General features: G+C 42.5%; 2 protein-coding genes and 1 long non-coding RNA gene across 5 annotated transcripts; 2 read left to right on the forward strand and 1 right to left on the reverse strand.

Moving 5' to 3' along the window:
* The first annotated feature begins 10,738 nt into the window (after positions 1-10,738).
* On the forward strand, positions 10,739-16,732 carry insig1 (insulin induced gene 1). 2 transcript variants are annotated; one of them, XM_029148166.3, is made up of 8 exons: positions 10,739-10,898; positions 11,079-11,219; positions 11,334-11,443; positions 11,550-11,900; positions 12,657-12,781; positions 12,998-13,164; positions 13,365-13,464; positions 14,612-16,732. In XM_029148166.3, the coding sequence occupies exons 2-8, from the start codon at positions 11,110-11,112 to the stop codon at positions 14,639-14,641; spliced, it is 993 nt and encodes a 330-aa protein (XP_029003999.1). In that variant the 5' UTR covers positions 10,739-10,898; positions 11,079-11,109; the 3' UTR covers positions 14,642-16,732. The 2 variants fall into 2 exon arrangements, with proteins under 2 accessions (XP_029003999.1, XP_029004001.1); XM_029148168.3 differs by lacking the exon at positions 10,739-10,898 and having other exon boundaries at positions 11,080-11,219; positions 11,339-11,443.
* Positions 16,597-50,782, reverse strand: LOC114853423 (uncharacterized). 2 transcript variants are annotated; one of them, XR_003785572.3, is made up of 7 exons: positions 50,486-50,782; positions 49,932-49,999; positions 47,899-47,956; positions 47,231-47,298; positions 35,434-35,502; positions 35,157-35,336; positions 16,597-23,293 (listed from the first exon to the last, which is right to left on the reverse strand). It is a non-coding gene; the product is annotated as an uncharacterized LOC114853423 (long non-coding RNA). The 2 variants fall into 2 exon arrangements; XR_003785571.3 differs by lacking the exon at positions 16,597-23,293 and having other exon boundaries at positions 31,808-35,336; positions 50,486-50,778.
* On the forward strand, positions 27,265-30,163 carry en2a (engrailed homeobox 2a). The gene is made up of 2 exons (XM_029146767.3): positions 27,265-28,098; positions 29,734-30,163. The coding sequence occupies exons 1-2, from the start codon at positions 27,612-27,614 to the stop codon at positions 30,051-30,053; spliced, it is 807 nt and encodes a 268-aa protein (XP_029002600.1). The 5' UTR covers positions 27,265-27,611; the 3' UTR covers positions 30,054-30,163.
* Positions 50,783-52,069: the final 1,287 nt, after the last annotated feature.

Genomic DNA, 52,069 nt, shown 5'->3' on the forward strand with positions numbered 1-52,069 from the left:
TGGGAATAATATCAGGATTAAAGAGGCGTTAAAAAGCAAACACAGAGGAGTCTATAAGCACTCATGTTCCATGTGTTCTGCACAGTTTGACTTAGAAGAGTTTTAAAAAATAACAGTTGAGTGAAAGACAAATCTCTGCTCCTCGGCCCTTTGTTGGCTTGCGTTTCATTGTCGGCCCGTTCGCACGCGTGAGTCATTGGAGGGGAAGGAGCTGCCAGACGGAGGCCGGCCGGCCCTTCATCTCAGCCTCCCTGATTCACAGGAAATGTATGCACAAAGCGGCGAAGCAAAGACAAGCAGCCAGCGCGCTTCAAAGCCCAGTGATCATCATCAGCCAAGTTGCTTTATATGCACTGACGACGGCGTGTGAAACCAGTTCAGGACAAACGCTGGGACTCTGGAGAGACACGCCGCTGGATGTGCTCAACCTCCCGGCGAGACGGAGCACTTTAGCACAGCAGGAGCCTCTGGTTCTCCAATATGAGATAAACCCCACTGAACTGGACTCTCATTATCCTCTAACACATTTATCACCACGAGTGGGATTTAATATTACTCCTCCACTCGTATGTAATATTAAAAAGATATAAATATGCAACATTCCAATTCTGCCTTCCCCATTAGGAGGCTAATGATCATTAATGCTTGCACAGGACCTGTTTTCCTGTTGTGCATTTCCTGCTTGGATCTATTTCATGGCATTTGCCGTGACAGCGATCAAGCAGGGAGGTCGAATTCGTAAAAGCCTTGAACGGATTTCCCATCGAGGCCTGTGTGCGGCGATGCCCTTATCACCATAAATGCAAAACCTTCCAAAGCTGCTTTGGCACATTCTGGTGGGGAACGGGTCGGGTTGAACGTCTGCCATCGATGCGTCACCGCAGGAGTACGGATCCGTCAGGCTCCGTGCGTCCGCCCCGGTCGACCCCCGCGCCCCGAAAAGTGCAGCAAAGTGCAGCGTGACTGAAAAAAACGGACCCCAGCTGCGCGGCGTAATTGAGATTTACGATGTCGTTTAGAGCGCCATATGTGGAGTCGGCATCGGGACTCATCAGGATTTATCAGTATTGATTTAACACAGACACATTTAGTGAAGGCAGGAAAAGTGAGGTTCTCCACTGAGCCGCTCTCCAAATGAGGGAGATGGTGCACGTTGTCATGACATAAATGTGAGATAATAAATTCTCAACACACGATTTTGTTGGAATGAACAGAATATTTTATTACCAACATGTAGATTATTCTACTGTTACTTAAACCAATAGTTTTCCCATAATAAGTTCACTTTACTGTACAAGTGGTGTTATGTGAACAATCTGTCCTACTCACCTGGTTTGATTACCTGGATCAGGTGTGTTCAAGCAAAGCACTGATGAATGTGTGGGGTTAGAGCTTCTTCTATACTTTCATGGTTCATCGTTTGCTCATTAACCCATAAAACTTAAGATTAAAATCGAGAGCAGCCTTTTGGAGCTCTTTGGTTTTAGCTTGACCTTTGACCTTTTCTCTCTCGGCTTGATCTTAAAGGCAAATGTCCCAGTTAGTTTGAGTTTATACTTGACAGCACAAAACTCAGTTTGGTTTATATTGTGCTTCCTGTTGTTGTGTTTCTAAATACCAGCTCCACAAATGCCAGCTTTTGCATCCCACGTGGCACCAATCTTTCCTGGGTGACACGTTCATGTGAAACGCGGCAGCAAATTGATTCATCAGGAAATAAAAGCAGAAAAGTGAAGGTAGAGGTAACACCCACTCGAACGCAAACACGGCACCGAAGGCAGATGGAAGAGGGTGCGGAGCAATATCTGAGTGATGAAAGATGGGTTTGTAAAATATGCACACATTTCACAGAGAAAAGGCCAAACACCAAAACATTGAAATTCCCCGTTCTTCAAAATCATTTCATGCACACACAAATATATAGAGACAATCTGCCATGCCGTTACAAGGCTCTTGTTGACAACTGGCTGTTTCATATTGAATTATTACAATCTGACCTGAGCAAAGGCAGGTTTGTGTGCGTCTGTTGCTGCAAAGACGGAGAGGAGGGATTTATGGCCCTTTCTTCTTCTGCTCACAAAGACCAGTCTTCCATTTGGCCTCTGTGTGAATGGCCTCAACAGTTAGCGGAGCGGCTTGTGAGGAGAGAGAACATGCAACGATGAGCAGACAGAACTCCTGCTACTGACGCTTGGCACCTAAAGGCTTAAGAATGCACGTTTCACAAATGGCACATCATGAACGAGAAAACGCAGACAACGCGCTGAAATATAAATATCTGTCGGAGACATTTCCGTGGTAACGAGGAGGGGGTTACAGAGGTGTGAAGACGCAAAGAGCGTCAGGGCAGAGCCGAGCAGACGTGTGTCGGCTCTAATGAGGCAGTTTGATGTGATTAACTGCAGGGCAATTATTGATCGTCACCACAAACTGGGAGGAAAAAGCAGAACCACACTGCAGCCAAACTGTGCTTGTATTTAGTCACACGTTACATCTCGTTATATTTTGGACCGGATTCCGGGATGATCAGTGCAAACACAAAATAAGCTCGGTTTTGGATCGGTTTGGTTCTGGCAGCCTCCGCTCGTTGCCAAACTCCGCCGAAGTCCAGTGTTTATTTGCTTCACACCTGATCTGGCTGCTAAAAAAGACGCCATCTGCTCGTTTCATGTGAGTAACTTCAGAGCAGCAGGAAGTGTTTTTAACTGGTTCAAGCTTCTCGGTCGCTGCAATCAATACAAACATATCGACTGCCACTTGCATTAATTCCCATATCTGCTGGATTGGGAAGGCCGCTAAACCTTGAATTCAAGGAACAGAACCCCCTTCAAGTCCAGCACCCACGCACGCACGCACGCGCACCGCAGACTAATCCCGCAGGCTCACGACGCGGTTCCTCGCCTGAGCGGGTGTAGGTGTTCTCTTCAACGCCGGCTCGCTGCGAAGACACGGGCAGAGTCGCGCGGTAGCTCGACTAAAATAGACGGATTCCACGCAGCGGCGGCGAAACGAATCAAAGGCAGCGAGCGCGCTCGGGATAATCACAGCGAGGCACTCTGCGCGGAGATCAAAAGTAGAGCGCTTCTGCACCTGCCGGCGTCCGCGCGCCACCCTCGGCTGCCGCTCCCGGGGAGGCGCGCGACACCTCCGGTCCCGCGGGCGGGGAACCCAACACGACGGCCGCACACCCCACGACTCGCGTGTCACGTCAGGATAATTCACAGGAAAACACGTCAGGCTGAAAGCGTGTGTGAGTCGCTGAGGGGTTTCTTCCCGGGTGTTTGTGCCTCGTGCAGGTGTGCTTGATTGACGCCTCTCCGCCCTCGCGCCTTGTAACACGTGGACGCGTTTAGATTTCTGCATCTGCAAGTCTGGCGATGGAGAAGCTTCCTGCTTGCATAACCGAGCAGCATCCTGGCTGATTAGACCATTAGACCTGGGTGTTATGAGAGCCAGAAAAACTATTAAAAACGGTGAAACTGATCCCAGCGCAGCCGCGGTTATATAACAGGGAACGGGGGGCGCTGCACATACACAGATGTGGGCAGAGCTTTAATTAGGCAGCGTGAGTGAAAACACCTGTGTAGGTGGACCGTGAACGCGTCGCTCGGGTCGCGCCATCGCGGAAACCTGATAATTGCTATATGCGCGTCTGAGCGGACCTTCTTTCACCATCAGGCGAGCCGTCGTGGCTTTTCGCCGCGTAATCAATAACGCAGATCATTCGCGGCGTGGCTGCAGGTGCCGCCGCCGCAGAGACCTGGTGTCGTAACGCACGTCGTCACAGCTGGTTCTGTCCCACGAGCGGTTGCTCCTCGCGTGTTCTGAGCAGCTGTCGCGCTCGAGAGCCTGCAACCATTCACCGCATTATATGGACGCGTGTAATTGTTAGCTCCATTCATTCCCGTACAACAACCCGTCCATTAATGCAATGCAATGTTGTGATTTGAAGCTGTGAGAATTCTACTACATGATTATTATTGAGCTCGCGCTTAGAATTGAGCTGCACTGCATTATCCCACTGTTTGGGCCCCAGCACTATTCTTGAATATGATGAACTGTATTGAAATGAAAGAATCGTCCAGATTCACATGCGACGAGCAAACCGGCGCCGGTGTAACTGTCAGCAGGTCAGCGATGAGCAAAAGCAAACGGATGCAGGATCCCTCGTGAAGTGTTGGCTGTTTACGACCTCCTCGGCACCGGTGCAAAGCCAGCTCTCATAGCGAAGTCTGCTTTGAGGCAGCGCAAATGAAAGGGGGGGGGGGGTCGAGTCAATTGGAAAGTTTTTACTGTCAACACTCCTTCTATTTTTTAATTAGCAGCAGGAGGAGGATCCGCCGGGAATTAATTTTCAATTTTCCAATGACTGTTCTTTAACACATTTAATCTTCCCAATCTGTTAATAACTTCTACGTTGATTAAAGAGGATCATTTTAATTTCTTTGTAACCTATTAAACTACTCTCGTTTGTTTCCTAAAACGCCAATTAGCAAGGACTTTGTCTAATATCCTGTAAGTCTCATTGTCTATGATCTCTGTCAACTTTATGTCTCTGCGAATTGTCTGCCTTTCTACTGGTAAGAGTAATTTCACAATGAAGCGAATATATGTGTATAAATATAGGAAATAACAAATTTATGACAATAAATGTGTAAATATGGGCTGTAATGAGGCTTCAGCTTCAACACTTATAGTACACGAAGAGCTTTTCCATTGTTCCACAGACCATAAATCCGCCTGAGACACATCTTGATGTGTGAAACCGGCCTGTAAATAACATTTGATTCGATTAGCTTCCACGCTGCCGTATGTGGCTCCGTGGACGCTTCCCATCATTTTCCCCCCGTCTGTTTGCTCAGGATGATGAACGGCAGCCTGCACAAACACGTCGCCCCCCCCCCCCACCCGCCGCCTCGTCTTTCATGTGCACTCGCACGCCTCAAGTGGGCGTCACAAGACGCGCAAACGTGCTTTTATTTGACTCCTTGGATCCAGAAAACATTCTGCTCGGCGCGGCTCATAAGCACTCGGGCGCTGATGAAAGTTGTGCCCCAAACCATTTCCCCCCTTTTCGACGTCTCGCTGCAGCCTCACAATAAAGCTGAGCTAATTTACGAGTGAAACATAAAGCGAAATGAGAGACTCTCTTTATGAAATGTAAATGAGCTCCTATAGAAGATGTGAGGATTCATGCAGCAGCTGATGAATGGCTCCAAACATGCTTTAAACGCTCACCACCGATCAATATTACTCTGGGCTCAAGTTGAGATGGGATATTATCCTAGTCAGAGTGTGGTGACGTCACAGCCACTCGGCCTTGGAAGTAGTTTTTGATATGTATATTGGCTTAAATTATCCTCCTTGTTTCACTACCTCGTGATTTCATTAACTGCAATTAGACGACAAAAGAACTTAGTAATAATTGCCTACAATTACTGGATGGTTTCGTTTGCTCCATGATTGAAAAGAACCGTAAACCGCCCACTTTGAAAAATGAAGGTAATGACAGAATAAGTAGAAAGCAATTCACCTGTTTCTGCAACAACAGCGCAAGAACAAAGGGAGGTTCCATCCTGTTTTCCAACAGGACACAGGGTGAATAACGCAGCGCATTATTCATGTAGCAGAACATGGGCTTGGACGCGTTACGTAACTGAAAACAAGACCTGAAATGCAGCAGAAAGCTACGCACGCACCCTTTATCCCCGTCATACAGGTGATTTACACTGGAGCCAAAACTGGGACCGAGAGTCACTTTCACAACCGGGCAGGGGTGTCACCTGGACACTCGTGGAATCTGAAAGAGGAGCTACGGAACGGAGACCTCGGCTCAGAATTGAAAAATATCTGCTTCCACTTACACCAAAAAATAATCAGCCTTCAGTCACTGAACGTCACTCAGCAGCGTTCTTCTTTTTATATGATAACGCAGCAGAGAGCATGCAAATGTTTAATTGCAGTGAGCTTTTCAAATTCAAATGGTTGAATTGTTCTCTTAGGTGCCTCGCACTAACCGAGGCTGGACATCACGTGTTCTCCTCCCGGCGCCATAACGCTGTGTTGCACCTGCTGATGAAACCATGACACCTCACTCTCCAGCGACTGAAAATCCCTTTTCCCACCTTCGTCCTGCACTAAATCCTGCGTGAACACGCAGCCCGAGGGCCGGACACACGTGGACACATATCAACAGCTTGTGGACAGAAGTCTTCTTCCATCGGGTGCTTATTGACTGTTGCGTGGCTGCCATCTGCTGGCTGCCCTTGTTCCGTGAGTCGAACCTGCGTTTCCCGAACTGGCCACTAGGAGGATCCTGAGCTAGTGCTCAGATGAGCGTTGTTGTAAAATGACTTAGTGCTGGTGTGTAGAAAATCTCTTAACCGTTGTGTGTTGAGCCAGAGCTACATGCCTCAGCAGTTTCACCATCAGATAAGATCAGTCTATAAGAACATGAGCATATACTGTATAGTAGATAAGAAACTTGAAGGTGATAATAATACTAATCAGCGTTGAAAGGTTACTCTTAGCTTAAACATATTAAATAACCGATGCATGGATAGGTTAAGTTGGTGAGTCTAAACCTGCTGCGTCTCATGTCATAGTCCTCAAACACAACGGAGCTCTGACGCTGGTTTTACTGTAGGGAGAGAACAGCGAGCAGACAGTTTACCGTTCAACCTCCACATGCGGTTTTTCCCACACTAATCTTTATAGAAACATGTGCAGCTTCCCTTTACCCCAGCCCCCTATAGAATCCGCCGGGGAGGACGTTACCTCAGGTGAAGGTGGTGTGAGATCGATGGGATCCGTGTGAGTGGTCGACTGTCTACTTGTATGTGTGGCCTGTGATGTGGGCGACGCCTCCTAAACAAGTAGAGCACATGATGGATGGACGCTGTATGTGTGTTGTCATGACGAGATGTCTGAAGCAGCTGTAGGAGCTTTCTGTCAATGACATCATCACTTAATTCTGTCTGTGTGCTGTTTAGCCTGGGGACACGATCTATCAAAATAAAACACTGTAATAGGTGATAATCATTGTCCAACTTTATACAGACTCACTATTACCTTTATTATGTTATTACACGTGTTCCTGGGAGCAACTGGCTGTGATTGGTGCAGAATGACACCTGAACAAACAGCCGGGGGTCATTTAGGATCCTCATTGGCTGCTACCAGTGTGCTGTTCCTGGCCACATGGAGTCCAGCTGACTTTGAATAGAGCTTTTGTGTAAACATGCCACATGTGCAGACGTGGCAGAACAATAGCACCAAACACGAGTGCTGTGATCTAAAGCACAGTCGCGTCGGGTTTAAGAGAGGCTTGATATGTTCAGGATCTGGTGTGTGTGTGTGTGTGTGTGTGTGTTGACTGCATACACATCATAAAATAATTCCTAGATAGTAGATAGACTACTTATCACGCTGGTGTCATTTCCCTGAGCGACTGATAACAGGCCGAGCTGCTTCCCTTCAAAGTGAGGCGACCGTTAAAAGGTCAGCAGCAGGAAACATCACGTCTTGAAACCCAGAGATACCGCCACACCTGTGTACAGTACATTGTGTCTCGGACTGTGAGTAGTTTATCATAGAACATTTTCACACATGTCACTGTACGTGAACTATAGAGCATTTCTGCTGTTTAAAATGCATAACACAAGGTGCCAGAGAGGGTCTGGGATCTCGATGTGAAACCTCTCTGCTGTGAAGCAGTTGCGGCGCCGTCACTGAACAAAGGACCTGGGAGATCGCATCCAGGTGCCACGCCCTCGGGCTGCAGCGAGAGGGTCTTTACGGCGCCCTTTGTTAAGCTGCCTGCTTCACTCCATGACGCTGGGACCCCTTTCATCTTCCACTGAGTCAGAGCGAGAGCGAGCTCTGCTCAGAAGGTCGGACGCGTCCAGAGGAGAACCCAGACAGCACCACAGCAGTGAAGTGTCCATAGACGCATACTGTAGGAGCGCGCATTGACTGGTGACACATGAATGAATGTGTGGCGTTATCACGGTTTGTGACACCTGTATTAGGCTGAACAGGATGCAGCTGCGCTCGTTCTCGTCTCAATTAACTATTCCAGGCGGTGGATTAGGACGTTTGCCGTCATAATTTCACACAGGATTGGAGGGAAATTGTCAGGTGTGAGGTTGATAGATCAATTTAGCAGCCGCTCCAGCAGGCTTTTCCTTCAGCTATGATTCAATCCACCCCAGACTAACAGCATAATCTATGACACGCTTGATCTGCTCTTCATTTGAAGTGTCGTAGCATTACGCTTTATCTTCTGATGCGGCTGAGACCTCCTCGGCGCCGGTGCCAGCGCTTGGCGGTTGCTAGGAGCTATTTCCCATATGCAGAGTTACTTTCATGGTTATTATGGGTCTATTTATTTCCTCGTGGCGTTGTTTTGTTTTTTTATTTTTACTTGCTAACATAACTTGCTATTGTAACTTACTCACCTACCATTCATTTTTGTGCAGAGGAACACATGCACATGTTGCGATTCACACACTGACACCCACACAAACTCTCCTCCTGTAGGCTTCTGTCCCAGGAGCTGGATTGCCAATTCTTACATAGAGAGGAACGTATTCATTTGGGTGAACATCAACACAGAGACGAGCCTTCACTATAGTGGTTTTGTCCTGAGGCACTGATGAATACTACCGTTGGATTACTGAGGCAAGGAGGAGTGTGGGGCCTTGGGGACCTTCTAGGTGCTTCCTGCTCCTTTTGACCCCCTTTTCCTCCTTTGTGAATATGTGTGAGGCGCTGGTGGTTTATCTGTGTTAACCACACGGTCCACTGAAATTGGAATTGAGTAAATGCGACTGACATCATTATCTATGGGCTGCAGTGAATGCCTCTGAATGTCATTTCGGGGCCACAACAGCACTTGTAAAAAGGGTCATGAGTGAAGATATGTACCATTAGATCCAAGGGTTCAAGCTTTGAAATGAATGAGGAAGAAAAGGGAACTAGTTCACATGCATTTCAGCTCCATCCGTCTTTTCATCCTGTAAGACATGCTGTGTTTGTTCAAGCATCCTGCACCAACACAACTGTAAGCCCTCAGAAATGTGGCACGAGGACAAACACAAACCTTTCAACCCTCCGTATATTTTCATGCTTGAATTACTTGGTACAAAACAGTGAAACAGCTCCAATAGACTGCGACTGTGACATTTATATTTATCCATTCAGTTAACAGTGCCATTTTGGAAAAGGCGTCTTCTTATTCAGTTCAGGCGGAACCAATTTAAACTCTGATGTGGTGTCTGGAAATGTAAGCAACTTTTACAGCTATATGTATTAGTGACATTCAGAACTCAGTGTGAAATGACTTTAAGTATCTTGTTATTTATGTGATTACACAGTCAGCGGCCTATAATATGAAAGGAGCGACCTTGACCATCACTGTCTTGTAGGTGCAGCGACAGATGTTGCATTTAAAGCTCAGTGCTTTTAGCTAAACAGGATCTATGTCCACCGTCGTAATATGCACTTCCACCACTAAGGTTCCTGCTGCTTTGTTTTGCCCGGGAACTAAAGTCCAGCCTCCTTCCCCTTTGATATAAGAGAACTGTGATTAGAGTTTCCAAACAGGGTCAAAGCCCTGCGGACGTTAGGCAAAGTAGGACGTTGACCTATCATAAGTATGATAATCAGTTGCTTTTTACACCATTGTACACACTTCAGGTTCACTACTCCTGAAGGGCAGGTTGCTCCACATTTTCATTGTAAACAAGTGAAACAAAACAACCCAGATGGTTAGTCCTGCAGGGCCGACCCAGGTAGCTCCTGGACCTTGGGAAAGTTCTACCCGCTGAGCAGAGAAGACGTTTCCTGTGAAAAGTTTGCTTTGGGATTAACAAAACTATTTTTAATGATCTTCCTAAAATAATAAATGTCTGTATAAGTATTTTGGGTATCATTTTTCTCCAAATGAAGGCATAAAACAACAACTATAAAATTTAAAGGCCGGGTTAAAGCTTTGAAGCGGAACACAGGGTGGCAACCAGGAAGCAGTTTCCACATCCCATCCTCCTACATACTCGTATGATGCTGAATTTGTCTTCTGTTCTGCATTTTAGTAATGCATAATTGCAACAACAATGACACACTGAGACATGAGAGGCATAGTAAAATGCATTAAAAATTATTTTTATTAACCTTAATTGAAAATAAATATTATCTCACCGATGCACTGCTTTTTATCATCACATTTGCTGCAGGTTATGAAGCACCGCTAAGCTGTATGAGCTGGTTTGCAAGAAAATTATAATTTACACAGTAAATTACTTTCTGCAAGGGCCTATGGCTAAAGTGACCTACAGTATGTTTTGCTATTCCTTGAGAAGAACTGCGTTACAGTGCATGTCCTCTCATGCATTACAGCCGTGCAGGTGCACTTGATTTGCAGATTGACCCTATATTCCCTATATGCACGCCCTCAGGCACAGGCAGAGCCGGCGTGTTCTCTGCTGCACGTATGCACTGGGCGGAGGCTTGTTATCACTGCTCTCTGTACATGTAGGCTTCACCAGGGTAGTTTACACAGGCTGGAGCGAAAACATGTTTGCATGTTGTGGCCCAGTCCTTGAAAGATTACATAAGGGCACTGAACCTTTTTCCCATCCACTGACGTGCGGGAGCCCAGCCTGTCAACAGCGATCCTGCACACCCCCAGGACGCCACACCTCCTTGAGCCCGAACAACAGTGCAGCTTCTCTTCACCAACTCTGGGAAAAGAAGGTGTGCCAGTAACCCACTTTCCTAAAGATGCATGTATATATATATATGAGGTCTGTGTATGACAGTGGAGCTTAAGTCGCTGAAGAGGAAAGAGACGTTAAAAGATTTCTCAAGAAAGACTGAGGGAATTGAGATATCAGCTGGTAAACACGCATTACTTTTAGAGAACAAGCTATGTTTTTATAATGAACACACATTTCCTCTATGGATCTAACTTCTGATTAATAATGACTTTTTAAAGCTATTTTTTCAGATCTCCACATTGCATGTGATGTGATTGCATTTAAAGCGGCCCTGTTTCCACTTTCGCTTCTGCTCCGCAGCCTCCCGCTCTGCGCGTGTCTCCCGCACCGGATGGTCGGTGGGGTGGCGTCACGTCATATCAGTCGCCGCGCTGTGATTGGCTGCCGCGGCTCACCCGACACAGCTGTGATTGTTGTCTGCGGAGGAAGCGCTCGCGCCTGGTATGAGATCGGTGCTCTGGAATGGAGCAGCGCTGTGTCTTTTTCCCCTCTGCGTGTGCGCGTCTGCTGGTAATGACGTGAACAAAGGATGTGATTGCGGTCGTTGTTGTGAAGCACAGGAAAAGGAGGGGGATCTTGGCTGAATCGTTTCGCCGAGGCGCGAATGAGCGAAAGAGGAGGCTTCTCATTGGAAAAGACACTGAAGAAGACGCCTGGAAATCAAAGTAAGACGAGATCGCTGCAGTCTAACTTTAGCAGGAGCTGAGAAACTCGTTTGGTTCTTTATATAAAACAATGTGACCTAAATCTATGCACGTTTTGTTTCTGCAGTCCTAAAGTGCCAAATGCCCAGACTGGAGGACCACTGCTGGAGCTGCTCCTGTGCATCGAGCGGTGAAACGAAACACTCGTCATCTGGCGCAAACTGGTTGGCATCTAAAGCAGAAGAAATGATGTCCATCATCACGTCGGTGCTCAGAAATGCCTACGGCTCCCTGCACGACGTCTGGACGGCCAACCTCATCCGCCGGGGGCTCGTCCTCTTCACGGTGGGGGTCTTCCTCGCCCTGGTGCTCAACTTGCTGCAGATACAGAGAAACGTCACCCTGTTTCCCGAGGAGGTGATGACAACGATGTTCTCCTCCGCGTGGTGGATCCCACCTTGCTGTGGCACAGGGGCAGGTGAGTGGGCATCAACATGTTCATTGGTGTGGTAGAAATACCAGTTTGAGTCTGTGGCTAAGTTTGGGACAAAGGAGTGTAATAAAGGGGGTGGGAGAAATAAATCTGTGATTTAGAAATACCCTCAGTGTTTAGTTATTTACAACCAAAGCACTGTTAAGTAGTGAATTGATGTAATTTAACACCATTCCAAGCAGAAAAACAGCCCTTTCCTGTAACAGTCGGGTTTATGAGCTAGTCTGTGATCAGACGGTAATGAATCATCATTGGGCTTTGTTTTTGTTTGTATTATGTAAGCGTTTCCCCCTAGGCCTGCCCTAGTCATGATGGTTTTGTTTAGTAGTCCGCTTAGCAAAAATGACTGTGTACAGATGGTAGAGAGTCTCGCGCTCCGATTGGTCGCAACAGGGGGACACGAGGCGAGCTGCGCGCCGATTGGCCGGCGTCATAACTGGTGAGCCGAGGGGGAGGTGCCTTTAAGAGCAGGAACCAGGAAGCGGGGGACGACCAAAATCACAGGATCTACGCTCGACTCCTCCTTTTATGTGCACGTAGTAGACAAACGGCTTTATAAATGAATTGAAAGAATGAAGTCAGAGTCAGATGAGCATAACAAATTAATGAGACTGCTTTATTCTCACTGTAGGGCTACATGATGTGTACAGTTGTCATATAAATTGTTTATAAACTAAACTCAAATAATCCCACACAGCAGCATTCCTGCTTCTCTTGTGACATCCGTGTTTGTTCCCCCAGCTGTTGTCGGACTGCTGTATCCCTGCCTCGACAGCCACCTGGGAGAACCGCACAAGTTCAAGCGGGAGTGGGCCAGCGTCATGAGGTGCATCGCAGTGTTCGTGGGAATCAACCACGCCAGCGTCGTATCCTTCACATAACCTATATAGTAACAAGTGATATATATGGGCCTGTCCACTGCTGGTTGGGCCGGTATCTAAGCCAAGGATGTCCTGCTTTACTCTCTATCCAGAATATGTGACGAAATTTGCTGCTAGCAGGTTGTACAAATATTTGACTGAGGACTAATCCGATCCTGAGATTATACTGTTTAACTTTCTCCTTAACGTCTGCAAACACAGAAACTAGACTTTGACAACAATGTGCAGCTCTCGCTGACGCTGGCAGCCTTGTCCTTGGGCCTGTGGTGGACATTCGACCGGTCCAGGAGTGGCTTTGGACTGGGTATCACCACGGCCTTCCTAGCTACCGTCATCACACAGCTGCTGGTCTACAATGGAGTCTACCAGTAAGTGGTGAAATGATGGTGATCATGATTTTTACTAAGTTGCTTAACACACCCTGGTGTGAGTACACTAGATGATCTAATGTTGTACAGACCTATAATTCATTTTCACCCTCTTCAGAGGTGTCAAAGGTCAGGCATCATTAGGCCATTATAAAGAATGATATTTAACGAGATATTTGTTTGTCTGTTTACTCTTTCAGGTACACATCCCCAGACTTCTTGTATGTACGCTCCTGGCTCCCATGTATATTCTTCTCAGGTGGTGTTACGGTGGGAAACATAGGACGCCAACTTGCCATGGTAAAGTTTGATATATTTATTTTGGATATAAATGCATGTGGAACAATATTTGCATTAGCGTGCCCTAAAGGAATATGTCATCTCAACATGAAGCATTCAGACATATATATATATATATTGTAGAGATTAATTAATTTTGAAATAAATCCTTCATTGTGCTGAGGAAAAAAAAGTCCTAAAATGTTTGTTAATTAAATATATGTGGGTCAAAATTCTTCTCCCACAAGGTTCACAAGTTCCTCATGGCAGCTTTGGGTTCAACTTGTTTGTTTAACTCTCCAGCTACCAAACCCGTTCTATCAGAAAGTCTGACATTCACATGATACACATGATCTAACTCGTGATCTTTTAAAGATTTCCTAGAACTAATAATATAGTTAGGGGTTAACATCTGTGATTTAGGATTTTGAAAGGTTTTAGTGTGGGTTTTGTGAAACAATCCCTCCACATTAGTTTTAGTTTTAATGCTCAAAAACTAAACCTGTAACTACTGTTCACTGTGAGCAGAAATGAAACCAAAAACTTAAAGACTCTGCATCGCATTGCTTTATAGTTTTGATGATGTTGCTGAACAACAGCAGTTAAGCTTTGCCTAATGGGTTAAAGTTGTAGAAAAAGATTTGAAATCCCACCTTCCCTCATAATTATCCCATCAAGCCAGCGTTGATGTCTTCATTAAGCCTCTGCCCAGAAGCCTCACCTCATTCTCAGTGTAAAGTAAGAGTCCCGTCACTCCCCCAGTTTGACTCAGTGAAAGCGTGAAAGCAGATTAAGGGCTGTTGTTTTTCACAGTCGTGGCGACACACAGAGCCAGTCAGGACTCGGCTGACCAGAGGGTCATTTGCTACTTGTTGTTTTTGTTTGTGACGAGGCCTGAGGAATGCTGGCACAAGTCTGCACTCGTGGTTTTGTTCTCTGCTTTTCCTCCCTTTCGCAAGCATTGGCTCCATTTCTTTCCTCTAAATAGGTCTTTTGGTAAAATTCAATTTTAATTCAGGGTTTAATTTTAATTGTAGTGTATCAATCTGTTTGGTGCCAGGAAAAACACAGATTCAAAGAATACAAGCTTTGTGATTTGGAGTTACACAGTGATTTTGAACCTAACTTCACCATGTTGCTAACCCACGACTCCTCTGTGTCCCTGCAGGGCGGCGTGGAGAAGCCCCACATGGACTGAACAGTGAAGTCGCAGAAATCCAGGTGAACCACAGACGCTGTAAAAACCAGTAATGCGAAGAATGGCCAGAAGAACAGGAGAATAAAAGGACTTGATGTGACTCCATCCCCTGTTCCCATCACACCTTGAACTGGATCGGTAAAGCCCATCATCTTACGTGCCATGTCCTGCACCTACTGTGCTCCTTTAGCATCAACGCGTCCTTCACACTAGCCGTGAGGACTGCGTTTGCCGTCTCCGTTGGTATTTCGAGGTGAACCTTTTTTTATGCTGGAGGTATGCATCTTCTCGCAGTATAAGGAGTGGAAGCGTGTGTGTTTTGGATGTGCGCTGATGTTAGAAGCGAGGGAGGCGCTACCGTGTCTGTTTTAGTTCTTTTTAGCAGAAATACTGTATAATATGATCATAAAAAGGGAAGTGTCACTTGAGCGGGCAAACAAATCTGTCTTGCAGAGAAGTAAAAAATTGCACCCACCGCTGAGGCTTATGGGAGATGTAGTATGTTGTTCCCAGGCAAACCAAATTGTTTATTTAGTGGACTTAAATGCCCTTAAATCACAAGTACTGTATGTTTGATTATGAATGATTCCTCCCGTGTTGAAAGTCAGGTACGTAGCTAAAGTTAGCTTAGCACAGGCACTGCAGTGCCACACTATTAAACTTAATGAATCATGTTTGATCAACTCAAACCTAAATAGCTAAGTTAATTAGCAGCGGGCACTAGTCTCCTATTCAGTGTTTTCCAATCAGCTTACTTGAAAGGACATAATTTCTCAAAATGGTGAGCTCTACCTTTGATGACTTTAAAACGGGACCCAGCTCAGGAGGATTGTAGATGGAATGAAGACAGTTTAAATTGAAGTGCCAATTAGTTTACTGCCAGTTTGTACTGACAGAGATTCTCTTTCATATATAATGAAGTGAGATATAAGTGTTAAACTGTTTGAAGTTGAAAATGCAGATCATTTTGGTTCCTTGATGAAAGTTATTGATTCAGCAGCTGTCAGTACAAGATCACAGATTACTTTAAAGGAATCTCCTCAAAACGGCGGGATGAGACAGTATTAGTCTGTTTCTAGAGAGTTTAAGATGTTTAGTCAAACTAAAACTCACAACAAATTTAAAAGCATGACTGTGGAGTCAAATATGAGGAGAAGCCACGATGTTTTCAAAGAATGTACCAGGAGGATAAGAAACGTTTGCTGTTATACCAGTTTGAAGCACTTTCCAGTGCATTTTTACCTTTTTAACCAGGTTTTAAATCTCTTGCATAATGGCCCTATGATTCCCAGTAAGACCAATGTTTTAATGGTGTTACCACAAGCATTTTCCAGTCTGAACTGTATCATTAATTGAGCGATACTGGTTTGGGAACGTGCACTCTTTGAAGGAGACAGCAGGACATTATTGTGTCAAATTTGCAATCTGTGATTGCCTGTGTATTATAGAATGTAGTGCATTTGTCACTATAACAGTTTAGTTTTATCATTTGTACAAACATAATGACATTACTGCTCGTATGTATAATGGCTTGCCTATGTAATCATGCAGGTATTACTTTACGAGACCTACTGTAAGTTAGTTAGTGTTCGGGGGTCTAGAGGATTAAGTGCAATCACAAAACATACATGAGCCGATTTTTCTTGCTTATTTATTATAATTTCTGACAGCTTCATATTAGTATAACTTCTAAGTATATGCAGTGTGGCTCCTTCACAAAAAAGCAATAACATTTTGTTGTGAACACAAATTCTGTGGGACTTCATGCCTTTTAGAGTCAAAACCAGTTACTCTCACCCGAGAGACAACATGAAGAAATGCGTCAAACTGTTGTAAGAATCTCATTTAGTAGCATCGTCTAAGAACCACAATTTATTTTTTTAAATACTTTTTAGTGGCAGAGGACTTCAGGTTGAATCTGCCTTCATTCAGGTGTGCTATGCTGAAGAGGAAGCTTTATTTTTTGAGACGGTGACGCACCTTTTTTTTTTTTTGACGTGTTATAGTTTTGTTTCTCTGATATTTTAGCTGTGTATCTCTTTTTTTGCTACCTTGGATCCAAGTGAAAAATAAAACTACGTGATAAATAAATCTGCGTAATCTTTGTTCATGTTGTTGTCTGGCTCAAGAGCTTTTACACTGGTTTGGTAAAGCATGAATTATATGTATAGTTCTGGAAAAGTGATAGCGCCTTTCTCACTGGTAGGAAATTAAAGGAAGGTTTCGCTACCAGTGATATAAACCTGAACAACAAACAACATTAACTTATCCAGTCACACGTTTTGCAGCCGATTACTGATGGTAGCAGCATTTCAGCCACCAAACAATGGCAGCGGCACCTCGATCAGACCGGAGCCTTCTGGGGTGCCCATGATGGCATTTGTTGTGTCTGCTGTCACGGTCAAGTTGAATAGATGAGGGCACCCTTTTGTCTGGGCGCTCTGTCAGTCTCCGGAGCCATTAGAATGTCTTTGGCTGCATCTTCCCTCTCTCGCCCTCCTCCAGAAGACCCCACCCCATCCCACCCGTCCCTCCCGACAAAAATCCTCCAAACTGCCCCCGCTGCTGTGCCGCAGGGATCAGGAGGAACTGGCCCAGTTCCCTCCTCTGTCGACCCCCTCTCTGAACATGCCTTTCTGGAGGGCAGACTTCTATTTATACCTAGCGGGGGACTGACAGTTAACCTTTTGCACTGGGGGGAAATTTCTGGGAGTGGGGCCAATATCTGTGGGCTATTCTAAATCAGACCCTCATTCTGGGACGCTTGCTCTGCATCTGCTCCGTTTCTAGCTGTCCATATACACATATGAGTATATATTGTTGCTATCTATGTGTCTATCCGTGTAAATATCTGTTTGACAGGTCAATGACCCAGTGCCACACGCCACATCCCTCCTTTTTCAGCCTTCTCTTCTTGGGCAGGATAATTGGCTGTGCTTCAACTTCCTTTCATTTCCAGCCACAGTAAACTGAAAGACTCCATTAAAGCACATTCTTATTGCCAAAAGACCCCCCCCCTTCCACTTCCTCCCACTCTGTGTCCTCCCTTCAAGGCAAGAAGACAGCCTGATGTATTGATTTGCACCTCCTATATGCTGGCCTGCTAGACGGTTCAATTTCATCTCCTCGCAGCACCTTTGTGACTTTAGAATTTCTGAAACTAGGCCTCTAATTTGATGCAGTGTGTCAACTGCCAGTAAACATGAAGGCAGTAATGTGAGAATACCTCAGCTCTGCAGTCAAACAGGCACATTTTATGTTAGCTCTTCAAACTGTTATCCTATAATATGATGATAAAATAGTGTAATACAATAAAAGATGTGCCAGTTTCTGTGGTACTGGTCGTAGGTATGTGTACTCACAGGGTGTTTGTTTGGCTGCACTGCATTCATTTGACCTTTCCGACTTGGATACTGCCCATTAAATGTTAAGCTTACAAAATACCCACATTGTAAATGATTAATCTGATGTTGCTTGTTTATTTTGGATTTTCTGCAAGGCACCATGTTATTAGATTCCACAACAAGACACGTTTAACCTCTGACCGTCTTATTTCATTTAAACAACAGTTTGAGACCAAAACAACTGAAATATATCTAATATTCTGTACGAGCACATGTTTAATGTGCATTTCTCCTGTCATCATTCCCCATTCATCATCTGTAATTATTCTGATTCAACATGTAAATCAGACCCTTAAATTGGGAGCCACTGAGCCACCTTAGTGTACTCAGGCCTGTCCATAGTCGGTCTGTATCTGAACATGAGTCTGTGGAGGAAAAAGAAGCTTCTCTGAGGAAGCTCCTGTCACTTTACTCTGCCTGTAACACACACCGGTGCTGTTACACAGACATCCTGACAACTGCTTTGATAAATGCTCATACTCCGTTGCTAAACCCATGTTGAAAAGTAAAACGTGGATTAAGGCGGCGGAGGAACATGAGGACGAACAGATGAGCGAGGAGACATCATCAAGCGCTTATTCTGCAGGAGGAAGTCATGCAGGTGACGATGAGATCACCACCCTGTCTACTTAGTAGTGATGGCTTTTGTTACCACCAGATGACAGTATTTATCTTCTGAGTAGTGTGGACGTTATTACCATGACCACATGTGGACCCCTACTGGCGAGACGCGGAACAGCAGCATCCTTCCTGATCCTACACTGCAAAAAGGTTTAACCTATTTATTTAACTACCTCACGAAGGTATATAATATAATACCTAAGAAATCGCCAAAGACAAAGCACAGACAGGAGCTCTACTGATCGGAAACACACACAGCTATGCAAACGTGGAGAGTGGGTGTTTAAAACTACAGATGTTCCTACAGCTTCTCAAAACTACTGATGCAGATATAAATGCAGATCCGGGGGTGATTTATTAAACAGAGGCAAGGAATATTATTCGTGGAATATTTATCTCAGTGAGCCGAGAGTCACATGCATGATAGAAAAGGTCAATGAAATGGACTGGAGTGCGGAGAAAATCACTGCACCCTCTTCTTCTCTGCCAAAAGGTCTTCAGTGGCATTAATGTCCTGATATATAATGAAAGATAGTGAGCGAGTGTGTGTGTGTGTGTGTGTGTGTGTGTGTGTGTGTGTGTGTGTGTGTGTGTGTGTGTGGAAGTCGTTTAGGTCTACTGAGTCTTCATTACACCAGAGCTGGGTCCACTCCTGTCCTCTGCTTTCCCTCATTGCCTCTCTTTGTGCCGGCCAGGAATAATGAATTACAGTGGATGCCATGGGGGCCTGAGTGAGTGGCTCAGAAGTGGACTCCATTTTAGCTCAAATTACTTCTCAGATCCCATTCAAATGGCAGTCTCACGCCGCCGTCTGCCGCCTTTTTGTGTCCCCGTCTGAAAATGATCCACTCACACTTTTCCTTTATCCGTGCATTTAAGTGGCTTTTTTGGGGGCCAGTCCTCCGGAGCGCTGAGAAATCGCAGGACAATCAAGGAAATGAAAGAAAAACAATGAATGCACTAAAGAGACATAATCATTCTAAACAGTGTAAACACCAGTCCACGGCTCAGTGGGGTTCATCACTTCAGTCAGCATGCTCAGCCTTGTGTGCCGTTCCTGTTGACTCTTCTTCCTCCACAGGACAATAATAAAATGACAGCTAAACCTCAGGTGATGGCACATTATGCATGCCATCCAAACAAATCCTTCCCAGTGTAAATTAAACACACCCAGTGCATCTCGCAGGCCCGATCAGACTCTGAAATCAACCGGGGTAATAATAACAACAACTGAATAAAGCTAATGGAATAAATCAAGGTGCATGCATTTCCATTTCATGATCCCTCCTCTGAGGCAGACGACAAAAAGTCGGCATCTTATGAACAACTCACAATAAAGGGAGCGGCCAAGAATTTACACCGATATCTGCTCTGGGTTCCTAGTTTTATATAGCTCAACATGCAGCCTCACTGATTTGAATCTGTAGACAAGGTGGTATAAGTGTTTGAATGAAATGTCTACTATATAATTCTGTCCACTGTAACTCCACGTTTCCATGCTGAGCACCTCTGGACACCTGTTGTGAGGCTCCACAGACATCAAATCACGCAAATCCTTTGCCGTGTAAATAAACACATCTATAAGCATAAGGACTTGAGCTGCATAATCCGAATTACGCTCGCAGCCCTACTTAGGATGCACTAAAAGTCCATGTTTGTTATGTTTTAATTAGTCTTCATTAGTAGGCGTACGAGACATTTCTGGGATGCAGCCTATTCATCTCGCTGCTGAGAGGCGCACAACGTTGGCAGGCTAGAACCATCTGGGAAAGTTATTGCTCCTGCACTGGCCTTTGACAGCGCGCCCCCGATAAGTGACAAATTCACAACATATCTGCGGCTGGGGGGTAAAAACAACTCAGGTGCACGCGGGGGTGAAAGGGACCACGTCGCACATGGCGCTTTCAGGGGAGTCCGGCACTATTTTGGCTGAACGGCACAGGGCGCGATGCCACACAGGGAGAGGGGTCGAGTGGCCGCTTATGACCGACCTCCCTCCACTATAATTAAAGTTGCAAGCTGGACCCACAGACATAACAGAAATTGTTTCTCGCTTTTAGACGCAGCGAAGATGTGAACGCGTAAAATGGAGAGAGACGGTGGGGGCTTACTCCAAATGACGCGAGCCCTCGCTTTGACGCACAACGTTCAATGGGTTCCTTAAACTCACTCCCCCCACTTCTAGAATTAGTTGTTGTTCGCCATTGCTCCGAGCACGAGTATGACTTTATTCTGCATCACGTGCTCTCCAGCTGTCTCTCCCTCTCTCTCCCACTTGTTCCTCCCTGCTTGTAAAAACCAGACAGGTGCACCAGGCACGAGGGCGATCCGAAACCTGTGAAGCATCTTGTGGGTTCCCGTGGAGGACCGAACGCAGAGCTGGGCTCATTGATCATGGGTCACTGCATATGAGGAGCACCGCTGCTGCTGCTGCTGCTGGTGCATTTTACCTTCCACTTGGCTTTTCTTTGAGCTCCTTGTTTAGCGGTGCTTGCATTCATACACGGCCCCCGCTCTTCCCTCCGGACCCCCCAGCTCCCTCCCGTGTCGGCCTGGCAGCCTATTTGTTCTGTATGACTGAGAATGTAAACCCATTAACCTTACGGAAATAGCCACCACGTGTAGTTCGTTTTTGCTGTCACAAGTAAGACGTCGGCACACGTGAAAAGTCGAGCCGGAAAACTACAGCAGCCTGACACCAGTTGAGTTAAACGCCATTTATTTGCCTGCGTCAGTACAACTACATCAGCTTTTCTGAGCGAACTGCGTCATCTTACAAAAAAATAGGGCAGAAAAACTTGGTTGTACAAAACCTGAGCAGAAGGTGCAGGACAATTACTTCCCTTAATTTAACTTTTCCTTTAACAACTTGTATCAGAATGAGTAATAATTCAGTGAAAAGTTTCTAAGTACCAGTAGATGTAGTTTTATACTTATATAGTATAGTAGAATTACATATAAGTATAGTATACTTATATATTTATAGCGTCCATTCTGACTTTTTAGTTCGCTAAAATTATTTGTACATTTATTTCTGGGTATTTACGTTTTTAGTCAAATCTGCACGAGCGAACCCGCCACAAATGCTCCATATTTGACAATGTGAACAGAACAGGCTCGTTAAATGCTAAAAGTTTTTCAGGACGTAAACACTAAAACTAGTTTCATTAATAAAACTACATTTTTCATGCACTGAACGTTTTGCAAGAACAAAAATAAAGATAGAGAAAATACTAAATCTGATTATTCAAAATTTTACTTAAATTAAAGTTAACTTAAACTTAAATTAACTCACTTTTAAACAATTTTCCTCTCTAAACGTTGCAACGTGATATTGTTTTGGTAGCTTATTAGTTACTTGTCATCTTAAGAAACATTTATTTAACTTGAAAAATAAACGACTCTATTCAGTAAACGTTTTCCCCGTATTAGTGGAGCATTCAGGACTTTTCTGATGGGAACTCACTTTCATTCAATTAGCCTTCATCCAATTTAACCGAGGCCTTAATTGCGCTCAGGGTGGTGCAGTTGTTTGTGTTAAGCTCTGTTAGAGACTTCTGTGAAGAAATACGAGCCGCTCCTTAAGAACAATCCCAATTCAAATGAGACTTATCTACGCCAGACCGATCAGACGGATTAAGAGTTATTAATACGTATAAAGGGTTGAAACCAAAAGATTCGGCAGCCTCAAAGTCCGCAGCGAGGCGACTCCTGAGGATTCCTCTGTAAACACGTTCACACCGCGGGAAAATTATATAGACATCATGGTGAGATGTATGACGCATAAAAAGCGGGGCGCGCAGCGCTATAGCCTGTGTAACAGTGTAGCCACAACAGGAGCAAAAACAAACGCATTCGGCGCAAACGGGGTTTCTTGTAAGTATTGCGCAAATTTGAGTTTGTGAAAGAATATGCAGAGTTTGAGTCAAATCATCTTTGTGAGCTAATTCACCCAGATTTGATCACTAAATATTTTAATGTAATGGGCAAAATAAAATAATTGTATTCGTTTCGGTCCAGACTTTGTCTGTCATTTGTCCAATTCTTGCGCCGCCGCGGCTCTGGCGTCCGCTTGTTTCCCAACATTCTTGGGAAACAGTGGGTCATTAGAAACAGGTGGACTCCCTCCTCACATAGGGGACATTTATTTTGGATTATTTGCATTTCTAGACTGACTTTCTTGCAGCGTTGGCTACACGCAATTAGTCCCGCTTCTAATCTTTTCTAATTCGTCTGCCATGCTCTCGGCTGACCCAGGGTGAAAAAAACACAGCGCGGTCCACAAAGGCGCAACAAAAAAAATCATACAGGATCATCAAATAGGAGAGACGGGCTTTCAGATTTTGAAAGGCACAGGAAGCTGGAGGATTTGGTCTGACCCCTGCATGGTGACAGAGCTGATATCTTAGAGACCCCATTCATCTGGAGGGAGGGATGGTGACCGGGAGAGGGAGGGGTGCGGGGTTGGGTGGGGTGTAAGGAGGCTCACGGTGCATCTGCAGAGGTCCCACCGCCCTGTGATCTGTGAGCTGGCACACATCACGGCGTCCATTCACAAATCCTCCTTCTGCGCGTCAGCTTTTGTAGTACTCCATAGTACCGAGCGCTGGTGACGTGTTAGACAATCCTACCAAGGAAAATACAGCGCAAAAAAAAATAGGTTATAGGAACTCAAGGACAGGGCACATGCGCACAATGCATGCGATGGCAGAACGGGTGGGGGTGTGAGGTTAGCTGTAAGTGAATATGGAATAGGCAGTGTCTGGATTTATGGGCTGCATAGAAACAAAGTCAGACACACCGACACTGAGCTACCGGCTTTAAATTCATTTAAAAACAGCTTACATTAACCCTTCGCTGCAAACAAAGAGAGGTCCAGTGCTTTTCACAACAAACTGAAGAAACCACAGAAGAAACCCGAGGTTTGCACTTATTTTGTAGAAAATGAAAGACATGACATGTACAATGATCAATATTTCCTGCTTCCCTGAACAAGAACTGAATATATTCATAACAAGGAAGCTTTAACCATATGCGGGACTCTCTACGGAGACTCGCACAAAACAAATAAAAATGGCCAACGTTGCCCGTTTTCATTTTCATATTATTGTGATGGCAACAGCGATTCCCCGAAACTTGGCGCAATTCGCTGGGAATTTGATGTGGACCTGCAGGAATCTGAGGACGCGTACCAGCTTCCATGTTTCCAGGCTCAACATGTGAAAAGATGGCAGACCAAGCCTCGGTTCTGCTCGCTTCTGAAAATAGCTTGACAAAAAAAAAATATTGTATTTGACTGCATGTCTGTTTCAACATTGGACCACAATTTGTGCCAGTAGGAGAAGTAAACACGCGTGCAGGTGTTAAAGTGATTTAATCAAACACCACACACGCCTGTTAGACAAGCGACCAAGGCCTGTTTGATGGGCGCGCGCACTAGTGTTCGCAGTCATTTGGATGATTTCTGATAATGTCACAAGCAAAAAAAAACAAATTATTATATTGAAATCATATTTCGATTAGCTGCCTGTGCAGCGTAGCCCTAAATAGAGAATAAGAAACACACTAGAGGCCATCATCAATGTCTTTTTTAAAAAAACAATGCACTTTTTTCAATTTCCTCGGGATTTTGCAGAAGAATCGACGTCTAAAAAAATAAATCTGGAGGATTTTCACGGTTTTAAGCACCTAGCCAATGCAGAGCAGATGACTAGCCTCAACCAGAGCAAGCATGGCAACAAAGAGCCACAAACAATAATACGGCAGATTTAAGAATATTATATCTATGTAGTTAGTAAATATTATGCCTGGCTTCATGACAAAATGTTACCAGCAATAAACCAATAACAAATAAAGAAAAGACCCTTAACCACAGAAGACAAAATGTTCCAGAGGATATTGTTATTTATTACCAAAACCAAGTAAACCAAATAAACAAACCCCAAAAAGCTTCGCTCATTTATCAAACCACAGAAAGTCTCACTAAATGAAGCAAAGTCGGTCAAGATCACTCAAAATCATCATTTTGCACTAAATATGAAAAACAAACTTATTTGACAGATAAACAGAATCAAAAGCTCAAACGAATGGATTATTAAATTGTGTCAGCAAAACAGACACGTGGTGCAGTTTTGTGGCTCAAAGGTTTTTCTTTTTTCAAGCTGCAGTAAAGTGATGTGGCGTCTTTACGTGGACGCAGTCTGAGTAAATCATCTATTCTCCAAACCTCCTCGCGCCCATTTTATTGCAAAGTAGGACTTTAAGTGGAGAGAAGTTAAAAACGCCACACGTGTCAGCTTTTACAGGAAATACATGGTTTCTGGGCTCGCTGACACACTGCGTGGCGTGTTAAAACGTGCACGCAGCCTCTTATTATAATTCAGAGCCTGAAATGGTGTCATTTCCTCCAGACGTCCCTGTTTTGCTGGGAGGTTAGAGGCCAAGCCCAGGCGGTAGCGGCCCGTTTGTGCCCCCATTGTCTGCTGCTTATTTAGCGCTCAACATTAATCTGCGCTTTGTGAGAAACAATCACAGCATGAGAGTGGCCTGTCTAATTACATCTTTCACTCTCAACTTTCGCCACAGCCGCCGACTGGCGAAGTTGGACGAGCCCTTTGTCGCGTGGACACAGGAGCAGAAGGTGTCAGGTAGGTTTAGGATGAGTGTTTTGTACAACGCACCCTTCATCAAAGAACAACAAACACGTTCACCAGAGCAGTGCGTAAACGTGCGGTAACAGCGCGTGATGGTGAACTTTGTCGATTCGTTTGCACATGACCCGTCCAGGCGCGTTTGAACGCAAGCCCAGATCACTCCAAATAAATACTTTCTGCATTGACACCTCGCCGTAATTGCTTTGCAATTTGCACAGAGCATATTTAACAGGTGAAAAGTCATGGATATGCTGTTTCTCCCGCAGGACAAACCCTGGCTTACACTAAATCTTAAATTACAGGCTTTGACGTGTCGCCAATATGCATTTAAACAACACTTTGGCGCAATAAACCAACCTTTGTCGACGACGCTAACTGCGTACAAGCATGTGCACATTTCATTTAACAAACACCCATAAATCTGTATTATATTAGTACGATGCACAATCAAAACAGGACCAAACGTGCATGTGTCTTACACTCATTTAAGAAATGTGTCTAAGCTTCAACCACGGCTAGAAAAAAGCAGCAAAATGCGAGGGGCGCTTGTAATAATACGGCGGAGGCAGCTGACTTTCTAACTGAATTGTTCCAAGACTCTCACTCACTCACTCAGTCACTCAGTCAGTCTTGTGTCTCCTCCGGTCCTCATCGAAGCCCCCTTCGCTTTACGCGCAGCCCAGGTTCACACGCCGGCGGAGACGCGCGCGAGCCGTCCCCGCAGCCCCACGGGAGGAGACACGCAAACTTAGCGCCGGTCAGCAAAGTTACCCGAAGTTTTGTCTTTGGCGCGACTCAGTATCCCGAGCACCGCGCACAAAACAGTTTGTTTGCATCACTGATTTCTTTTAAAGGGATACGGACCCAGTTGTTGCTCGACCGCAGCGTCACGACAGGCGAACATGGGCAGCAGAAATGCTCAACACGCGTCCCCGCGCGTTTGAAATCACAGCAAAGATTGTTTGGCTGTCGCTTTCCTGACACATTGCGTTGGCAATTATGAGCCGACTGGAAGCGACGTGACAAGTCGACGAATGGTTAAATTTTACGTCGCAGCCAAGAAAACGTTCTCCCCATAGGTTGAGATCATACAGCTGTTCCACGCTATTTAATTCCCAACAAATACACTCAGCCCACATTCACTTTAAACCGGAGCTTAAAGTAATTTTGCTCCGCGCATTTAACCTTCCACGGGACAGACGTTACGTGTCAATTTGACCTTAGACGTGTTAACCCTTAGCGCTGATGTATATTGAGATATTAGTGGTTTTGTGGGAGTCTAACGGTTCACACTGAAGCACATGTTGCTTTAGTTTTATGTCACAGATGCCCAACACGTCCACACGAGGTCATTTAAACCTGTCTGTGTCCCTTGGTTCCGCCAGTGCAAATTTCATTTTAATTTGTAAAAGTAGTAACAATTACTTATTGTTGCACGTGTTAAATATAGGCTGGAGGTTTTATTTAAATATAAGGCCAACAAAACGTACTATTCCTCCTTATACTGGGAATCCCTCCCTGTCCTGCAAACAAGGAACCCCGGGGGTCCCCACAACCCACTCCGACCGGCGATCCTCCAATCTCCTATTGTGTCTCTAAACACAAACTAACTGATGTGCATCGTGTTTCTCTTTTGCAAACTCAACCTCCAAAAAATTAAGTTACAGGTTCATAAACAGAGATGGATTATTGGGAGTATCTGAGGGCATGCACAGGATTTAAATTAGGCTTCCTCTCCGTTAGTCCGGGACTCTTTCCCTTTACCAAGGCGAGGATGGGCGTTTGTGGGCTGCTTTGGAGTCTGCGTCACGTGGCCTGGTTTCTGCCGTCCGATTGGTGCAAGGCACGTGTCTGGGAGGACGGTGGGAAAACGTCACTCGGGGGGCTCGTATTGAAAATAAGAACAAAACTCCAGAGTGAGAGTATTAGAGCATCAGTTTAGGAGCCTCTTTATTTACCCTTAGTTTAGTTTAGGTGTAGGCAATACTGAGCACTCGGAAAACGGATAACGCTAGGACGGTGCGCAAATGGCACATGCTCTAGGTCTAAGATATCAGTTGTAACCCGCTATTGAGGGAATATATGTCAAAAAGTATGCTTTTCTCGGAGGACACTACCGCATGGCTTTGTATGGTGTCCAAGGCATTCACTAGTCATTGACTTTATTTTTTTTATTTATTTTGCGCTCGTAAATTTTTTGCAATTTAATTTCCCCGAACTTCCTTGCGAATTCGACTACAGCGGAGAGCAATAAAGGGGTTAAAGAAAGTAAAGCGGGGAAAGTGAATCAGTATGGAAGAAAATGATCACGGCAACAGAGACGTGGTGGAGCGGCAGGAGTCGGTGGATGAATCAAACAGAGCCATCCTTCCCCTGTTACAAGCGCCGGGAAACCTGCAGATCCCTCACCGGGTCACCAATTTCTTCATCGACAACATCCTGCGGCCGGATTTCGGGCGGAAAAAGGACGCAGGTGCGAACCGCGATGAAGGCAGCCTGGCCTCGCAGGAGAGCCACGACAGCCCCGCAGCCCCGCAAACCGAGCCGGTGGGGAGCACGGTGCCGACGGAGGGGACCTCCACCCCGCACACGGTTACCGGGAACAAGAAGCAGGCTATAGCCAGCGACGAGCCCCTGAAGCCCCGCGGGGAGAACGGAGACCAGTGCCTAAGCTCAGACTCAGACAGTTCCCAAGCCAGCTCAAACCCGGCCACGTCTCAGCCCATGCTGTGGCCAGCCTGGGTCTACTGCACCAGATACTCGGACAGGCCTTCTTCAGGTTGGTGGTACCGTGCATGCTTTTCACACACTACCCTGCTGCGGTAACCTGAAATACCCCGTAACACTGACCCCGGATGCCTTGACCGACTTCTGCCGAGCAGAGCGCGGCGTGCAGCGCAAAGGGCGGCACGTTCGCAAAATGTGAGAAAATACAAAGAGTGGGGTATTTAATGCAAAACAGCGGTAAAGTGGGCTACGTGGACAACGTATCCTTGCGCAAAGCAGAACAATAAAATATAGTCTCTTGGAGAAGAGCAGGCCTGTTATTTAAAATGCAAACAAGACAAAACGAAATATTTCTGAACAATAAATCTCAAACTATTCAATTTTAATTCCTCACTGAAATACATGAAAACACAAAAGCAGGCGTTTTAACCTTTACGCACGGATTTTTGCACTAAAATGCTCGCGCAGCCTTCTTCCAAATTTCCCCGGGTTATGAATATGATAATACGGGGCTCCTACATATAGTAAACATACGCGCGCTGATAGGCTGCGTGTCTCCCAGACAATCTGCACGTCTGCAACATATTCTTTCACGCGCTTGTCTGAGTCGTGCTCGACGTTGGACGAGCAGTGATTGAGGTGAATTAAATCCGTTTTCGCCACGGACGCGTCCACGGTCCGTGCAGACCCACACTATGGCGAGCGGGGCGCACGGATATTTCCACCATTTGTGTGTGAGGCTAAAGACGTTCCGGAGTCTCGGCGCGCACGAACTTTTACATCTTGCGTATTTTCATAGCGTCCATCAAAAGTAGAGTACAACTTGTTCTCATGCATTATGTAACACTGTATAGAGTGGCGTAGGAGACTACTACGAGTTGTAGAGCTGCACACATTTCATATGGGCTGCTTGAAGAACACACACACACACACACACACGTCTATTCGTCATGAAAACAGCTTTTGTTATATCGCTTTTAAAATGTTGTGTTGTTTGGAGAAGGGGCACAAACACCAAGAACCCAACGCTGCACAAATAGGCCTCTATCCAGATAGAAAATTAATGTGTGCTGCTCAAATTCTGTACACGTTTGCCCACTGAGCAGCTTCTTAAGTGACCCACAAAAGCAAAAATGCAAAGTAGCTGCTTGAAATTTATCCAGATTTTTTGGTTTTTGCCCACATCGCCAAAAACAGCGGCTGAGTCGTGTCACCGGTGTTTTTCCATTGTTGCCTAATAATTTTATACTACAGAGAGTCTCACTGTGTGTGAAGGCACATAGCCTGCGTGTGTGAAAGAGCTGGAGCGAGGGGGGGGGGGGGTTGTTTTCTTCAATGAACGTGTCAATATTCTACATATAATCCTCGTCGTTCTTAACAGATTATTATATTTGGGTTTTTCTACCATGCAACAAACGTTTTAAAGAGACACTTTCTGATAACAACATGTGCCCATCGAGCCACTTGTTTACATTGTTTACTTTGATGAATAAATAAGTTTAGACATGAACGTTTCCTTGCACATGTTGTAGATAAAAGGTGAGCAAAGCACGTCAAGCGTTGACTGGCAGCTTTAGACGTTATTAAACTGTGAAAACTTCATGAACGTTCATTTTACCGTCTATTCACTATACACGCGTGTCTGTGGCTCCCACCCCCTCCACCCCCCACTCCCTCTCCACCACAGGGCCAAGATCTCGCAAACCAAAGAAGAAAACGACCAGCAAAGAGGACAAGCGACCACGGACGGCCTTCACAGCAGAGCAGCTGCAAAGACTAAAATCGGAGTTTCAGACAAATCGTTACCTGACCGAGCAGAGACGGCAGAACCTGGCGCAGGAGCTGGGCCTGAACGAGTCCCAGATCAAGATCTGGTTCCAGAACAAGCGGGCCAAAATCAAGAAGGCCAGCGGCACTAAAAACAGTCTAGCCTTGCACCTGATGGCACAGGGACTGTACAATCACGCCACCGTCACGTCGAAAGACGAAAAATCAGACAGCGATTGATTCCCAGAGAAGTAACAGCAGCCTCCTGACGAAAAGGAACCTATAGTAATCCTAGATGATTATGGCTATCACAGCGAAACTCTACAGGAATATTTACAGCAGATAAAATACCACATAGTACTAGTCCTATACACTCGTCGTTGAACCCACTCGAGATAGACCTACAGAAAATAGTGCAAATAAGGTCACTGGACTTCTAAGAGTCCCTGCAGGAATATTTTATGATACCTATAGGTTCCTATAGGAGTATTATAGTGGTTTTTTTCGTTATATGGGAGGGTAAATCAAGCCTACAATGCAATAATTTCATCAAGTAAAGGGCCAGTGTATAGAGTATACCAGCATAAATTGTTTTAAAAAAATGAGAGAGATATTTCATATTTCTGCAATATCACGTCTATTAAAATGTTGTATAAAAGGTATGTTTTCATTGTATGTCGCCCCCCACGACCTTCGTTTTTATATAGGCCTACTGCTATCCATGATTGTCATCACTTTACATTTAGCCTAACTAGCTGGCACTTGACGTTTCGACCTGTCAGTGAAGTGAACAAACTTAAGTCCAAAGAATATTTTTCTGCTGCATCCAGGCTACTGTGAATTTAAATTAATGCTAACACCAGTTTTATTTCTATGCTTGTTGGTTTCCTTAGTTGTGTTTTGATGTGAAATGGACAGAGGGACGCGTTTTTTCTGAGAGTTAGTCGCAGACCTAATTGGGCAGACTATGGATTTTGATACGTTTTGTAAAATGAAATTCACAGGAACCGTTTCTTGTTGTAAGTGACAGAGAGGTAGTGATTTTTTCTAACACGCCACTTAAAACTAAAAAAAACTGAGTTACGCCCTTTTTCTACGTATGTGAACGTTTGACAGCCTTTGAGACGAATTGACGCGCGTATTCCATTCGTTTTGCCAATGCACCAGTGCAGCTATTATAGTTTTAAATAGCAATATAAATCATTTTGTAGCTAAACGAAGGCTATAATGCTGCCTGTAAAATCAGAAACAACTTTGTAGCATAAAGACAATGACAACTATTTCGCGCACTCCTGACTATAGACTATGAATGCAGGTTATTGGATGTTCTTGTTAAATTTTTCACTATATACATTTTATTACATATCCATATATCATAAAAGAAGGCAAATCCGTCAGTGACTGTATTACAAATGTTGGAAATCTCTTATCGTTGTTGAAAGGACTTCATGTGTATTTATATAGATTATATTGAGAAAAAAAATCTATCCAATGACCAGTGTTGCTTTAGAGTAGATATCTGAGGTGTTTACACTGCTTGTTTATCTTGCAATAACTTCTTTTGTTTATATTTTTTGTGAATGAAAATTTGTTTATGGGGCCTTTGCATGACAGCTGCAATTTGTTGTACTTGGGCAAATAACTGTGTTTATAAACTTTGGTCTTTATCGACGAAAGTATGATTGAGCTAAGTTTTAGACTGTATCCATACCAAATTGTGGACTTTTTTGCCTTTCAAAGTGTTTTTGTTGTGTATCTGCAAAAAGTGTGTGTGAATTAAAATCCACCAAACAGAAACACACTTTGCCTTAAAGTTCAAGGGTGAACTTTTTATGAAACAGAACTGTGCCGAATCAGAGAAGCAGTATTACTTCAAATGCAGACTATTCAAGTTTAATGCCTTTATGAAAACTGCTGGTATGACATTATGAATCTACTCATCAGCATATATCTATCTATATATGAACATGTTTAAATAAAATTACAACACAGAGTTGTAGAATACAATGCTATTTTTATTTTATGTTGGAAGTATTCTTTGGTATAATGTACATAGTTTGTATCATGTATTAATTGTGTAATTAACTGCCTCCTGAAAACTGCAAAAGAAGAGTAAATAAACCTTGAAGATTATACCCAAGTCATGACGAGTCTCTATGAAGCAACTGGTTTACATATCGCAAATATGAACTTTAATCAAGCTGAGCTTCTGTGAACAGAGAGAAACACAACATGTGCATCACGGGTCAAACTATCAAAGAAATACATTTTTCAATAAATGTGTCCAAATGTCAAATATTTACAGATTTTGTCGCAAACATTACTCATTTGCGTAAAACAACCCCCACTGTAGCTCAACATCACATTCATGGAGGATAGAATTCACAGGTTTCGAGATTAAAACATTCGCAAAAGCACCAGCATTATGCAAGGGAAAGCCTTGAACAATTCCCAGGCATGTTTCTTCAACAATACCTTATCTGCATTTCCATACTTGCACCACTAGTCTTTGAACGCCAGCGGCGAGTGACTAGCATTAGAGCAGACAGGGCTGCTCCCAGCACTGTCTTCACGATGGTCAGTCTTCCTCTCCGCTTCTGAAAAGACCCTGTGCTTCGATCACAAGGCAGAAATGGGACTCGAAAGGAGAGAGTGAGAGATAGGGAGGGGGGAGAGAGGAAGAGAGAGACACAGAGCGAGAGAGAGCAATGAAGGTCAAAGCCTGTCATGGCTGCAGGTGGCTAGCCTCCCCCCTCCCACCCTGCAGTAACCCATTCTCCACACACGGCTCTCTCGCTTGCTAAATCATACTCCCCTACTACCACTTGGTTTTATTTTATTCCTGCCTGGAACGCATACATCCCCACGCACAATAACACGTTTCATTCTTTTCTGTTCCTCCTCATCAATATATTCACAGGCGGGAAAGCCCTGAAGTTCACACAGGGACACCGGCGCATGAACAATCACAAAAGCTGTGGGGCTGAATTGGCACATTCTCCTGGAACAAAAGACTTTATCTGGTAATAATCTGTCCTCTCTCTGGAAGTGAGAATCAGGTGTCCAGGTGACCTCAAGTGATTTTTGTCCATGGCTCTTAATTGTGACCAAAGCGTCACGCATTGCTGTCAAAGCACGACGCGCGGCAGCATAAATTAACGGCAGTTTGCTGGCAGAGGCTGCACCGAACTGCAAGGATGCCTGGAATAAGTTCCCCTCTGCAGTGCAGCTGGCAACTTCAGAAAGTTCTCATGCTGTAAAAATGTAAGTGGAGGATGCATCAGGGAAGTATCAATGTCTACCTCTATACACAAAAGGGCCCCATCCTGCTTTGACCTCTCCTACCATCCTCCCCCTCCCCTACTGTGTCATTTACCCACAGTTTCTAAATGCTTCCTACGGCCAGAGTGGAATCTGCTCAGAGGTGCCTGGGCTTTGTGGCGGAAACATAATTAAAGTGGTGAAAGATGTAAAAGGTGAAGAATGGGGATGACATCAGGCCAATTTCACACTTGGCACTCGAATGGCTAGGTCCAAGCCAGGACTCTTGCCTCGCAACACAGATCAAAGCCCACTGTCACCGCACCACTGCAGGAAAAAAAGAGGCAAAAGGACACCTAACTATGCTAATCCCCTGGACGAATATATTTTAATCTTGTTAGAATACAAGTTAATGCCGTGGCTCAGTGACTGAACTTTTTGGCAAGAATAAGAGGTGGACAGACCTACTTTTACCTTTTCTACATGAGGTGCTTCCGTCTGGCACCGGATAAACAGCCGGAGTCTGAACAAACTTTCTTCAGGGCAAACTCAGTGTATCATCAAAACACACACACTGTATTGGCTGCAGATAAGCGCAAGCCCATGAAAAGGCAAGCAACAGTTTTTATTAAGAACAATGATGGGAAAAAAGAAAAAAGTCAATCTGAGTGGCCGGTGACCCCGCCTGAATCCCCACTAGGGCACCTAACATGCAAAGGAAATGAGTATTTTGTGGACTGGTCTGTCCCCTCTCACATAGAGCCCTCCTTTCTCAAAAGCACCTTGGTAACCCTTGATCTCTCATGTATGGAAGTCAGGGCGCTGGGGCCTGCAGAAGTTGACTAGCAGACAATAGCAAGCGGATGCTTTCTGGAAAAGTCACACCCAGGCAACTCTCATTTCACACACAGTGTTTGAGTGAACTTTAAAAAAAAAGATGCGAGACTTTTCACTGAAGATTCTCTTTGTTCACTTAATGAAATTCAGTAAGAGAAACATCCATGTTCTGCTTCCCATGTATAGCTGTTTTAGAATGTATGTTAATTTCACTAGCTTGTTTATGTTTAAGTGACCTGATTAGCTATGTAGGTTTCTGCCTGTAAAAAATCCAGCCTAGTTCCAAGCACCATAAGTTATTTCAGATACATTTTGAATCCAATCGAGATTTTTGCAGACGGCATTTGATATGAACTATAACAACTGTATAAAAATACAGAAATTCTAAAAATGACGTATCGTATGATGATTTTTTTTCATCTCCGTAGGCTAAAACTAATTTACACTTTAAAATTATATTTAGAATTCTCGCCATTATGTCTTTGTCAATTGTGCTTAAACTAAACCATTTATGGAGGACTAGAAATTTTCACTTTTCAGTTGAGCGTTTCAGGTCAAGTAGTAACACAGGTGTAGATACTATCGTATTTGGACAATCTCACTAACTTATAACATATAGAAACAGTGATACAGTAAAACAGACCCAAACAAAGCTTTATTTTTTTCATAAAAATATATGGACCATGTGTTGATGCAGCCAGTCGTTACTGGTTGTGCTGTTCTTCAACACGTTTCCAAACTCAAAATAGTAATGATTCCCTCAACAGCCACACTATGTTTCTAAAAATATAGGTTTTCCTCAACTTAACTAACAAACTTAAAGGATCAGAAACGTTCGCACCTAAATACTTTTGCTCTTTTACTCTGAGATTCGCAATACAAAATATTTACAAATCCTGAGGTCAAACATATGCAAGTAACAAAGCAAAACCTACTTAATTAAATTAGCTCTGATCACATTGATATGCACTAACACGGTAACATAACTCCGCACAAACCCATTAGTGGTAATAGAATAGGCTGCGTTATAGTACGATAACACAGAGCCTATTCAATAAAAACCCTGATGTGTTGAACAGTCAAGGTGTCTTTTTCTTGGCCCTTAAAAACTGTCTCCTACATTCTTCTTCTACATACTAAATTAAGATGTACAGTGTACAGTCATGCCAGTTCTGGCCTTTTTTACTGAGTTTGTGTTGCTTGCTGACACAGAGGCAGACAGGGTCAAGGATACATCTGACTCACCTCAGGCCCCCTGCTCTCCCCGGGGACCGGCCTGTCACTCACTTTGTGGTTACGCATCATAGCTGACAGAGGCACAAAGTGAGAGCTCGATACTGCATCAACAGCAGCAACATCATCACCAAAACCCATCCTTAGCATGACATCTTCCTCCTCTTCCACCACCACCACCCTCTCACTACACTGTGAAAGGAAGGAAAAAACATATTCACACCAAGAGCCAATAATAATATGTCAGTGTGAGTAGGAAGACCTAAAAATAGAAGATTTGGACATTTACCTTAAAATTCTCCACACTGCAGTTGGGATGTGGAAGGCTTGGCAATGGAGTTGTTAGTGGCAAGCAGACCTACAAAGGTTTAAAACGATTGGGAGTAATATTTAATTTCAGCTTTATTAAAGCAAGATACACACGTCTACACTCTGTGAGCCATTTAAAATGGGTCTAAGTCAGTGAAACAGTGTCGGATTAGTGTAGCATATAGCCTCTAATTGGTATCGGTTATTATGACATGATATGCACACAAACAGAGCTGTGTGGACAGTAAAAGCTTTCATAATCACGATCAACACTTTGTCCTGCTGAATACAAAACAGATATAGTCACTGAAATACAGTTGTGCGCCAGAAGACAAAGGATGCTATGGCCTGCACCAATGGTCCAAATACAGCCATAAAACCACGAAGAGAAAGAAACAATGCGTAGGAACAATATAGTTTTATACTCATCTCGAAAGCCACAGAGCATAAAATTCTGCAATCATCAGACTGTTGCAGAATAAAATGGCGGCTCGCCAAAGACATGGGTGAAGAGTTTGAATCTGGAAGTTAACACTTTGCTTTTCAATGTAGTGAGGGGTCATAACGAAAACAAAAAACATGGCGTTTCCGTTTGTACTCTGGAAATTGCACCGCTGTGGTTTCACTAATGATGTCTGGAAGACTTCAAGTAGTCCAAGTATTTCAAGGAAGAGTGTGCAACAACGTTTGGGGCTCTCGCTGCACGGACTGTGGCTGAACATAGAACACTATCAGGAACTACACATATAGAATGAATTCATGACATCTGTCCGGGTTTCTTTACATTTGACGCAGTTGACTGGATACACCAAAAATAATCATCTTGGTTTGAGTTGGCGTGTAGCTAAGGCTCAGCCGACCGTGTCTTAGCTCACAGGAGTGGGCGTCTCTCTTTCTCCCTCTCACTCATTTTGCAGCCTGCTGCCATTTTAACTGTTCTGAGTGGCAGGCGAGAGGGCGGGGTTGGTAGTGGCAGCCATGATGGAGAAATCACTAGACCCAATCCTGAGCAACAGCCCCAAAATCCAAACCAGTTTACACATTACTCTGTGTTTTGGTTCAGGACAAAACTGGCGACTCCAGGTATACGGCAATGCGACAACAGACATTATTATTAACAATATCTCACTGTGAGCATGTCAAAACATATCTACTAGGTTATACATAAACATACCATACACATATGCTTATATGAAAGCAGACAAGCAAAAAAAAAACAAAAAAAAAAAAAACAACTGTATATGAAAACTGTACCAAATAGTCAATCAGATTAAAAAAGACAAAAAAACTTCAGCTAAAGAAGAGCAGCATTATTTTTTGAACTGCATATTTCTTAAAAGGTCGTGTTGAATATAATATTTATATAAGATTTTCTTCTGACTGTGGCTATGTACGCACATGCTCTGATTACAGCTTCGGCCGAATACCTTTAAGAAGCAGTTGCACATAAAACTTCTTTAATATAGATAAAAACCTGAATAAATTGGAAAGCAATTATGTCCCAGCTCAGAAAAAGAATTACAACTCAGCCCAAATAAAATAGAACAATTTAACATACAATATAAAAAAATATAAAAAATATATATAAAAATATACTTACAGTTCGTGTTTAATAAAACATCCCAAAAAAGAGCAAACAATGCTAAATAAAAAAAAAAATAAAAAAACATAAAAAAAAACAACAACAACAAAAAAAGCTATCCATGTTGTCACAGGATCGTCTGAGCAAAAACAAACAAAATTCCCTTAACTTCATAGTTATGACAGATTAGTCAGCAATATTTTTTTTAGTCTTGCTGATGTCATGTAAACCAAATGAAACTGTCAGTTATTAACATCAAGAGTAGGTTTTCCCAACAAATTGATACTTGTGGTCCCTCAAGCCACACTGGGTATTATGTGGGTCACCTCCATGCCCCCGCCTCATTTCCCCACCCCAAGTGTGAAAATTAAAAAGAAAACAAAATGTCTTCCTTGGTTGCTCGGAGTGGCTCTTATCCAACTACATTTGAGGTCAAAGTTCATTATGTCCCCTTGGCAACACCAGGGCAGCGAGTAACAGTGTCTAGACAGGTCATGGTACCCCCCCATGCCCAAACTAACCAGCTACCCCTTGGCTCTTCCGGAAGGAGGTGTCAACAGCAGCCAAGTGCAGGGTAAACAGGGCGGGGGGTGGGTGGCCTTTGGCCCTCGTGAGGTCGGATCAGCACCTCCACCCTCCAGTGATCAAAGCGGAGGATCCTCCATGCCAGTGCCTTGGTCAAAGGGGGCAGGGCCGGGAGATGAACTCTGCGTTTCTGTAATCTGGACGTATCCAGACCCAATTGTCTTCTTTCACAGCCCAAAATGGACCCTTCCGGTGCTGCTGATTACATTAGTGAGGGCAGCCTCTTTTCACAGGGGTGTCTGGACAAAAGAGGCGCTTCTGTGCCCCTCGCCATCTGGTCCCAAAATAACAGAAAAGGTCCCAGGGAAAAAAAACAACACAGCTAGCACCCAACCTTAAAGGAAAGGAACGCTCTCTGAATAGATGGGATTGCTGGACAGATAAGCAAACATACAGTAAAGCCCCACACATTTATGTAGAGATTGGAACCCAATCTACATCAGCAAATAAAGCCATGTACACGGGCTCTAATGAGCAGACTGACAAATCGCTGACGGATTTAGGCAAAAATGAAACTCAGCTGTGCACCAATTAGAGAACAGTGCCACACACAGATCATTACTGCAAACGATCAATATTTAGAGCTATTGATTGTTTTCCATTAGCTTAGACTAATTGATCTATCTGTGATGGAAATGAGAAAGAAGTCCACTAAAGTATGCAATAGTCCCAGTGTTTAATAAAATGGAGACGACTGGAATGGAGAAAAACGTAGTACTTGTTTTATATTGCTGCTTCACAGGTGCATCATATTTAGACAATTGCAAATTAGCGGTAACTGACATGAACTATATACCACAACGTAGGTCTTTCTTTAAATTGGACATTGCTGCTGGTTTGGCACAGGTCAGGTCAAGACTCATGCCGATAAACCAAGTGCTTATTACTACACCTGTGCTGTACAGCTCAAAACTGCTGCTTACTGGCATTCTCATAATAGCACCGTCTCCTCATTTTCACAGTTTTGTCCATCTCCCATTTGTGTGAATAGTGCAGTGAAACTTTAGAATGATGGCCCAGCTATTAACACCTGAATGAAAAGTAATCAGCCAGTAGAATTATTCTTTAGTCAAACAGAGCAGATAAGGTTATAAAATAGGTACGTAGTCATTATAAATAAGTTGTAAAAGTGCTAGTGAACAGTTAAGAAGTCATCGTTTGCCTTAAGCCCAATTTAAAATCTAATATGACTTTATCATTTTATCTGTTCAGCATCACCTTTTGCGGTTTACACCTGCAACCTGCAAAGGACGGGAGCGGGGGGATACATAGACTTCTACAGTCACAAAATGTAAAACTTGGGGCTTTTGAAGCTTTGTTTTGCCAACACTGATTATGTGCTCTGCTATGCATGGTCTGTTTTTCACTCACCGGCTAAGCCCACGAGGAAATTTCATAAATAAACAACCTCATTACTGACAAAGGTGATATTGTCCTTGATCTTGAATGGTTTTGTCAGGAGAAAGGTGAGGAGTGAAGTTAGACGGAGGAGCCTGTCCATATGGGGCTACCAGCTTTGTTGTGAAAAATGATTTACATGGCAAACTCGTCACAAAAATAAACCTTAAGCTATAAAAATTAATGTACATATTCAACTTGTCAGATAGACCCGTCATAAGTTTAAACGACGATTGAGGGGATTTATGAAATCCAAATGAACAGTACTGCTGGCTCCAACTGACGTATTAATAAATCATCATTACAGGCTTTTCATTAGCAGAGCTAGGACATGCAGATCCAAGGTAAACTTCAGCACCTAGAAATGATTTTTTGATAATGTTGAGCTTTGAACTCCACAGAAATTATGTAAAGCTGATTTTAAGTACCGCGATTGTGTGTAATTTTAATTTATTTTGCTTGAATGTTAAAGAGACAGCATTTTTGGTCTGGCATAGCACATGTTCTTCAAGGTAAACCAAAAAGTTCAGTGAATCACTTACCTTCCAACTTTTCATTTTCTACAGGCTACAATTTTCAAACGTTTTGACAAGGTCTTGTACTTTTAATTTTTTAAATAAAACACGCCAAAATTTAAAATGTATACGAATAAGTAAAAATAAAAGTGTACTGCACGAAAACACACTTGAGAGCAAAAAGCCAAAATTGGTCATCTGGCAAATAACGCGATTCATAAAAATGAACTGAACGTGAATGACAGTATACTGCTAAGCTCTTTGACAGCTATATCCTGAGAAAGGTGGAAATTACTGGAAACTGACTTCACATGGAACAAATTCCTCTCATCCCTGCTGTGATGCAGCAACATCCTGAAAGTACATGTGCTTTTTTCATCCGTGTCATATTTAGGTGAGGTGTTAATATTAAAACACTGGAGAGAATGCGCTGAAGCAGATGAAGTGATGATCTGTCTGCTATTCTTGTGACAAAGCTCAGGCGTTGATTTTCCCTCAATACTGAGTAAAGGTGCAAGTTTCAAACTTCAGAACCAGATGAGGCTTGGCACAGTCAGACATTACATCTGTACAGTGCTAAGGACTTGCTGTCCTGACTTGCACTCAGATCCGGATTTAACAAGCTTAAACATAACTTGGACAGTTAGTTCAAAATCACATTAGTTGTCGTTTGTAATAGTGCTGTACACAGATGTTCACTTGTACAAGCTTTATTTCCTTTTGGCAGAAGAACATTTTTTCCCCAATATGCATACAGATGTGGCTGATATTTTTCTGTTTCATGAACAAGACCTGGGTTGGCCTTGCAAATATTGATAAAAACAGTGAGAATAAAGGCCTCTGCACCAAGAGAGAATTAAAAATTACAGCTAGGACCAGACGGTTTTCTGAGTTTTGTTGTTGAGTTTTGGAGAGTTTGCCGCAAGAAAACAGTAGTAAATATGCTGGTGAAGCATGCATAAGTAAAGTATTACTCATGAAAGTTAGAAACACAGTGCCTTTGCCAATTATTATTCTTTTTAAAATTGAACTTATGACAATTTTAGAAAAATCACATAATAGATTTGAACTTGCCATGCCAACGCAGCACTGGCATAAATATTTAAACTTGCATAAGATCAGACAATCTTACAGAGGAGTCTTACAAACAACTGTTTTATATTCATAAACCAGTAGCACCAGCTTTTCAAGCAGGTAGTGTACAGAAAAAAAAGAAAGAAAAGGATTCACAATCACAGCCAGAACTGAAGCAAACTCACATACAGTACATGTGGTCATTCACCATGTTGTGCCCTGTTAAATGTCTATTCCCAACACATGCTTTAACATATTCCAGACTAGAAGCAGTAAAAACAAAGCTACAGCAGGTCAAGCTATCAAACAAATAGTGTCCAGGGAAACACAATACCATTACTTGTCTGGAAACAAACCCTCCGCAAAAGCCGACTTTCTAAACTTTTCCTCTCTATCACTGAAGACCGCAACATTCTTCCACTATATTCTCAATTCTGCACTTGTTACTTGCACACGTTAGCATTTGTGCATAGTCAAAGTAAACCTAAATAACAACAACAGCATTATTAAGACCGACCCACTACTGACTCCCTGTGTAAGTGTCTGCTGGGAGATGCACATAACTGTCAGACACCAGCTCCGTTTCACAGCTGTGGGATAAGTAAAGGGAGTGTAATATACAGAGGGCAGGTGGTGCCAGTCAAGTGAAGCACATGAGTGTAATCCCAAGCTGTAGTTTTTTAGTTAATTAGTTATTTTTCCGAAGCAATCTTCAAATTATGTCATCAGGTCTTACACAGTACTCATTATTCCCTGCAACAAACAAGCTGGAAATAAGACTCAATCCTACTGAGACCTCAGAACTGGGTTCCATGAAGGGACTTGAGCCCCTGTGTGAAACCAACAAGAACCAACACGACACTTGGCATTTTCCAGCTAACGTGGGCTGTTGCACACTGGTGAGCACAATGGCAAGCCATGCTTCTTCACTGTGTAGGTTTGAGAGGTGGGAAAATTGAATAAAAACCAAATCGCGCATCTAGGTTGTCCATGAAAGCTTAAAAACCTAAAGGTTTTGCTTAACAATGCACTGTGTGTGTGTGTGTGTGTGTATTTATATACACACACTAATATATATATATATATATATATATATACACACACTAATATATATATATATATATATATATATATATATATATATATATATATATATAAAAAAAGAAAACTTAAACTGTCAGTGTTTAGCAAGTTTTTCCTTTTCAGATCAACGGAGAAAACTAAAATGAGCAATTGACAAAAACTCTGTAGGAGAAACAATGAAAAAATAATTGTTTTTGAAAATGTTTCAATAGCAAAAGAAAAAAAAAGCTCACTATAAAAGACATATTGGCAAAACTAACAAAGCAATTCTACTGTAAATGTTGCGATCCTATATCAAAGTCTAAGAATAATTTAGCTTTGATACCAAACCATAACATGGCACGAGAGCAATAATCACGTTCTTAAAAGGCATCGCTTATATTATTTAGTCATATTTGTAAAATACTGCGAATGAACAAATGTGTCTACAGCTCGCCTTGCTCTACTGTTAGAAGCTGGCATTGGAAGTGGTTTTGGGGGGAGGATGGGATCTGAGCCAGTCACTGTACAGTAATATGAAGCTATAAACCAATAGAACACATTCTGAAGATACACTGATGATCTCGACTGTCTCTCACCGTAGCTATTTTTTAATGAAACACGGCTGAAGTTGAACATCACTATGCTAATATTGACAGAATATTTTTCTGTCAAACTGTCCAAAAGGTAAACAGTTCCAATACACTACAAATCTAAAACACTTTGGACAGACAGACTCTGCTTTATGCCCCCTGCACTTGAAATAGAAACTTCTCAAAGCACTACGCCTAAAACAAAAACACAAATTGTTCCATTTCTGTCATTGTTAAAAGTATGAAGATGCGTTCATGAAATATGATGCATTTATTACTCTCAGCTGCATCAGAAAAACCCAGTTTATTCCAGTTCTCCAGTTCTATTTGATAATGGTGGAGTACGTAAAAATTGTTATGCGCAGGGTAAAACTGTGCTAAATATTTAATGAGAATGATTGACAATATAACTTCATGACAACATCTACAAAGGTTACAAAAATGGCTTCTAGCTGTTTTTTTTTGCAATAGAAGAGAAAAGTTTAATCAGACTCACACTCTAGTCCATCGTTAACTTTTACTGGTAAGTGATGATTAACATTAAAACACATTCATGTAAACCAGTGAAATCAAAATTCCTATCTAGACTTTATGTTTTAGGACAGATTTGTAAAATACTATTACACTACATCCCAGAGGACCTGACCCGACACCTCCACTTTCCTAAAAGTGACCTGCCCTGACCTAAAGTCAGTGCAAACTATTTAAAGTGGAAAATTAGCCAACAATTAAAGGCAGTAATCACCTAATAATGGAGATGAAAGGAAAAAAAGAAAAACAAACTGGCAATGAGCTGGTAGCACTCACATCACAGTTGGATTCTGGAGGTCATGTGCTAAGTCCCCGTTAAGAGCCTCAAAGGACAAATCCTGAACTCAGAACTTCTGTGTGCGTTTGTGGAAACACAGCCAGAGTTTAAGCATACAAACATGAAAAATATCAATTTCACATTTGGTTTAACACTTTCACACTTTGTGTCACTGACACCCACAGAGAAGGGCTGTGGAAGACAAAACACAGCTCTTGGATAAGGATCATGTTAATGCCTATCAATTAGGATCAAAAAGGGATTAACCGGCATGGTTGCAGTGGTGGGATGGGGGCCCATGCAAGGTCACAAAATACTAGGGGTCACACCCCTGACTTCATTAGGCCTGACCTTTCCACACCATTGTGTGACAGGAGAGAAACCCTGCAGTCTGCATTACCCCTTTAACCACCTTGATGGCTTATGGAGAGCCAAGTATGAGACATGAAGAAAAGCTGTTAGAGATCAGTGAAATATGAAATATTCACTTTTAAAGTCCAGGGAGACTTATTAGGTTACTGCAACTTGGTGCAGGTTGGTATTTACTCATCAACCCTCAACCTCCTTGCAAAGGAAATAATTTTTTAACCTGAGAGAAGAGAGATTTACTAATTAGTCATGGTGCAGCCTCTTCTTGCTATGATGTACCGCAGGAGTGACGAGCTCCAACTCTGCCTTGCTGTCTTAATTCACAAAAGGTCAAATGGCAAAGTAAAAGCAGGTATTCCAGGTGTGTTAAAGTAAGCCCCAATTAGGGAAAAATGCAAGCACACCCTCAAGTCACACATATCTGACTTTGAAGGAAACTTTAAGTAAAGCCCCTGGATTGAGGAAATTGTAATGCAGCTACATGTTAGAATTTTACTTTTTCCACTTCATTGCTTGAAAAAAAAGCCCAGTGTATGGACACACTAACTCCAACTTACTGGTCACGTAAATACTTACACTCATTTAGACTAGCCCCTAGCTTACCGATGAACGCAGAATTTGTATAGGTAAAATTTGTCCCAATATGTATTTATTATATAAATATATACGTATATATTATATATAAATATTAACTCAAGGCTGCAATTTTACATCTACTAATATAGTATCAAAACGCATCTTTAGACTCCAACATCATCAAAACCTACATTTAACATTTCGTACTTTGATACTATCCAGCATGTGCAAAGGGGACGTAGATGAGACAAATAACACAAACAAATATTGTAATTTCACAATCAAATCTAAACATAAACACATGGCCAAAGACCACAGAAGTGTATGAAGTCATTTAATAAACAAATCTTTTATCAAGTATTTAAAAAATAAAAGCAAACATGAGTAGAAAAAGATCACGACTCCTTTTTATTTTACTGAGCTCAGTCCAGCAATGTCTGTGTGTACACATGCCGAAGACTCTGAAAGTTAAGAGGCAAGTAAAAATGTTCAACTCAGGCCAAAGGTTTTGCCTCAGTAACCCAGCACTAATTCAGCCTGATCTTCAGCTTAAAACAGGCATGTATCCTTGCACCACAGTCAAACAGTGGTCGACCAGGCCTACAGTCTTCTTTGTAGCATTTATGGGGTTGTTATAGATGAGCACACTCCATTTCAAAGTCAGTACTTGATTTGCAGTCAAATGAAATCAGGAAGTGCTGCTGAAGCTGTCAGTGCTATGCAGCTGCATATGTACTGTATTTTAAGTCTGGGTGGATCACAAACAGTAGAAACACACACACACACACACAACACTCACAGTCCAGTGAGCAAAAGCAAGTTATTTACTTACCTTTCACAAAGCTCAAAATTACCTGTCATTTAGCAATTGACATTTACAGTATAGCCAACGTGCCATTTCAACAAGGCAAGCTCCACTAATTAGAATCCAATATTCATGTGAGGGTGAAGCTGTAGCTGCAGTTCAAATTTAAAATCTCTGCTCGCTCACTCAGAGCTGTGTTGACTCTAGCTGTTTTAATGATAAACAACGGTTTGCCATCTCCAGGCAAAGAAGGTCCTGTTGACCAAAGATCAATTTCACACCACACAAACTGTTCCAGCACAAAACAGTCGGCCAAATCCACTTGAAAGGTCTGTGTGATTAATGTATTATTAAGATATGTTGAGACATAAAAATACACCGTGGTAACTGATCATCTAAAATAATAGCTCTGAAGACTTAAATCAATTAAGCTTGATATATAAAAAGTGTATAAATTTGTACTCTTTGTCTGATCTCGTTTAAAAAAAAGGAGTAATCTTAGCTGGGAAATGTCCATGCTGCCTTTTTTGCAATAGTTGAATTTTTTTGAGCAATTTGTTGAAGGAAATGTTTTTTTTTTTCCAAAACTACAGAGATGCAAAAGAAAAGAAACACTCAATCTGCCATCAATATGTGGGCTTAGAAATTTCGACGTTCCTCTCTTCCTCACGACACAACAAAACATGGCTTTTTCTCTCTACTTCAGCAGCAACAGAGCATAGAGCCAGCTTAATATGTTACTGACAGCCACTGTTGTGTTGCGTGGCATCAGAACACAGACTGGCTTTCACTTCAGGTGTTAACACTGCACAAAAACAAGTATTCAAGGGGTAAAGGTCACCCAAACCTTTCACTAAGTAACGAGGGCAGTCTATGTTACACATGTTTAAATGTTAACATGGCTGTGCATTAAGAGTGCAGTAACAGTAATTTTATTACGATAAAAAAAAGGTATAAAAATCGATGTTTAAAATTTTAAGTTCAACGATGAACAAATGCACAACTGCCATATTGCTATAATAGCCTTGATTTTCTAAAAAATAAAGATTACCATCTTTAATAATATTAACTATAACAACTATTACCGAATGATAGTAGGACTATCTTGTAATTACATACTTCACAAAATTGCAAAAAATAAGTGCGAAACGCGAATTTGACATTTCATATCGTTATACAAAAAACGGTTAAAATACAGAACGTGGATAATACAGGGCGTGCTGAAAAATGTTTATCGTCTTCGTTTTCATTTGTTTAAATTTTTTAAATGCAAAGACAATGCATGGCTCATTCCTTTCTGATTAACTTCTAGATTTAAATATTTTCACAAAAAATGTTAAATACGTCGCTCGTCACACAGAATATTCAACAGCCTATTTTTATTTTGTCGTGCAACATATTATATGTACGTAGTCTTAAAATGATAAACTTAATATGGTTTAAATATAATTTCATGTTTTAACCGAACCCGATAAACACTAAAGCCACAATTTATAAAACCCACATGAGAAAAAAATTTAACTCCTCTAGAGTGGTGAGGTTTTTAAGGTTTACGTTGCAAATTCTTATTCCCATTTCTACAAGCGACAGTACAGTTTGTCTCTTTCACCACTGCCTAAAACCTAAAATGGACGCTGCAGGCTTTTTGTTATCAATAGCCAGGACCCACTAAGGGTCACAGCTGTGCAGTTGTGCTTGTAGGAGAGAACAGGCAAATGGATCCATGTATTGGCAGACTGCCAGGAGACTCTATAAAATCCAGTAAAAGCCTTGATTTAAAATATGCCACACCAATGTCAAAGGATACTGCGTCATTACGCAGCACAGGCTGTGCGATAAACAACCCACCAGACAATGGCAGGTACTGCTGTGCCTTCATGCCTGCTCAGATTTTGCTTTGTATGTGCACAGAAATCACCTCAGAATCGTTGCATTATAGGTAACGAAGCATTAGAGTCTACAAGAAAGCCTGTTTTCTCCAGACATCATGACGATGTTAGACCTCGTGACTGAACTGTGGGTGGAGACAATGAGCAAACAGAAAGAAGAGATGAAGATTCAGACTTGCATCAGCATTTTCCAGCTAAGCCTCAAGTGAAAGTTACGAGATCCATATCTATGATTATCTTATGAAGAGATCAAAAATCTATGTTAATAAAAAATGATTGCTGCTGATGATTGAATGACAGCAGTGAACTTGATTAGCAATTTCTGAGCATCATATCATGTAGAATTGGCATTGCAAGCCAGAGTTCAACCTCTCTAAATACCGGTGTGTGCAGTGGACTGATATTTCCCTCAGGCAATCACATTCACTCACTGCAACACCTTAAAGCATTCCTAGAATTGCTTTTCTCAACTTTAAACATGTCCAAATGTGCTTTAATGAACAGGTCAACACAGATCTTACCATTTAGGTAGACACACACCAGCGTCAAAGACATCAAGGCATGACAGGCAAGAAACTATGAACGTCCTCTGAAAACAGGGGGGAAAAAAGGAGAGAGAGAACATAACCACATAATCATCAGCAGCTAAATGTGCAGCTTGGAAATATACACATTACACATTATACTGTCACAGAAAATCCAAATAAACATAAAACACATTTTTCTTTTAGTTTGTAATGCTACAGATTTAATGTGTAAACATTCAAACTAAAATGCAGTTCAAAAGTTAATACATAAACCAAAAACAAAATGCATAAAAAGTAAATAGGTGCATAGTCATTGTTACAGAATCATATCTATGGCGTTGCTGCTGTCATAGTTTTTTTAAAACAATCAATATCTAATTAAAGCGGCATAAATTAGAAATAAATACATCCTAAATATGCTGTTCTTAAATTTAATTTGTAATATAACCTCCTAAAATCACACGTTTGTCACTGATTGATTATAGTAATGAACGTTACAAATAATCATAAATTTCCTCATTAACTACATAAAAAAACAAGATAAAAATTACTACTTTATTTTTTACGCAATAGAAAAGTAAATTTCAGTCAACACCAAAATATGATTACGATGACGAAGTTGCCGCAGGAAAAAAATATGACTGTTTTCACGTCTTTCTTACCTTTTTAATTGCAATTCCATTCATTTTTGTCAGACACTGGATCAGGTTTGGGACAGGCCTGCAGAGATACAACATGTTTTAAGTGTGGCTGTGCGCTCCAGTGAAAACATAATCAACAAGCTCTCAAAAACCATTAAGGAATATGACTAGACAAGACTAAAGGAGATGTGCTGTCAGCAGTATTTAATAAGCAGATGATAATAAAGCGATCTGTCCAGGCTGGTCACAAACACAACAAATAGATAAACATCACAGAATCACTGAGTGTAAGTAACGTGCAATGTCAGAGTAAAGCTTGGAGCAGTTTGGGAACCAAAATTGCTTGTGCCCTCCCTCCCTGACAAGAGGAGTGAAGAGTATGTTGCAATCCTGTTGGGAAGAGAAAAATTATATATATATCCCCTCTTTTAAAATCAAGTAGCATTTACAATACTTAATTTTGTGTAAAATAAGGAATTTTATCTTCACTCATCTATCACTTATTGATAGCAATGATGGTATTAAGATACGTTCCACTCAATGTTACTACCGGACTGAATTTAATCAAAGCAGCAAAGATGTAAGAAAATTAATTAAAAATAAACGATGTTGTGATCGGGTACACATTTCCTGGTGAGAAATTAAATCTGCTACACTTCGCACAATTATGAGTGACTAGATCACTTGTATGATTACTTATCAAAACAAAAACCCAAACATATCTCTTTAAATATTATTACATCGTAGATGTGTTTGCTTTCAATTGCATTTAAACAGCATTACATTTGAGCTCACTCATCATGGATTGTAAAACCATGCTTGCTATCACTTTATAGTTGCATGTTCAACAAATAGAAGCGATTTCCAAGTGTCCAATAAAAAAAAAAGAATAAAAATAAATCTAAATCTCTAAATAACTATACGCAATACTAAAATACTGATGTTTCAAATTAAGAGGCCACTACTCCAGTCAGGGGAATTTTGTGGTTGTGCCCAATAAATTCTGTCTCACCACAAATCTTTGGTGGTGATGAATCTGACAAAATGGCTACCAAGCGCTCCAATAACAGACAGATACCCAGCAGCACAGAAATAGGGAAAAAAACAAATCAACATGAGACAACATGAGAACACAATAATTAGAACTATGTAGTCACTAGATTGCATTTATACAATAACTGCTTCAAGTAATAAATATATCCAGCAATCACTACGCCCCGTCTTTGCGGAGAAGCTGATATTGGCTTCATTCAAATGGTGCATCGCCTTCCTTCCCACTTTTTTCTGCTTAAATGAATTCATATACGTCACCAGCAACAACAATTCTATAGCAGCCATCTTGCCCCAAAAGAACAGACACTGAAGAGGGAGGGAGGCTCCACAAGTCATATGACTACACTGTCTGCAGACAACTGCAGTGACCTAGCAAAAGCGTCTAGACAGGTCTGATAGATGAGGCAGCAGCACATCAGGTATGCATGTACTGCTGCACTGTCGGCTGCAGTTCACTCCATTCATTTACAGTGATATGTACATAGTAAAACTGGCACATGCTTTTAAAACAGCAACAAGGGTCTTTAGATGAAAAAGTGAAATATTTCATGTGCTAAGTCGTTATAGTGAAAACTAAATTCTAATTGAAAGTAAACGTTTCGGTCAAATGTCCAGAGTCGCGAAAAATCGAGCTGCCATTAAATTTGTGATCGTATCATATGATATGCAAAAGCCTTTCAATTTGGTTAGAAGACACCCACACGCAACTAATGAAAACTGAATTAAAATATGCAGGCCTGCTAAGCTGGTTTCCTAGTCTAAGTGACATTTATCCAAGTGGGTTTAAAAACAGTGGACACGAAGAAAAATGTGACCGCAGTTTGAAGCTGCATTTGGAAGATTTAAGGTCAATACTAAAAACATTAATTTAGAACACAACAGTAATTTATCAGGTTCCTTTTTATTGTGACTTGCAAATTAATGACTTGAAAGCTATATTAAAATGTATGCAAAGTCAGACTGGGTTTATTACTTTAGGAACCCACCATACAACAACCAACCTTTCTGGGCTCGTCCATGCTTCATGATGGTGCACTCCTCCTGAACTCTAGAGCTGTCGGCGGAGCTCCTGCAGATATAAACAAGAGGACAGGTAAATGCAGGTTACCTCACCTGGTAGCTAGTAGAGTGGTGACTGGTTAACAGCATACAGTGCATGTAAAAACATAGTATGTGCTTAGTATGTATACACTGTTGGGAGTATAGCTGAAAGGGTTAAAAGTGAAACATTGAAGATGACAGTTTCCCCCCGCAGGTGTCTGCTGAGTAACAGGTATCTTAAGAGCGCGTGAGGTTAATCAACAGCATCACGTCAGCACAGGTGCGTCACATACGTATCACCTCCCCCCCGAAGTGGTGTGAATTAGGGCAAGTTCCCAAAACAAAACAGCTGCTGTGTGCAATTCAAGCGAAATAATAGAGCACATCAGCTTCCGGACCGCGGTCAATTTTAGCACACCGTTAATTTTCGCCAAAACACGTCTCGCGTGGCAGCGGTATAATGCTGCAGTAGCCCATATATATGTGGCAACTTGCACTGTGGCGCCTGCCTTACCTGCCTGTGCATAAAGAGCTGTCTGCTGACACACTGCAGGAGGAAAAAAACTTTCAGCAGCATTTATCTAAAAAAATATGTTGTCTGAGCGTTGCCACCCGTGGGCGAAGGCGTTTGAGGAGGAGAGCAAAAAAACATCCCCACTTCCAACGGGCGGTTTCTTTGTACACGAGCAAAGAGAAGTAAAACTCCATCTTCAATTTTATAGAATTCAGACAGACTCCAGACAGTCTCCAAGCGGTTACGTGCCTGCCCGTCCTGCGCGTGCACGCTGAATGGCGCGGGAAGCGACGATAACAGATCCCGAGTGACACGTCGAGCAGCCAATGGCGAAGAACAGGCGGCTCTATTATCCAATCACAGTGGCCGATAAATGCAGACCTCCGCCCGTCCTCCCCATCACCCGTATGTTGACAGTGCATTGAATAAAACAGCAGTCTGAGTTAAGCAGTTCATTGCACTGAGATGTGGGTCACTAACTGCAGCTTTTGTGCTATGGGAAAATGGTAGACATGTGTTGTATAGTCCTCAAACACAAACATGCTACCTCTTACAATGACGAATTCACTATATTTCATGTATGTGCTGTAATGGGTGTCATTTGTCATAATCCCAATTGCCTCTGTTGTATGTCTCCAGCCATCCTGTCCATACATGTGTAACTTGCATAGATTGATGGATAATATCAAGGCCTATTTCTAAAATGTATGGATTTAAACTAAGACTCTCTCAGTCTGCTCCAACTGATAATACACGAGTATTCTCATAAAAATCTAAATATTTTCAGTCCACAGCTTTGGTATAATTTTCTCAAGACAGCTGCAGATCTCTACAACAGCAAAATTGTTGACGGTATTGTCTCGTACAAAACAATGTCCAAGTTGGCATTTAAATTCAGTCAGTCTACACAAGCATACAGACAGGTTTGTTGTAAAGAACCTCTGTCCTTCGGGTGGAAAATAACAAGTCTTGTCTGCTTCAGCTTTGCACCCTTTAATTTGCATTGTTATGGAAAACCGCTGGATTTGGATAGGGCACAGAATCATTGAGGTCACCATAATAGAGTGTGACAGCTCCCCTTTTCACATCTATTTGGAAGTAAAATCAAAATTCCTGGGAAAGTGAATCCAGAGTGAATGGGAATATGTGATACAGTTTTGGCAACAGCTGTTTAGAGTGAATATATAATAAGGCACATATTGATATTATTCCAAAACACAGTACATACACATGATGGGAAAAGTGAGTTAAAGAGGGTAAAACATTAGCTCAGGTAGATTTGGAAAGGTAGTGGGCAATTTCTCCTTTTATTTGTATTTGTAAGAAAAGGGTGTCTGGTAGCTTGTATGAATGTGGATACATTTTATTTTCAATTATTTTAAATAAGAAAAACAAACTTAAAACTTAACATCTTGTCTACATTACACTCAGTCCATTAGAATTCACAGTCTTTCGCTAGCAAAGTCCCCTACGCTTTCGTAAATTAAGAATCTCACAGTTAATCCTTTTCATCGCCTTGGCTTTCAGATATTGACCTTGTGGTGCTACAAAATAGCTTCTTCCTCACTGCGGGACCCCATAATG

Source organism: Betta splendens, chromosome 4 (assembly GCF_900634795.4).
Source record: "Betta splendens chromosome 4, fBetSpl5.4, whole genome shotgun sequence".
Classification (NCBI taxonomy): Eukaryota; Metazoa; Chordata; class Actinopteri; order Anabantiformes; family Osphronemidae; genus Betta; species Betta splendens.

Excerpts from the sequence above, each read along its gene's own strand:
- insig1 (XM_029148166.3), top strand. The coding sequence starts at position 11,110 with ATGGTCGGTGGGGTGGCGTCACGTCATATCAGTCGCCGCGCTGTGATT. Across the intron at positions 11,444-11,549 it reads GAAGACGCCTGGAAATCAAA|TCCTAAAGTGCCAAATGCCC; the intron begins GTAAGACGAGAT and ends TTGTTTCTGCAG. Across the intron at positions 13,465-14,611 it reads TAGGACGCCAACTTGCCATG|GGCGGCGTGGAGAAGCCCCA; the intron begins GTAAAGTTTGAT and ends GTGTCCCTGCAG.
- en2a (XM_029146767.3), top strand. The coding sequence starts at position 27,612 with ATGGAAGAAAATGATCACGGCAACAGAGACGTGGTGGAGCGGCAGGAG. Across the intron at positions 28,099-29,733 it reads CTCGGACAGGCCTTCTTCAG|GGCCAAGATCTCGCAAACCA; the intron begins GTTGGTGGTACC and ends TCTCCACCACAG.